The sequence below is a fragment of the Oncorhynchus masou genome, chromosome 19 (genome assembly GCF_036934945.1).
Source record: "Oncorhynchus masou masou isolate Uvic2021 chromosome 19, UVic_Omas_1.1, whole genome shotgun sequence".
Classification (NCBI taxonomy): domain Eukaryota; kingdom Metazoa; phylum Chordata; class Actinopteri; order Salmoniformes; family Salmonidae; genus Oncorhynchus; species Oncorhynchus masou.
The window spans coordinates 15,834,758-15,906,846 of NC_088230.1; the positions used below are offsets into that span (position 1 = coordinate 15,834,758).

General features: G+C 41.6%; 2 protein-coding genes across 3 annotated transcripts in view; both read right to left on the reverse strand.

Annotated features, from left to right (window-relative positions):
* Positions 1-6,041: 6,041 nt before the first annotated feature.
* ppm1ab (protein phosphatase, Mg2+/Mn2+ dependent, 1Ab) lies at positions 6,042-18,001 on the reverse strand. 2 transcript variants are annotated; one of them, XM_064925062.1, is made up of 4 exons: positions 17,841-18,001; positions 13,008-13,918; positions 9,305-9,445; positions 6,042-9,013 (listed from the first exon to the last, which is right to left on the reverse strand). In XM_064925062.1, exons 2-3 carry the CDS (start codon positions 13,893-13,895, stop codon positions 9,305-9,307), a joined length of 1,029 nt encoding a protein of 342 aa, XP_064781134.1. In that variant the 5' UTR covers positions 13,896-13,918; positions 17,841-18,001; the 3' UTR covers positions 6,042-9,013. The 2 variants fall into 2 exon arrangements, with proteins under 2 accessions (XP_064781134.1, XP_064781133.1); XM_064925061.1 differs by having other exon boundaries at positions 6,042-9,445.
* Positions 18,002-38,489: 20,488 nt separating this feature from the next.
* Positions 38,490-72,089, reverse strand: part of kcnh5a (potassium voltage-gated channel, subfamily H (eag-related), member 5a) — a 123,258-nt gene continuing 89,658 nt past the window's right edge. Inside the window, exons 9-12 of the mRNA XM_064924617.1 lie at positions 62,525-62,777; positions 60,694-60,890; positions 39,413-39,623; positions 38,490-39,331 (exon numbers count right to left, since the gene is read on the reverse strand). Of these exons, the coding sequence (XP_064780689.1) occupies positions 38,490-39,331; positions 39,413-39,623; positions 60,694-60,890; positions 62,525-62,777 (1,503 nt within the window). The remainder of the gene's footprint in view (positions 39,332-39,412; positions 39,624-60,693; positions 60,891-62,524; positions 62,778-72,089) is intronic.

Here is a 72,089-nt window from a genome sequence, read left to right on the forward strand (position 1 = left end):
CAAGAGCAACCAATCCATTTACACCACAGATCTCCAAAAAACACTGGCCAGCTTCAATGCTACAACATGTGCAAAATGGGATAAACATTAATAGCTCAATGAGCATGGTCCCAAGAACCAATGGGCTGGGACAGAGCCAGAACACACGTGGGTAAAGCAGAGTTTTGAAAATGTGTTATACTCTGATCGGTTAGGGATGATCCAATCACCAATTTATTTTTAACAACACTCCTCATTTAGACATCACCACAAACGACGTCAAAGATGGCAGTCTCAGACTGAAGTATGCAGCAAATGATAAGGCAGCTGAAGAATTCTGATTTAGTCGTCAGGCAAAATATTGGTACCATTGACTTACATTGGATTTGTGCCACAAATGCTCAAAAGTTAGCATTTGGAAACAGTGGCCAGGTAAACAAAACTAAAGCATGGATTGCTGTCGAACCTTGTCCATAGACTGATCACAGGTTAAGGAAACCTATATAATTTTGTCATTTGGGCAAACTATCCCTTTAAGCATTGTGTGTCACCTCTTTCTTATGCTTCTCTTATGAGAGTTTTGAGCAATGTCTGGCATTTTCCATGCACCAGTATCACAGATGGAACAATGAGACAGATATTTCACCAGATGTATAAATGTGAAGCATCCGCTTAGTGAGAGGAAGCCCAGTGGCAGGCAGTGGGAGAAGATGGAACGAAATGGATTTTGTCCGGCATTCTGCTAATTTTCTAATCGGTGAAACATTTGATCTCAATACAGTTTTCTGTTCCCAAAACTAGAATCTACTATGAACAGAGTGCACAAAGTTTTTTAGACTTTTACCCTTTGCCAAAAAAAAAAAAAAAAAAAAGTGTTCTCGAAGGAGTGCAGAGACGAATTGAGTTATTGCACATGCGCACTTCACAGTGTAGGCGTTCCCTAACGGAAATACGCTAATTCATGCTAGAATGCGCCAATAGGATCTCGCTAGCTCATGCTTGGCTCTGCCCACCTCCTTGCTTGTTCTGCCCACTATAACTCATTTGTTCCCATTTGAAACGACGTGCTGTGGTCTACCTTGGTTTAGTTATAAAAAATCTTTGCCGGTATGCTCAGAACCAAAACATCATTACTCTACAATATACATGCATTCAGATGACAAGATATATGCTCAATCTGGTACAGTCCAGAAGTAGTCTGATTAATGACGCTGCTTAATATAGAAATAATACTGAAAGAAGATGAGTTAACTTAAAATAAAAGATTTGGGAACCCCTGAGGTAGGCAACACAAATGTAAGCCAATGTTAAATCAGTGATGGAATTACAATCAATGTCAAACTGCAGTCTTGTAACACACAGGGCAGTTAAACAACATTCCTCATTCCTCGTCTGATCTGTGAGTCTTGCTCTGACCTGAATATGGGACTGGAATGGGAACAGGAACTGGTGAGTAAAGTGAAGGGAGAACATAAATTAAGGATCTGTATCCAACTTTGTAAAGGCCAGGTGGTATATCTATGCGACTGACACTTCTCCCTCCCTGTGCTATCAACGCTCCCTCCGTTACTTCTGCCTTTCTGAACTGCCTCGACACCTTGGCCTATCAGCTGTGGAACACCATCGCCAAGTCAAGACCTGCCACTGCAAGAACCCTGCAAATCATGCCTGAAATGAAAGGCCTCTCTGAAAATTTGCTTTCCTGGCAATGACCAAAACAAAGAAGTTAGAATAGCCTAATGAATGAAACTAACACCCGTTTCTCACTGGTCAGCCAATTACAACTGCTCTTGGACATGACAGTCCTCCCATTTTTACCTGCCCTGCAGCATCCCTAAAGCCTGGGAGGTTTTATGATAAGCTGACTGTGATCAAAACCAACAAAGCCCCAGGTTCCGACGGTATGCCATAGCAGATCCTTCAAGAATTTACCTGCGAGTTGAGCCAACCCATGTCTGACATCCTCAACATATCATTCCAGCAGGGGAATTCCTCTCCCAGTGGAAGACATCACGGTCGAGCCAATCCCAAAGATACACCCCCTGTCAGTCGACCAACAAAACAAAGGAGTAACAAAACCTTATATCTTGGGTTATGATAAAGACAGACAGTTGTGCTAAGCTCATCATACTCTTTAAGAACCAAAGGGTACATAAGAATTTAAATGACAGTCAAACAGCTTTCCAAATCCCAAACTGTAGCTTTAGATGCTCCCAGGCTATTTACTTATTTTTCTTTGTATTGTTAGAATAAGTCCCTTGTCTGCCCCTTCATCAATGTATTTATATAGGCCTATGCCATTTGTATGGTCATGGATTTCCATTTGTTTTAGAATAGGGGTGTAAATTAACTTTGACTAAATCATGCAGGTGGGGGTTATTGTGTTCAGTGCAAAAACTAAACGCTATCAAGATAGAAACACAGTCTTTGCAACATGTTGAAACTATTAACTTTGTTAAATCGTGCAGTTGGTACCATGCATGCCAATGTACTACACTTCATGAATATATATATAATTTTTACTTTAAGATTGGGGACCAAGACGTTCATTCAAAAGGTAAAGTAGCCAAATGATGCACAGTTGACGTCAAACTGGAGAGGAAATTACGTTTTTCATTATGGTTGCCTGACATGCAAAAGTTCAACTCAGTGTTTCCCCTAGGACTTTTTTCAGCAGTGGTGGCCGTGGCCAATGGCGTGGTTTTAGAGGCCCTCCAATTAGCCGCAGAGATAGCATTTTTAAAAACACATTTTCACCAATTCTACACATTTTGTCATGGGGCCCGAGAGAAAATGTACAGTTTTAAAGTTAATTTCCTGCAAATATACAAATGTTTTATACACTTTTGTTCTTATGCTATCGGAGTGACTCAAACATTATAAGAAAATCAATGGCGGCCCCATTCCATGACATTATTTGAATTATAGATTCTTCCTGACTGTCTAGTTATACTTTTGGTGACTGTTAGTTCTCAAAGATTATCTCATAAACAAATACACTGAGTGTACAAAACATTAGGAATCGCTTCCTAATATTGAGTTGCACCCCCTTTTGCCCTCAAAACATCCTCAATTCATTGGGGCATGGACTCTAGCAAAGTTTTGCGTTCCACACGGATGCTGGCTCATGTTGACCCCAATGCTCACCACAGTTGTGTCAAGTTGGCTGAATGTCCTTTGGGTGGTGGGCCATTCTCAATACACACGGGAAACTGTTGAGCGTGAAAAACCCAGCAGCGTTGCAGTTCTTGACACACTCAAACCGGTGCACATGGCACCTATTACCACACCATGTTCAAAAGCACTTACATATTTTGTCTTGCCTATTTACCCTCTGAATGGCACACACACAATCCATGTCTAAATTGCCTCGTCAGTGGGAAGAGCATGTTTTCTACAATTACTGTATATTGCTCCATTATATTTTCTACATACTTCATATCTCGCATTGGTCATTTAAGTTAACACTGAAAATGTTCTAGCATCCCAAAATTATTTTCAAATAAAAATATTCTATTATTTATTTTTTTGCAGTGGCGGCCACGAATGCATATAGGGGAAACACTGATTTAACTTCAAAGCAAACCAGCAGACATACAGATACCAATGTAGAAATATAGCATCAGTCTCTGTGACACATTATGCTTGCTTAATTTCTCTTAAAAACACAAAGTTGCAAATCTTTTAAAGGGACAATTCAAGATTTTGGCAATTAAACCTTTTTCTACTTACCCAGAGTCAGATGAACTCATGGATAACTTCGCAGAAGCATATTTAAAAAATGCTCAGGTACCGCTCATCAACAAGCTCTGCCCAGCATTTTTTATTTCCTTTATCACTGTTCTGTTAATAAGACATATTCTATTGTATTTATTAAGCCAACCCCACCACTAATGAGCAGAGATGTTGATATGACTCAACCAAGAAATAGGTCACACAACCGGTGTAATTGATAGCAAGATAAGGAATGAGCACATTCAGCAGCAGAGATATTTAGCTGTTTAAATAGGCTATTATAAAAAATAAAAAAATAAGAGTAAGTTTGGAAGTGTTAAAGAAAGTTGTCTATCAACTGTAAAATGGTCCTTGTTAAATAGCCTACGACATGTTATTGAAATGCTGAAGCTTCTTACAATATAGCCTACTTCAAAACCAAATGGTACATAGTTACAAAAGTAGATGGGGTGTTTGCTAAATGATCTTTATTTTTTTCTGTGAGAGCTGAGTGTTTTTTTTTTACGGATTGGGGAAATGACATTGTGTGCTGGGAGAGTGTGCAAATACTACTTTGTGAGCAATGATTGGGATTTCCAACCGCTCAACTCTGCTCACATACTCTGATGCAGAGATATAAAAATTGTATCCATGAGTTGCCTCAGGGCAAAAAAAATAAAAAAATAAAAAATGGCTTAATTGCCAACATCTTGAAATATCACCTAGAGAAAAAAAAAGTGTTTGACAAACTTGTCGTTCTTGTGCAAATAAAATGGATGACTAAGTCAAACATATGCATGCAGAACAAGGTAGCCTACTCCACACTAAGGCAAAGGAATGACACACGAGTGCATTCATTGTCTTAATAAGAAGTATAGGACAAGACACAGCCAAACACCTCTGATCAACCTTTCAGACATTGTAATATTTGTTTAAGGTTGGCATATGTGGTATATGAGGCAAGAATTTGTATTTTTGCTCCAGGAGGTGCTGATTCAAACCGCTAGGGGAATTTGATTTATTTTGTATTTTATCTGAAATAATAACTTGCTTTCATCAGGGATGGGTTCTAAATTTGCAAAAATGTAATTAACTTAACGTGAAAAAGTATATAAATACAGGACACATCAAGTTGTGTTACCTTTTAGTAATAAATTGTGTTTGCTATTCAGTGAAAAAGCAAATTATTATTGCTCAAAATATTAGATCATTAATAAGGACATTTTAAAACAAGGCCCAACTTCAAAGAAAGTGAAGGCCCAGTATTGAAAGAGTAATGCAACTATTTGTTTATGCTTGCTGTTATTTATTAAATCACAAAGCAATCTCTGGCCTAATATAGAGTGCCTATGGAAAGTTCTCAGACCCATGGACTTTCCCCACATTTTGTTACATCCTTATTATAAAATGGATTATATAAATCAAAATCCTCAGCAATCTCCACACAATACCCCATAACGACAAAGTGAAAACAGATTTTAGCAAATTCATTTAAAAAAACAATATCACATTTACATTAGTAGTCAGACCCTTTACTCAGTACTTTGTTGAAGCACCTTTGGCAGAGATAACAGCCTTGAGTCTTCTTGGGTATGATGCAACAAGCTTGGCACACCTTTATGTGGGGAGTTTCTCCCATGGTTCTCTGCAGATAATCTCAATTTCTGTCACGTAGGAAAGGGAGCATTGCTGCACAGCTATTGTCAGGTCTCGATTTCTTCAACCTCACGGCATATGGTTTTTGCTCTGACATGCACTGTCAAATGTGGGACCTTATATAGACAGGTGTGTGCCTTTCCAAACCATGTCCAATCAATTGAATTTACCACAGGTTGGCTCCAAGGATGATCATGGAAACAGGATGCACCTGAGCTCAATTTCGAGTCTCAGAGCAAAGGGTCTGAATACTAAGATATGAGTTTAAATGTTTATGAATTTGCAAACATTTCTAAAAACCTGTTTTCGCTTTGTCATTATGGGGTATTGTGTGTAGATTTTTAAAATCAATTTTAGAATAAGGCTGTAATGTAACAAAATGTGGAAAAACTCAAGAGGTCTGAATACTCTCCGAAGGCACCGTATACTCTACACTTATCCAAACTGAAATTTGGACAATTAATTTAGAATTATAGGCACATGCTTTTAAATGGAATTACTGGAGACTGAAAGCACAATTGTATACAAAAGTATTTGAGCAAATGTATGGCCATCAGAGGGCAGACATTAAAAGAGGGAGTTAAAAAGTTTATAGCTACATACATGTATGCCTGAGTTCAACAGCACTTGGCCCGAAGATAGTCAAAAATGGCAAAACTACATAGTAAGAAAAAGCTAGCTCCAAATTATGTTTTTTGTAAGCATTTTCTTCTGGGAGTTTATTTTTAATTGACCTTCCTCAAATGACATGCTATGATTTATAACATGATAATATGACAGCATGTAGGCTAAAATTAAGACTTCAGAATAGATAGCCACAGGGAAAACCATACAGAACAATATTTGATTTCAAGAATTTCCCTGCCATCGAGTAGCCGTGCAGCTTTTAAAATAGCTGAGACACGCCTTTGGCGCATGAGAATGCGTACATACGCTACTTTTTGCATTTATTTGTAAATACCCTGTGTAATTAAATATCTGTACAGAGACTTTTGAATATGTGCTAGAGGGGAAAAACATGTGAATGCATGCATCCATAATGACATCCAGCATGACATTTATAATGAGGTCAGTAACTAAGGTGGGGATGTTTGTAAAACATTCTTACATCTTAAAACCAAAGTTTAGCCTACTGTCTGAATTTAATGTTTTAATTGTGTTAAATTGAATGCAGTATAGGTGTCACAGAAGTTCAGTGATGCAGGCTCTATTATTGTTAAAGGTTAAGGTCACTTGTTTTTTTGCCACCAAATCTGTATTTTGGATGTAAATTACATGTTATAGAAGTACCCTGACACTCTTTTTTTGCAATTTACTTGTTATTAAGAAACTTACGCCACCAGCGATATAATTCCTCATGCTCATTCAGCAATTGCAGGGACATGATAAAACATGAACAAAGGCTCCCACACCTAACGACTTGGTTTTTAAAATGATATGAGCAAACATATTCCACTTAATTTGGAATGGCAAGCCAGACAAAATTAAAGGCCTATTTATATAATGAATATTCGGGGGGCAGAAATTATTAAATATTAAAGCATTGGACCTCTCACTAAAGGCTTAAGTCATACAAAAACTATTCTTAAATCCAAACTGGTTCTCTAGCAGATTAGTAAGAAATAGTTCACCCAGAGTTCAATAACGGCCTTTTTCCCTTCATTCACATTACAACCTCTCACTTTCGGTTATTTGAAAATGAAATCTCCAAAATAATGCTATTTTTAAAACAAGCAATATAAAGCTGGTTGAAATTTCAGCTTAATCCACCAGAAGACACACCAAATATTAGAACAAATATTATGGTTAAACTCAAATGTACTAATTGATTAAAAAATATATATATATTTGGGGGGGGGGAATAAAAAAATATAATCTTTGTAAATTATATAATAAATAGGACTGGTGTAGTTGTCACACATGCAGTTAACAAACAATATGTAAATGTCTGCTCTATCCAAAATTACAAACGACTGATTGCAGCATTACCCCAAAAATGGAGGAGACAAGTTGGAAAGGGGAGAAGGTACAAAACTTGTCTGTCAGTCCTGCATTAAAGACCAAAATTGGCTAAAGAAAATTCTGATAAATAAAAGCGTGTATCAGTTTAATTTATGGACAAAAAAAAAAATGGACAGCTGCACCATACAGGTTTCAAAATAGCTTGGAGGAGATTTTCTATGTACCGATTCTATGGCACGTGGTCTATGAACTGATACACAAAATGACACCAGATTAAAAACAGTTTTTCAATGTAAATAATACAACAATTTTGCAACCAATAGAATGTTATATTGCTGTGAAGAATCATTCATAATCATGAGATTACTTGTTTTGGTACTGCCCACATGGAGCATATTTTTAGTTGCAGGTTCAGGAATGGCAGAAAAATTGCAACATTTAATTGGAGCCAACTCTGCAAATAGCATTGCTGGGTGTTTGAAAAGTCAGAGTCAATAGTCCTTTCTCTTTGCTTATTTGAGCTGTTCTTACCATAATATGGTCTTTTACCAAATAGGGCTATCTTCTGTACACCACCCCTACCTTGTCACAACACAACTGACTGGCTCAATCACATTAAGAAGGAAAGAAATTCCACAAATGAACAAGGCACACCTGTTAATTGAAGTGCATTCCAGGTGACTACCTTATGAAGTTGGTTGAGAGAATACCAAGAGTGTGCAAAGCTGTCATCAAGGCAAAGGGTGGCTACTTCGAAGAATATAAAATATATTTTGATTCGTTTAACACTTTGGTTCGTACATGATTCCATGTGTTATTTCATAGTTTTGATGTCTTCACTATTATTCTACAATGTAGAAAATAGCACACAAAAAAGAATAACCCTTGAATGAGTAAGTGTGTCCAAACTTTTGACTGGTACTATATATATATATATATATATTTACAAAAAATATATATGGGGGATTGGAAATTATGCAGACAATTACATTGCTAGGAACCACAATATATCTGCAATATTAAAGCTGATTAAAGCAGTAAAGTGACTATGCGCAACATTACATTCTCCAGCGATACTTCTCTGTGTAGCCCGCACATGCGCACACGGAAAAGTACAGCTCAAGTCACACAACATGGAATATAACGTTGCGGATACATTTCGGAATGACACAATTGCATGTGTATAACATCTAAAGACGTGCATCACTATACGGATTCACTTTTAAAAGGACGTATTTGGGTGTCTTTGGAGCCTTTGTTCATATTTTATCATGCCCTACAACTGCTGAACAAACATGAGGAAGTATAATCGCTGGTGGGACATGTTTCTCAAAACCAAATTATTTTATTTTATAGAGTCTCAGCGCTTTTTTAACATTAACGTACATCCAAAACACAGATTTGGTAAAAAAAAGAAGAAAAAAAGTGAACCTTTCTTCATGTATGTAGTAATATAACCTGCTCAGTAGATTTACGCATATTCAAAGCACAGGTAATCTAGATTCTTAACATTTTCATATGTAGATCAGAATGGTCCTTTCCTACCTATTTCAGAAACACTGGCCAAAAAAATCTGTTGGATTTATATGATCCTGGAATGCAAAATAAGGGATTACAGAATCTGTATCATTCTGATCAAGATTAAATGTTTTGAAAAACCGGGTCCAGAAGATACAATATTGAGCTTGCTTCATTGGAAAAACTGTGAAAAAAAAAACATTTTGACAATGAATATGATTTTATATATATGTGTATATATGTTAAGCATTCTAAAGTTAACATTTGCTAAATTTCCCTTGAGGACATTTTAAGTCCAGGATAAACCATATTAAAAAGTATGTTGCCTATAAAGACACTCAAGTGCCTTCACACTTAAAATTGGGGTTCTGTGAGTACTTTTATATTTAGTTTCTGTTTTGGTAAGTAATAAGTACTACCACAAGTTTACGCAACAACAATCGGTGTCTCGCTCTGTTGAAATGTGTAACATAACTCATTTCTTTTTAGATGCTCCACCTTCTACCCTGCTCTGCAGGTACTTATCCAGCTCTGCTTGTCTCTTCACAGCTTCTTGCGAGATCTTGGGAGCACCTGGGAAACACACCAGCACCACACTCATGTTGTCCCGGCTTCCCTGTTCAGAGAGGAGAGTTGAGCAGAGGAAATGCAAGTTATGCATTTTGCTATAAAACATGCTTTTTTAAAAACTCTGAAAATATGCTTATTTGAGTGGATTTACATGGACATACTGTATGTAGCGTGAACAAAATCACAAGACGTCTCTTGAACGCTTTCAATTGACCCTTCTCCAAGCCCCGCCCCAGAATTTTGGACAACCAATCGTAGCGCTCTAAAGGATAGCAACGACTGACACCTCAGACAAGCTCAAATGTTTTCCTCAAAGAAATCTACATTTGAATTGCTAAATAATTTAACAGTGCACCAGGAGTACTTGCTACTGTGATTCTTGAAAAGCAGAGCCTGTAGAGAGTATTGTTTTCAAATCTGAAATTATACATTTGTTACATTATTTGCTAGCTCAGCTGTTCTCATTGACAACATGTTGATACGCTAGTTAGCTAGCCACGCAATTTAACTTGTTTTCTCAAAATGTTAGCTAGCTAAGTTAGCAATGTTATGAATACAACTCCCATCTGCTATCGCCATCACAACACGATTTTAGAGCACTACTTAGCTCCAAGTGGTTATAGCTTTGACTGAATGCTTACAGTGAATTGTGAAGCCATTCAGTGGCAAGTTACACTACAAACATAATTTTAACAAGTTACCGTGAAGCAACTTTAATGATAGTCCACCACAACTTACCAAAGATTTTCCTGATTAGAAAGGGGTGGCTGTGTTTAATTTCTTTGTGTATTAGAAACACCGTTTCACCAGTGCTTGAATTGGGTTTTCGTGGAAAATGTTCGAGGTTGCAAGGGGGGCGGGCCTGAGCAAGGGTCAATTAGTAACTCTAGAATGTAATACATTCAAGGCATATATTAAATATAAAGCACAGTTCATTCAAAACTTCAGGCAAACACCAAGCCAATGTTTTTAAATTGAATTTGTGTGGAGAGGAGTGCACATGTAAATGAAAAAGGACATAGAATTGGGATTGAAAGCAGGGTTAACACGCCTACTCTCGCGACAAATGGCATCGGATCTTTAGTGAAGAGTGGAGGGCCCGCCAACACTAATTCCAACAGCAGTGGGTCCCATCCTAGGATTGACCAGGCCCAACACTGCTTAGCTTAGAGGCAAGACAGCAGTGGGATGTAGGGTGGTATGGCTGCTGGACATCTAATTTGATATCTGATTTTTAAAAGTATTGAAATTGAAGCTGGCAAACACTTTAATTTATCTTGATAGCTGTGTGAGGTACCACTAACTATCTGTGCTTGACTGTCTGGCTGATTTACAATCATTATTTAACTGAGCCATTTACACTGAACAAAAATATAAACGCAATGAGCTGAAATAAAAGATTCCAGAAATATTCCATATGCACAAAAAGCATATTTCAATCAAATGTAGTGCACAAATTTGTCTACATACCTGTTAGTGAGCATTTCTTTGCCAAGATAATCCATCCACCTGACAGGTGTGGCATATCAAGAAACTGATTAAACCATATGATCATTACACAAGTGCATCTTGTGCTGGGGACAATAAAAGGCCACTAAAATGTGCAGTTTTATCACACAACACAATGCCACAGATGTTTCAAGTAGAGGGAGTGTGCAATTGGCACGGTGACTGCAGGAATGTCCACCAGAGCTGTTGCCAGAGAATTGAATGTTAATTTCCCTACCATAACCCGCCTCCAACATTGTTTTAGAGAATTTAGCAGTGCGTCCAAACGGCCTCACAACCGCAGACCAGGTGTGTGGGTGAGCGGTTTGATGATGTCAACGTTGTGAACAGCATGCCCCATGGTGGAGGTGGGGTTATGGTATGGGGAGGCATAAGCTATGGACAATGAACACAATTGCATTTTATCAATGGCAATTTGAATGCACAGAGATACTGTGACAAGATCCTGAGGCCCATTGTGAGGACAATTTATTTAGATGCATATCTGTATTCCCAGTCATGTGAAACACATAGATTAGGGCCTAATGAATTTATTTCAATTGACTGATTTCTTTATATGAACCGTCACTCAGTAAATTCTTTGAAATTGTTCCATGTTGCGTTTATATTTTTGCTCAGTATACTAAAAAACAATACAGTCTGCAGCAAATCACAAAGTTGTTTTGTAGTCTAGTCACTAAACCTCAAGTCGAAGTCCCAAGTCCCCTGTGCTCGAGTCACGAGTCCCTATGGTTAAGTCCGAGTCGAGTCCAAGTCTTAGTCACCAATGGTTGAGTCACGAGTCCAGTCAAGAGTCCCTATGGCTGAAGTCCAGTCCCAGTGCTCGAGTCCTGGTCCAAGTGCTCAAGTCTTGACTCAAGACTTGGTCTGAGTTTTGAAGTTCGACGTGGTTCCGGTCTCTTCTATTTTTCTGTTACATATTTGACATTGCGCCACAATCTTTGCACCATCGGTTGAAAAACTTTTGAAAACTAAACTAATGATTTGGCGTGCTTTAGACATATTTGGCATTTTGGTTACTGCTGTTTTTTTGCTCGCTCGTACTGCCGTATTGCTGTCTCGATGCTCGCCTGTTGCTAGATTCGCGCCTCTATTGATTTGGCTCGGATTTGGTATAAGAAATCTACCAGAACTTACTAGTATCCGGCTGGTGGGAAGATGTTCATGAAAGCATTGAAGTAACGCAAATATTTTTCTCCTGCTGGCCAATGGTCATAATTGCCTGCAATATGCAATAGCTTATGAAACAAATACGTCCTTCATACACAAGCTCACACACATTTAATTTTTTATATACTGTTGAAGTTATGTCAAGTTATGTCAAATCAATAATGATGTTTTGAAGGGATGAATGGTCTCTAAACAGAATTGGCTATTGCTCCTGTTAGATTTACCAGATTACTATTTACATTAATTGTAACATGCTATCAGCTACTTTTTTGTAATCAGCAACTGATGTGTGTTTTTTAATGCAGAGGGAAAACTAACAGGAGTCCTGTCAGAAACTGTCTATTGTATGCAGGTGGGAAATTGGGAGGGCAGAGTGAGACAACAATTTCAAAGACAGCCTACTTTTCAATACTCAAGGGGGGAGAGAGACAGACTGTTGTTTTACTATTAAACTCAATACTATTGTTTTCAATTTTCGTAAAACAGTTTGTATTTCTTAACCAGGCAAAGACATAGTAGGCTGGTGCCTGGTGGTTGCGGGAAGCAAAAGAGTAGCTTGCGCGATGTGTATCTTTTGATCGAAGGCGGAGTGAAGCCTGCCTGTCTGCAAACACACATTGCTTGCTTGCCCCACAGCTCACCAACTGAGGTGTTCTGTGTGTGGCGCATCCTTCCCACTGCTAGAGAACAGAACCCTCACTCCACCCAGTAGTGCTAATATTCTGCTTATCATAGTAGCCTATCCAGTTCAAGTGCAAATACAAGTGACAAGAAGTCATACAAATCCAGGAAAACTCTTGGACTCGAGTTGGCCCATAGTGTTCCATCTCTGGGAAATATGCTGTAGTAGCCAATTCAACAGCAAAGCACACTTAAGTAGACTATTCAAATCTCCTCTCCATTGTAAAATCTTATCTAGCTGACCTTACCTTGTATAAACATGTGTCAACAATCTCATTGCACACTCTCTCCAAGTCCTCTGTCACCTCTAGACGTAAACGCACAAAGTCACATAGCTCCTCATTGGCCATCACGTCCCAGATGCCATCACACGCCAAAACAACAAACTCGTCCTCCGCCTCAGATCTTTCAATCTCATACACCTCTGGCTCAGGCGACACAAGCTGCTCTGTGGGGCCCTTGCCATGTACACATTTATAGTCAAAGTCACCAAGGGCCCGAGATACAGCTAGCGAGCCATTAACACGTTGAATCATGACAGAGCCACCGGCATTCTGGATGCGCTCCTTTTCCAATGGATTGCTGGGCTTGTGATCCAGCGTAAAGAAATGGACCCGGCCTCCCCTGCTGAGGAGTGCCCGTGAGTCGCCACAATTAATGAAGTACATGTGGCGAGGTGAGATCATGACTCCCACTGCAGTAGAGCCGCTGCGGTCCGCACCATGCTTACGCTCCGAGATAGCTCGCATCTGCTCATCAATCTGCAGGAAGCCAGTGCGAATGCCACTCTTCACACTCTCCACTGATGGCTCGGGTCCATGCCTGTCCAGAATTGCCCTGCCCCCCTCTTCTCCACCTCCTGGTCCTGCACCCCCACCCCTGAAATCTGGGTTGCTGGTGATGTGCTCTAGCAAGTGCTCGCAGCAGTAGCGGGCCACCTGAGAGCCAGCATGGCCATCATACACGGCAAAAAAGGACCAGGGGTTGAGGCCATGGGGCAGGCCAATGACAGCCGTGTGTGTATCCTCCATCTCTACCCGCCAGCCCTGCATGCTGCTCAGGCCATATCGTAGGCCGTTTCCTTCTCCGTGGGCATTGAATTTCTCCATCTTTGGCTTGTCCAAAAATGCCCCCATTTCTTTTTTTGGGTAGCTTTATCCTATAAAATGACAACAAGAAAAATGTGCTAATCAATTAAGTTGCCTTTGCAGAACAATCAAACAAATATAAGTGAGCATGTTTGTAACTATTTATTTCCTATGACTGTCTATGCCAGAGGACAGATTTACTTTTGTGGTAGCACAAACATTATTTCTTCTTTGCCTAGAAGACAATTACTGCTGAGCAAAAATTTGTCAGTAAACATCTGTCTAACGATTAACATGCAGTAAACTAAGCATGTAATAGTTTTGATAATGTGCGCAATGTTAATGCACAGCACAATCACATTCTTCTCTTACTACTAACAACGGTCTGTAAATCAAACATTCTATTGAACACTGTCATTCCACGTTCACGTAGTCTGATTAAACAGGCTGTAATACAAAATTAATTTGTACAGTATATACAGCCTGAAACTAATGCCTGCAAAATCATATAAATGTTTCTTACAAGCCAGAATGTTGAATAAAATTACATTTAAACTTACTCTTCTGGTTGTCTTTGCGGTTTGCCCTTCAACTGCCCAAAATTTTTGACAAAATATTCACAGGAAAGTATTGTATAGTTTTATATTAGATATTTGTTTTCCTCTCGCCAATAGATATTGAACCAAGCATGCCATGACAATAGTATATTCTGATTCAGGGGAGGCTGGAGAACAATCCACACATTTTTTTGTTTTGAATTTAAAAACATTTTGAAGATTGAAAAAGGTTGATTGTTCTCCATCCTCTCCTGATTCAGAATATACCATTGTCATTGTCTTGTCATGCTTGGTTCATAAGCTATTAATTATAGAACCAAATATCAAACATCAAACTTTCTCTCATCAATAGCTAGTGAACCAAGCATGTCATGGCAATGAAAATTGTATATTCTGAATCTCTTCATATTTATACATTTTTTAAATAAAAAAGTCTGGATTGTTCACCATCCTCCCGATTCAGAATATACCTTTTTCATTATCATGGCATGCATGGTTCAATAGTTATAGATGGGTAAGCTGACAACATCACGAAAATGATGTGTGTGCTTCCAAGGGGCAGAAGTCAGCATGTTGTGATTCTGGATGGCCAGATTGTTAGCAAGAATGACAAGAAACTGCCATGTGGGGAATCGTATATTTAAAAAATATATATATATTTAACTAGGCAAGTCAGTTAAGAACAAATTCTTATGACGGCCTACACCGGCCAAACCTGGACAACGCTGGGCCAATTGTGCGCCGCCCTATGGGACTCCCAATCATGGCCGGTTGTGATATAGCCTGGATTCGAATCAGGATGTCTGGAGTGACGCCTCTAGCACTGAGATGCAGTGCCTTAAGACTGCTGCGCCACTCGGCTTGATTAATCTTGTTATTGATAGCATGTCTTGTTTTGAGGTGTCTTGACTGATTTCAGGTCAATGCAAATATGGCTAAAATTCGCTAGCTAGCTAACCAAAACCTGTAACGATGTACACAACATGACCAAAAGTATGTGGACACCTGCTAGCCGAACATCTAATTTCAAAATCATGGCCATTAATATTGAGTTTGTCCCCCTTTGCTGCCATAATAGCTTCCACTCTTCTGGGAAGGCTTTCCACTAGATGTTGGAACATTGCTGCGGGGACTTGCTTCCATTCAGCAACAAGAGCATCAGTAAGATCGGGCACTGATGTTGCGCAATTAGGCCTGGCTCGCAGCCGGCGTTCCAATTCATCCCAAAGGCGTTCGATGGGGATGAGGTCAGGGAACTGTGCAGGCCAGTCTAGTTCTTCCACACCGATCTCGACAAACCATTTCTGTATGGACCTTACTTTGTGCACAGGGACATTGTCATGCTGAAACAGGAAAGGGCCTTCCCCAAACTGTGCCACAAAGTTGGAAGTACAGAGTAGTCAAGAATGTCATTGTATGCTGTAGCGTTAAGATTTCCTTTCACTGGAACTAAGTGACCGAGAGGGAACCATGAAAAACAGACCATTATTCCTCCTCAACCTAATTTTAGTTGGCACTATGCATTGAGGCAGATAGAGTTCTCCTGGCATCCACTAAACCCAGATTAATCCGTCAAACTGCCAGATGGTGAGGTATGATTCACTGCTCCAGAGTCCAATGGCGGCGACCTTTACACCACTACAGCCGAAGCTTGGCATTGTGATCTTAGGCTTGTGTGCATCTGCTTGGCCATGGAAACCAATTTCATGAAGCTCCCGACTAACAGTTATTGTGCACGCGTTTCAACACTCGACCGGTCCTGTTCTGTGAGTTTGTGTGGCGCTCCTAGACGTTTCCACTTCACAATATCAGCACTTAACGTTGACCAGGGCAGCACAAGCAGGGCAGAAATTTGACAAACTGACTTGTTGGAAAGGTTGCATCCTATTATAGTGCCAAGTTGAAAGTCACTGAGCTCCAGTAAAGGCCATTCTACTACCAATGTTTGTCTTTGGAGATTGCATGGCTGTGGGCTTGATTTTATACAGGGTTTGGCAGAAATAGCCGAATCCTCTAATTTGAAGGGGTGTCCACATAGCTTTGTTAATATAGTGTATTTGAGAGACAAGTGCTCAATGTGGAAATGTATTTATGTTTTCAATAAAAACATTGGAGACTAAATAAAGCTCACATTTTGTCAACAATCTAAGCCAACCCCATCTGTTTTGCCCCATAGTTGCAAATGGCTCAGTTTTGTTGCTAAACAACCAACAGGTCTATTGACAAGAGAAAAAAATACTAACTTTACCTGGGTGCTGAACCAACCATATACAATGGGGGTCAAGAACTACAGGAAACATATGATCTCTGTAATTGCAAACAAAGGTTTCTGTACCAAATATTAAAAGTTCTGCTTTTCTGATGTATCAAATACTTATGTCATGCAATAAAATGCTAATTAATTACTTAAAAATAATACAATGTGATTTTCTGGATTTTTGTTTTAGATTCCGTCTCTCACAGTTGAAGTGTACCTATGATAAAAATTACAGACCTCTAGATACTTTGTAAGTAGGAAAACCTGCAAAATCAGCAGTGTATCGAATACTTGTTCTCCCCATTGTACCTACTGGCTCTCTAAAAAGTCAGGTAAACAATACTTTCCAGTAGATATTTTGTCTCAATTTTCAAGCAGCTGAAGGACAAACTGCACAGACCATTGGTAGAGAAAGTTTAAACGTAATTATATTCAAAATTCTGTCTTGTAAGGGACATGAACACGATTTTGCAGGCTGTGTATAACAGCCTGTTTAATCAGACTACGTTCACAGCATCCTGAATGCACCGCGAGATAGGTGGAGGTTGATGGGAGATGGGTGGGATAAATGGATGAAGGGAAATTGGAGGGATTTATGGATAAAAACGGGTTATACATGTTTATGGATGTCAGGTTTGAGGGGTTAATGGATGGATAGAGATTGGAGGGATATGCTTGATGGATGACAAAGCTTCAGCATACAGTTTAATAAGTAGCTAGCTATGATATTAAAACTGAATAACAATATAGGCCTAGCATACACCTAGTGGAGTGTTCTTGATGAAACAAACATACTGATGATGTAATGCACAGCTTCAAATCAAGTTAAGAGTAACGTAGTTAGCGAACGTTAGCTAGCTAATGTTGCTCTCATCATGACTTGTAATGTATTGATAATTAAATATATCAACAGTAATGCTTATTACTGTACCTAGCTTTGAAACGATGTCGAATGCATTTTGCCCCACTGCTTAGTAGCTCGCTAGCTACATTTAACTCTTGCATGGAAATATTACATCACAAGCTGTTTTGTCACAACGCCCCTTGCTAGCCGGTTAGCTAGCTATCTGACGTAAATGAGTAACCTTACGTTGTAAGGTAGAGCTAGCAAGCTACCTTGGTTGGCATGCAACAACAAAGGTGCTGCGTAACGCTAACTAAAATGAACTAGCTACTTACCAAATCCTCTAGTACCTATAACGTTAGTGAACTCTGGCAGGTAAACAAACTGCTTATTGGTTAAAAAGCTAGCTAAAGTAGAATCTGGAAAAACAGATAGTAGTGGAATACTGTGAATGAAACGCGACGTCAGTGCCTTGACCACCGTCAAGTGAGTAGCTTTAGCGACGAGGGGCAATAGGCGGTTCGTCTTCAGAATAAAAGTCCCACATTGAACCCAATGACGTGTAACCCATTGTCTTACGTCAGATAACCTGCACTGAGAAGGCTTATGACTCATTTTGCTGCATCTTTATTGGCATTGTATTCATGTAAGAAAACTGTGTCAAGACATCAGTAGATTTATAATTGAACACATTTAGGAATATCTTACACTATTGTGGAGAGGTGTACTGCTTGGATTCTTTACCTACGATATAAATAAGATGAAACATTTTTATGTAATTAATTTTATTGTTCTTTTGGCCAAATTTCATTTACACAAATGTAAATTTACAAACAAAAAAAACACATTTTCTTACCTTACAAAAATTTATTGAACTTTGAAATCTTAAGACAATTAAATATAATAATAATGGTATATTACTCATATATACTTGTGTTCCCACATGTACTTCCTGTATTGATTTGTTGTTAAGTATTAAGATACTCCTTTAGTAATACAATTGTAGGCAGAAGTCGGTACAGAGTACAGAATAACAATATATGATAGTTCTCCCCAAGTTCTGCAAAATGTCTAAGACATCCTGTACCTCATATAGCCTCTCACAGTCCTCCTTGTGTGAGTTTCCCTGGCAACAACAGAAGTGGGTGTGACAGAAACTTGACCTTTCATCACAAGTATAGAATCATAAAAATGTGAACGAGTGTAAGCATCTTCTGACAGGTGGCTGGTTTCATCAGGTTTGTGGCAGCCTTGTGTTCTCAGAAAACCAGATAACCACAGTGGGATCCAGACAAGGGGAGTCTAAATGTAGATGCCTTCTGGTAGTGTTTGCAGGTCACAACACTCAAAACAATGGTTTTAACACACACAGAGTGGTCTCCTGAGGAGGAGACCTTACAGATTATCAAAACATAATTTATTAACCCTTTAAAAGGTATACGGACTTGGATTAACCCTCTTCACTTGCTACAACGGAATTGATTTCTAGAAGTAATTCTATGCCTATTCCTAAAAAAAAAAAAGATTTAGGCTGAATCTCAAACTTAACAATCGAGCAGTCGAGTGGCCACTTGCTAATGTGTTAGCCAGTGATCACTCGAGTCTACCACTGTTTTGGGCAAAATTTGAATTTAGAAGATGCACACATGCATGCATACACATGTCAATTTTCCCAAATTCTAAACCCATTAGAGAGCATTGTCTGCTGCCACTTATCTTGCAGCATGATTTGCTATGACACATAGACAGACGCACACTGCGACAGTGAGAACTTTGTAAAAACAAAACGTCATCTCTCCTGCAAGGCCCCAGGGTTCTGATCTGGAAAGTCGCTTTGAAGTGTACCTACAGGCCAGCTTCGGTAATGCAGTTTAACTGAACTCTGTCCCAAAAAGATAATTCCTATAGATGGCCCTATAGTGAAGTCAAACTTCCTAATAAGACACTTTAATCACCTTCATGCACAAAACATCCATTGAATAATTCAAATAATTGTAGCCGAAGTCTATTTTTCTTCCATCACTCACAGACGAAGATATGAACTTTTTATATTAATGCTCTGATGTCATGAGCCCAGATGGCCCGGGAGAAGTGCAGGTTGGTTTGTTTAACTGTCTACTTGCATGGGTTGCTCTGGCAGTTTCCTGAGCATGTCTGCATGATACAGCTGTCTGTCGACCGCAAAAGCGCACAGCCTTAGTCAGCCAAAAAAACGTAATGCTTGTCAGGATTTGGCCAGGGTTGTTCCGGGTTTTGGTCAGTAGATGCCCCCATTGTGCTTTTTGTCCTTATGTTTTTCCCTTGATCCCCATTATTATTTGCACCTGTGCCTCGTTTCCTCTAATTGTATTTAAACCCTTAGTTTCCCTCAGTTCTGTGCTCTGTGTTTGTATGTTAGCACCCTGCCCTAGTGTTCTGTGTACTCTTGTCGATTCCGGGTGACGCTCTTGTGGTATTCTGTTTTTTTGTTTTTGTTTATTTTTTGTGAGTTTCTTTTGAGGCCTTTTTGTGCTTTTCCTACCACCTTTTGGATTTGCCATTTTTTGTATTTAAGGATTTTTTCTTTATTAAATACACCGTCTTAAGTACTGCTGTGTCTGCCTCATCTTCTGGGTTCTGCTGACTATTCGTGGCTCAGTTGGTTAAGTGACTGTTTCTCACTCCGGAGACCCAGGTTCGAAACCGGGTCCTGACAGAAACACAGAGCCAAAAATGAACCCAGAGGCAGCCAGTTCCCAGGACCTTTTGCCACGCTGTCCCACCACCAGGAGACTGTCCAACGCCACGAAGCCGCCCTGGTTCAGCAAGAGGCCTTAATGGCTAGACATTCTCATCTTCTGTCGGAGATGCTGACTTCCATTAAGCAAATATCTGATCGACTTACCCCGGCAACAGTTCCCGTCCCAGTACCTCAGGTTCACGTACCCATGGCAGTTAACCCCTGGGCTGAACCTCGTCTTCCACCTCCCCAACGGTTCTCAGGTGATCCAAGTGCTTGTAAAGGGTTTCTCACTCAATGTTCTCTCTCCTTTGAGCTGCAACCCTCATCGTTTCCCACCGACCGGTCTAAGATCGCATATATCATCACCCTGCTGTCGGAAAAAGCCCTGGCCTGGGCTACTGCTGTGTGGGATGCCCATAGTTCCTGCTGTGCCAGCTACTCTGCCTTTGCTGAGGAATTCAAACGAGTGTTTCAAGGCCCAAGCAGTGGTTCTGACTCAGCCAAACAGCTCCTGACTCTCCATCAAGGTTGGCGCAGCGTGACGGACTATGCCATCCAGTTCCGCACGGTGGCAGCAGCGAGTGGCTGGAACAACGAGGCGCTCACGGTGTGCTTTCTGAAAGGCCTTTCCGACACTATCCAAGATGAACTGGCCACTCGGGAACCACCGGACAATCTCGAGTCCCTGATCAAGTTGGCCTCACGCATTGACCAGCGTCTGAGAGAGAGAGAACTCAACCGTAGACCTCTAGCCCCTATCAGTCCCAGCTCCGAGTCCCCACCTTTATCATCGCTGGCTCCACCGGAACCCATGCAGATTGGACGCATCTCCCAGGCTGAGAGAGACCGCCGGATGAGGGAGCGACGCTGTCTATATTGCGGCAAACCGGGCCATTTCCGTTCCACGTGTCCCGGGCTCCAGGGAAACGCTCTGTCCCGTACAGACCGGGGGAACTGTAACGGGAAACATAACCTCCTCCCATCCGTCCAACTCCCGTCTGCTCATTCCAGTCACCCTCTCCTAGGACAACCACAAGCTTCACCTTCAAGCCTTGGTAGACTCTGGAGCCGCAGGTAACTTCATGGATGGTGTCTGGGCGAAGGAGAATGGCGTTCCCTCTGAACCTCTAAGTGACCCCATGAGGGTTACTACATTGGATGGAAGCCCTTTGGGATCTGGACTTGTCACTCATGTCACTACCTCCTTGCGACTTTCAGTTTCACAACACCAGGAATTGATGAACTTTCATTTGATCTCCTGTTCCGAGTTCCCTCTCGTCCTTGGATACCCCTGGCTTCACAGCCATAACCCTCACATCGACTGGTCTGTGGGCACTATTAAGCAGTGGGGTCCTACGTGCCAAGCTACTTGTATTTTCCAGAATTCCCCGAGTTCTACTCCCGAGTCTTTAGAATCCATCGACCTGACCCGAGTTCCCGAGTGTTACCATGACCTCAAACTGGTGTTTAGCAAACAGAGGGCCACCATGCTACCACCCCATAGACCTTACGATTGCCCCATCGACCTGTTTCCGGGCACTTGCCCCCAGGGGTCGGATCTTTTCCCTATCTCCACCCGAACGAGCTGCTATGGATACCTACATCAAGGACGCTCTGGAAGCAGGCCTCATGCGTCCATCCACCTCCCCGGCGGGAGCAGGGTTTTTCTTTGTGGCCAAGAAAGACGGTGGATTACGTCCTTGCATCGACTACCGGGGACTCAATGCCATAACCGTCCGTAACCGTTACCCGCTACCCCTTATGGCCACAGCCTTGAGCTGCTCCAGGAAGCAGTTGTTTTCACTAAGCTTGACCTGCGGAACGCATACCATCTTGTGCGGATCAGACCTGGTGACGAGTGGAAGACCGCTTTCAACACGCCTACTGGTCACTATGAATACTTGGTGATGCCCTTCGGCCTGACCAACGCCCCAGCGGTGTTCCAAGCACTCATAAACGATGTGCTTAGGGATATGCTTAACATATTTGTGTTCGTTTACTTGGATGACATCCTCATCTTTTCGAGCTCCCTTCAAGAACACACTAAGCATGTCAGACAAGTACTCAAACGCCTCCTGGACAGCCATCTGTACGTTAAGCCGGAAAAATGTGAATTCCATTCATCCCGAGTACAATTCCTGGGATTTGTAGTGGAACCCGGTCGAGTCCAAATGGACCCTAGGAAGGTAGGGGCGGTAGCGGATTGGCCCACCCCCAAATCCGTTAAGGATGTTCAGCGTTTCCTGGGCTTCACAAACTTTTACCGCAAGTTCATCAAGAACTTCAGTTTGGTGGCAGCTCCTCTCTCAGCTTTAACCAAAGGTGGCAATGCAAGGTTTTTGTGGGGAAGAGAAGCTGAGACGGCCTTCCAAGGACTCAAGCAGCGCGTCCTCTCTGCTCCCATCCTGATACTACCGACTACGGATGAACCATTTGTGGTGGAGGTAGACGCATCAGAGGTTGGTGTTGGAGCTGTCCTGTCTCAGAGGGGTGAAGACAAGAAGCTTCATCCGTGCGCTTTCTTCTCACACCGGCTTACCCCGACTGAGAGGAACTACGATGTGGGGGATCGTGAACTCCTAGCGGTGAAGATGGCATTGAAGGAATGGAGACACTGGCTCGAGGGGGCTTCTCACCCGTTTCAAGTGCTTACGGACCACAAAAATCTGGAGTATATCCAGCAGGCGAAGCGATTGAACTCTAGACAAGCTAGATGGTCTCTTTTCTTCAATCGATTCCAGTTTATCCTCACCTATCGGCCCGGGTCGAAGAATCTCAAACCGGATGCCCTGTCCCGAGTCTACGCTCCTGCCATTCGAGATGACACGGACATGCCTGTCCTTCCTGCTGCTAAGATTGTGGCTCCGATCTCGTGGCAAGTTGAGGATACCGTGAGACGTGCTCAAGCTAGCGAACCGGACCCGAAAGGAGGCCCTGCCAATCGGTTGTTTGTCCCCAAGGCAGTGAGGACTCAGGTCCTTCTGTGGGGGCACTCCTCTCGCCTCACCTGTCATCCGGGCGTAGGTCGCACCTTGGAGTTCATCCAGCGTAAGTTCTGGTGGCCTACCATAAGAGAAGACGTTGCCACTTTCGTCAATGCCTGCCCCGTGTGCTGCCAGGGCAAATCTTCTCACCTCCGCCCTCAAGGACTCCTTCACCCTTTACCTGTTCCCCACAGACCCTGGTCCCATATCTCATTGGACTTTATTACTGGACTTCCTCCATCCCATGGCAATACTACTATCCTAGTCATAATCGACAGGTTTTCAAAGGCGGCCAGGTTCGTCCCTCTGACTAAGTTACCTTCTGCCAAGGAAACGGCTGAGTTGGTAATTAATCATGTGTTCCGAGTCTTCGGCATTCCTCAAGATGTGGTTTCTGACAGAGGTCCCCAGTTCGCCTCAAGGTTTTGGAAGGCCTTCTGCCAACTCATGGGGGCTTCTGCCAGTCTATCTTCAGGGTACCATCCGGAGTCCAACGGCCAAACAGAGAGGATGAATCAAGAGCTGGAAACCACCCTCCGATGTATGACTCGTGACAACCCGTCCACATGGTCATCCTTTATTGTTTGGGCCGAATACGCGCACAACACCTTGCGCTCCTCCTCCACTGGTATGTCCCCGCACGAGTGTCAGTTTGGCTATGCTCCTCCATTGTTCCCGGACCAGGAGGCAGAAGTCAGAGTGCCTTCAGCCTTGAAGTTCGTCAGACGCTGTCGGCTTATGTGGAGGAAGACCCGTCTTAATCTTATGCGTTCCTCACAGAGGTATCAACAACAAGCCAACAGACGTCGCCGTCCCGGGCCTACCCTGCGCCCCGGCCAGAGAGTCTGGCTCTCCACAAGAGACTTACCTCTACGGGTGGAGTCTCGCAAGCTGTCCCAAAAATACATCGGTCTCTTCAAGGTTGCCAGGAGAGTTAACCCAGTTTCTTATCGCCTACACTTACCCAGATCCCTTAAGATTAATCCCACATTTCATGTTTCATTGTTAAAACCTGTTGTTTTTTCTCCCCTTGTCCCGGCAGACAGACCTCCCCCTCCGCCTCGTGTCATTGGAGGCCAGCCGGCTTATACCGTCCACCGGATACTGGATTCCCGCCGGGTGCAGCGGTCCTGGTAGTATCTGGTGGACTGGGAAGGCTACGGTCCTGAGGAGCGCTCCTGGGTTCCTGCCAAAGACATCCTGGACCCTGACCTCATTCGTCAGTTCAGGGTCCTCCACCCTGAGAGAGCTGGTAGGAACGTCAGGAGCCGTTCCTAGGGGGGGGATTCTGTCAGGATTTGGCCAGGGTTGTTCCGGGTTTTGGTCAGTAGATGCCCCCATTGTGCTTTTTGTCCTTATGTTTTTCCCTTGATCCCCATTATTATTTGCACCTGTGCCTCGTTTCCTCTAATTGTATTTAAACCCTTAGTTTCCCTCAGTTCTGTGCTCTGTGTTTGTATGTTAGCACCCTGCCCTAGTGTTCTGTGTACTCTTGTCGATTCCGGGTGACGCTCTTGTGGGATTCTGTTTTTTTGTTTTTGTTTATTTTTTGTGAGTTTCTTTTGAGGCCTTTTTGTGCTTTTCCTAACACCTTTTGGATTTGCCATTTTTTGTATTTAAGGATTTTTTCTTTATTAAATACACTGTCTTAAGTACTGCTGTGTCTGCCTCATCTTCTGGGTTCTGCTGACTATTCGTGGCTCAGTTGGTTAAGTGACTGTTTCTCACTCCGGAGACCCAGGTTCGAAACCGGGTCCTGACAATGCTGTTAATATATTTTGATAACTTTTCATGTAGCCTAATTTTGGCCAACTAATGACCAGTAAAGCATTATTCCATCAGCAGAAAAGTGTGAATGGACTAAACATTCGCTCTGTTACTTGTCAAAAACAAATCAGACCACTTGTGTTCATAACTACATTGTTGATTGTAAATGACAGCTTTATACTACTGCATTACTAACAAGCTAGCTAATTATTTTGAGTCTAAGCCAGCCTGATTTCATAGATCCACTAGCCTATACTGTAGTAGGCTGTTTGTAGGAGCACCAACGCTAGGCTAACTTGTAGTGTATTCAAGGATTTATAAAGCTTCTAAAGTTTGTAATTTCCACTTAAAAATGTCAGACTTGATTTGCCCTGACGTGAAATGAATCAACCCCTATGTCGGTTGATTATATTACACATAATAATTCCCTTGAGATACACTGTAGCCTCCTCCACATGATTGTGAGCTGGCACACTGGACCACAGTAGCCTTCTCCAACTACAGCTTCCAGCTGCCCATTGGCAGCTATTCTAAATCTTTCTTCAGATTTTCCAGAATGCAAATGATAGATTTTGCATTCGAATGGAGGCAACCCGTTTCCTTGGCAACATGATCACCCATTCAAATCATGCCGCTGCATCTGTTGTACAGACTCTACTGAGTACTTTGAATGCTACTTTACAAATAACTTTTTTTTTTTCATTTACAGGCCAATATTCTGAACATACCAGTTTCAACATTGCATTTTTCATTATTGGTCTTAAAATGTTTTTATTTATTTTACATGCCTTTAAACAAAGAGTATGTGTTTCATTTCCATTACTACTGTATGTTTGATAATTATAAAGACCTGATCCTTTGTTGAAGAAATTGACCAACACAAGTCAGATAAGATAATAAACATATAGTAAACACATAGTAAACATATGAACAGCAACATTGACACATAAAGGATACAAATGCAAGATAAATGTGAGAGACGCATTTTTATTTTATTTAAGTCCTTAAGAGTCTATTGACACACATGTGCATCAATCTAAGTAACATAATAAAAAATATATATATATATTGCGTGGGCTGAGTCTCAATCCACTGCATCCGCCTGTGTCAGCCTTCTGCTACAGCGGTGTTTGTCAGACCATGAGACATCCCGAAAATTGGTCTTCTCACGAAAATGTCTGTAGAGTCCGAATTGTTTGGGCTGCAAACTAATACCCCACTATGAAAAAAATAAGTGTTAAACAAATCTAAATATATATCATATTTTAGATTTTTCAAAGTAGCCACCCTTTGGCTTGATGACAGCTTTGCATACTTTTGGCATTCTCTCAGACAGTTTCACCTGGAATGCTTTTCCAACAGTTTTGAAAGAGTCCCACATATGCTGAGCACTTGTTGGCTGCTTTTCCTTCACTCTGCGGTCCAACTCATCCCAAACAATCTCAATTGTGTTGATGTCGGGTGATTGTGGAGGCCAGGTCATCTGATGCAGCACTCCATCACTCTCCCTCTTGGTCAAATAGCCCTTACACAGCCTGGAGGTGTATTGGATCCTTGTCTTGTTGAAAAATAAATGATAGTCACACTAAGCGCAAACCAGATGGGATGGCGTACTCCTGCAGAATGCTGTGGTAGCCATCCTGGTTAAGTGTGCCTTGAATTCTAAATAAATCACTGACAGTGTCACCAGCAACGCACACCCGCACCATCACACCTCCTCCTCCATGCTTCACGGTGGGAACCATACATGCAGAGATCATCCATTCACCTACTCTGTGTCTCACAAAGACACGGCGGTTGGAACCAAAAATCAACATTTAGACTCATCAGACCAAAGGACAGATTTCCACCGGTCTAATGTCCATTGCTCGTGTTTCTTGGCCCAAGCAAGTCTCTTCTTCTTATTGGTGTCCTTTAGAAGTGATTTCTTTGCAGCAATTCGACCATGGAGGCCTGATTCACGCAGTCTCCTATGAACAGTTGAAGTTGAGATGTGTCTATTAATTGAACTCTTTGAAGCATTTATTTGGACTGCAATTTCTGAGGATGGTAACTGTAATGAACTTATCCTCTGCAGCAGATGTAACTCTGGGGTTTCCTTTACTGCGCTTGATGGTTTTTGGGACTGCACTTGAAGAAACATTCAAAGTTCTTGACATTTTCCAGATTGACTGACCTACATGTATTAAAGTGATGATGTACTGTCATTTCTCTTTGCTTATTTGAGCTGTTCTTGCCATAATATTGACTTGGTCTTTTACCAAATAGGGCTATCTTCTGTATACCACCCCTACCTTGTCACAACACAACTCATTGGCTCAAACGCATTAAGAGGGAAAGAAATTCCACAAATTAACTTTTGACAAGGCACACCTGTCAATTGAAATGTATTCCAGGTGATTACCTCATAAAGCTGGTTGAGGAAATGCCAAGAGTGTGCAAAGCTGTCGTCAAGGCAAAGGGTGGCTACTTTGAAGAATATCATATATAAACTATATTTTTATTTGTTTAAGACTTTTTTGGTTACTATATGATTCCGTGTGTTATTTTGTAGTTTTGATGTCTTCACTATTATTCTACAATGTAGAAAATAGTAAAAAAAATAAAGAAAAACCTTGAATGAGTAGGTGTGTCCAAACATTTGACTGGTACTGTACATGTTATGTACATGTAGGTAGGTGTAAAAGTGTCTAGGCAACATGCGCATGTAAGTAGAGATAAATGTGATTTGGCAATCAGGATAGATAAACAGAGTAGCCGCATCGTATGTGAAGGGTGTGTTTGTGTGTGAATGGTGGAGTGTCAGTGTAGTATGTATGAGTGTGTGGGTAGAGTCCAGTGAGTGTACATAGAGCCAGTGCAAGTGCAACAAAAAAAGTGGGTCAATGAAAATAGTTTGGGTAGCCATTTAATTAACTGTTCAGCAGTCTTATGGCTTGGGGTTAGAAGCTGTTCAGGAGCCTTTTGGTCCCAGACTTGGCTCTCCGGTACTGCTTGCCATCCAGCAGCAGAGAGAACAGTCTATGACTTGGGTGTCTTGAGTCTTTTTTTAGGGCCTTCCTCTGACACCCCCTGGTATAGAGGTCCTGGATGGCAGGAAGCTCGGCCCCAGTGATGCACTGGGCCGTACACACTACCCTCTGTAGCGCCTTAACATCGGATGCCAAGCAGTTACCATAACAAACTGCGATGCAGCCAGTCAAGATGATCTCAATGGTGCAGCAGTATAATTGAGGAGCTGGGGCCCCATGCCAAATCTTTTCAGCCTCCTGAGGGGGAAGAGGCGTTGTCATGCCTTCTTCACGACTGTGATGGTGTGTTTGGACTATGATAGGTCCTTAGTGATGTGGACACCAAGGAACTTGACGCTCTCGACCCGCCCCACTACAGCCCTGTCCATGTGAATGGGGGAGTGCTTGGCCCTCCATTTCCTGTAGTCGTCCCTCCGTGTAGACTATTTTTAAACAGACCACTATCAAACAAGCGCAGAAAAGGATTTCAGATCCCTCCTATTTGTATTTTTTATTTATTAGGGATCCCCATTAGCTGCTGCTACTCTTCCTGGGGTCCAAACACATTAAGGCACTTACATCACACATAAAACAAAACATAAAACAGTACATCATATAACATTATTACATCACTACATACTGTATCTACAATACAACATGTATAATACCACCATACATGTGTAGAGTGCTTGTGCTAGCATGTGTGCATATGCGTGATTGTGTGTGTGCATGTGTGTGTGTGTGTCTCTTCACAGTCCGCTTTGTTCCATAAGGTGTAGTTTTTTCTGGGGGGGGTTTTCTTCAGATTTTACTGTTTGCTTGAGTTACTTGATGTGGAATAGAGTTCCATGTAGTCATAGCTCTGTGTAGCACTGTGCATTCCCCAGAGTCTGTCTGAACTTGGGGACTGTGAAGAGATCTCTTGAGGCATGTCCTGTGGGGTATGCATGGATGTCTTAGCTGTGTGCCAATAAAGAGACAGCTCAGTGCTTTCAACATGTCAATATATCTCACAAAGACAAGTAGTGATGCAGTCAATCTCTCTTCTAATTTGAGCCAAGAGAGATTGACATGCATGTCATTGATGTTAGCTATTTGATTTAGAATTTTAAGACCCCTTGAAGTATCAAAAGAATATATACAAAATTTGTTTTTGGCCTTACTGCTATTAGCCAATACAACAAATAGTCCCACCCAAAAATCAAAAGGAAGTTAATTCTGAAGTGTCTGTCCTATATCTGAGAGATATAAGAAAGATCAGGAAACATTTGTTATTGTTTTGGACATGTATTTAACCCCATACTGTATATACTTCCATAATGTTTTTCAACTGGTTCCCGGGGGACCTTCAGACGAGTCTTTTGAGGCCTGTGGTGACCCTAGAGCAAAACAATCGACATGTACGTTCTGACGCAACAGACAGGATTTGCCAGATTAGCTGTACCAACTTTAGACGAGTCCCAAGACACTTGTGGGAGTCGTAGAGCAAAATGGACCGAACATGGCATTGTGCTCGTGAGAGTCTCATCTTCTCATAGAGGTGATGATAGTTTTGTAGGCCAAACCGTTCAGACGAAACAGACGATTTTGCGAGAACACCGCTCCAGCGATGTCACCTTTCACTGTAGATGCAGAAGTGCAACATGGGGATTTTTGTATTATGTTAATTAGAATTCCGCAGGGCGCGGACATCGACCTTATTAAAGGCCAGCCTTGCTGCTCTGCTCTGAGGCCAACTGTAATTTTTCTATGTTTCTCTTTGTGTCACTTGACCATATGACTGGGCAGTAGTAATGGTGCGACTAAACTCGGGCCTGTAGGACATGTTTTGTTGAGGAGCACTTTATTACTGGACAGACCTCTCCCCATCTTCGTTACCGTTGCATCAATATGTTTTGATCATGACAGTTTTACAATCCAGGGTTACACCAAGCAGTTTAGTCTCCTCAACTTGCTCAATTTCCACATTATTCATTACAAGATTTCGTTGAGGTTTCGGGTTTAGTGAATGGTTTTTCCCAAATAAACAGATAATAAACAGAGTAGCAGCAGCGTGATGAGTGTGAAAGTGTCTCTCTGAGTTTTTGTGTGTGTGTGAGTCCAGTCAATGTGCAGAAGTGTGAGGTAGTTGACTCGGTACCAGTACTCCTTGTATATAGCCTCGTTATTGTTATTTTATTGTGTTACTATTTCCTTTTTACATGTTTGCAAATGTTTCTTACTTTTTAACTCCGCATTATTGGGAAAGCGCTCGTAAGTAAGCAGTTCACGGTAAAGTCTACATCTGTAGTATTCGGTGTATTCTACAAATACAATTTGATTTAATTTGACCGTATGATAGAAGAGGAGCATTATTTTCTGGCCAACTCCGAGTCTACGTAGGAAATAGAGGTGTTGTTGGACTCTGGAACAGACACTCTGTACTTGGACCTCATCTATCATCTACTGCATCTTTATGTAATACATGTATCACTAGCCACTTTAAACTATGCCACTTTGTTTACATACCCTACATTACTCATCTCATATGTATATACTGTACTCGATACCATCTACTGCAACTTGCCTATGCCGTTCTGTACCACAACTCATTCATATATCTTTATGTACATATTCTTTATCCCGTTACACTGTGTGTATCAGGTAGTAGTTTTGGAATTGTTAGGTTAGATTACTCATTGGTTATTACTGCATTGTTGGAACTAGAAGCACAAGCATTTCGCTACACTCGCATTCACATCTGCTAACCATGTGTATGTGACAAATACATTTGATTTGATTTGATATTTAGGAACATAAAAAATGAATGTGTTTTTTCTCCATTTTGCCCTCTCCTAAAAGTAAGTTGTTTTTTAGTCGTGCCCAATGCTTTCGTCAAGTAGCCAAGCCTATCAATGAAGGGTTTTGCTCATGGGACTGCATTGAAATAAGTCTTAATCACCAAAGCTTTATTAAAAGATCACGTTTGGGAGCAGCAAAACAGTAAGTGGACATCCCCTTTTAATCTGCCTACATTCAAAACAACTAGAACCTCAGAACTGGGAAATCTCAGACTTTAGTGAGTTCAAGACAACTGGAAACCCACCAAAAAAACAACCTCAGACTGGGAAAATACGTTTTGAAAGGTCATCCAATTCGGAATTCCAAGTCGGGAACCTGGGCCTCTTTCCAGAGTTCCAATCTGAAGATCAGTGACGTCATGAGTCATCCTTGTTTTTTTCTGAGTTCCCTGTTGTCTTGAAAGCACCATAAATCCAGAGATTGCCAGACTTTGATGACAAAGTGTGATGACAAAATTTGCCCATGAAGGACCGCCACAACACCGTCCTGTTCAAGTGATCACAGTAAGACAAGGTGAGTCCAAAAATGTATTGTATGCTGCTGCATAAATTAAGTGTATATTGTGTAGTAAGCTGTTAGTTGCCCATGTGCCTGACCTTAATAATTTGGTCCCTTTTCCCATCACAACTTTGCCTACTGTTCTGACTTGGTGGTAAACGTGTAGCCTATAGCCTGTTTTAGAGAAATGTCATCATCGAATATTGTAAGAGCTTTCATTATTATAACAGAGCTGGAGGGGATGGCTGCCGTTTTACGGGCTCCTAACCAACTGCTATTTTGTTTGTTTTTTCGCATTGTTTGTCACCCATTTTGTACATAATGTTGCTGCTACCATCTCTTATGACCGAAAAGAGCTTATGGACATCAGAACAGCGATTACTCACCTCAAACTGGATAAAGCTTTTTTCTTTAATGAGTCAGACGTGAAGCATGCACTACTTTGTCAAGACAAGGGCCAAATCCCTGTCATCAGCGTGAAGAAAAGATGGAGGACAAGGGGAGGAGGGCGGGGTGCCTTGTAAGAATTCACCGACGAGAAGGTAAACCACCACTTACTTCCGTATTATTGGCCAACGTGCAATCATTGGAAAACAACCTGGACAATCTACGATTAAGACTATCCTACCAACATCACATTAAAAATGAATATCTTATGTTTCACAGAGACATGGCTGAAAGACGATATGGATAATATAGAGCTGGCTGGCTTCTCAGTGCATCGGCAGGACCGAGCAGCTACGTATGGTAAGATGAGGGGCGGTGGTGTGTGTCTATTTGTTAATAACTGCTGGTGCGTGATGTCTAATATTAAAGAGGTCTCAAGGTATTTCTCACCTGAGGTAGAATACCTCATGATAAGCTGTAGACCACACTATCTACCAAGATAGTTCTAATCTATATTATTCATAGCTGTCTATTTACCACCATAAACCGATGCTGGCACTAAGACCGCACTCAACGAGCTGTACAAGGCCATAAGCAAACAAGAAAATGTCCATTCAGAAGCGGCACTCCAAGTGGCCGGGGACTTTAATGCAGGCAAACTTACTACTTACCTACTTTCTACCAGCATGTCACATGTGCAACCAGAGGGAAAAAAACTGTAGACCACCTTTACTCCACACATAGAGATGCATACAAAGCTCTCACTCGCCCTCCATTTGGCAAAACTGACCATAATTCTCTCCTCCTGATTCCTGCTTACAAGCAAATCGAAAGCAAGAAGTACCAGTGACTCGCCCAATATGGAAGTGGTCAGATGACACGGATGCAATGCTACAGGACTGTTTTGCTAGCACAGACTGGAATATGTTCCGAGATTTATCCAATGGCGTTGAGGAGTATACCACCTCAGTCACCGGCTTCATCAACAAGTGCATCGACGACATCATCCCCACGTTCATAGCCCAACCAAAGGCCATGGAATACAGGCAACATCTGAACCAAGCTAAAGGCTATAGCTGCTGCTTTCAAGGAGTGGGACACGAATCCAGATCCTCCTCATGGACTGCACCAGATTTGCCAGTTCTTGCTGTGGGATGTTACCCCACTCTTCCACAAAGGCACCTGCAAGTTCCTGGACATTTCTGGGGGGAATGGCCCTAGCCCTCACCCTCCGATCCAAAAGGTCCCAGACGTGCTCAATGGGATTGAGATCCGGGCTCTTCGCTGGCCATGGCAGAACACTGACATTCCTGTCTTGCAGGAAATCACTCACAGAACAAGCAGAATGGCTGGTGGCATTGTCACCCTAGCAATGGGTCCCGAATGGACGGGAGACTCCGGCAGCGCTGGACAGGCGGGAGACTCCGGCAGAGCCAGACAGGCGGGAGACTCCGGCAGCACTGGGCAGGAGGAAGGCTCTGGCAGCGCTGGATAGGCAGGAGCACCTGTAGGGAGGAGACAGAAAGACAGCCTGGTGCGGGGGGCTGTCACCGGAGTGCTGGTGCGTGGAGGTGGCACCAGATAGACCGGACCATGAAGGCGCACTGGAGCTCTTGAGCACCGAGCCTGCCCAACCTTACCTGGTTGAATGCTCCCCATAGCCAGGCCAATGCGGCGAGGTGGAATAGCCCGCACTGGGCTGTGCTGGCGAACCAGAGACACCATGCGTAAGGCTGGTGCCATGTACACTGGCCCGAGGAGACGCACTAGAGACCAGATGCGCTGAGCCAGCTTCATGGCACCTGGCTCAACGCCCACTCTAGCCCGGCCGATACGAGGCGCTGCAATGTACCGCACCGGGCTAAGCACGTGTACTGGGGTCACCGTGCGCTCCACCGCATAACACGGTGCCTGCCCGGTCCCTCTCGCTCTCCGGTAAGCACGGGAAGTTGGCGCAGGTCTCCTACCTGACTTCGCCACACTCCCCGTGTGCCTCCCCCAAGAAATGTTTGGGGCTGCCTCTCGGGCTTCCAGCTGCGCTGCCTCCACATAACGCCGCCTCTCGACTTTTGTTGCCTTGGGGCGGCAACCTTGGGGCTGTGCCCATGGTCCCTTGCCGCCCAGAATCTCCTCCCATTTCCAGGAATACTGATCTCGCTGCTGCTGCTGCCCGTTAACACGCTGCTTGGTCCTTTGGTGGTGGGTGTTTATGTAACGGATCTCATCCTCCTCTTCTGATGAGGAGTAGCGAGAAGGATCGGAGGACCAATGCGCAGCGTGGTAAGTGTCCATAATGTTTAATCAAACACAACAGAACACTGGAACAAAACAATAAACGTGAATAAACAAAACAGTCCCATGTGGTAACAAACACGGAAGACAAACACCCACGACTCAAAAGTGAAACCAGGCTACCTAAGTATGATTCTCAATCAGGGACAACGATTGACAGCTGCCTCTGATTGAGAACCATACTAGGCCGAACACAGAAATCCCAAATTATAAAAAAAAGAACATAGACAACCCACCCAACTCAAGCTCTGACCATACTAAAACAAAGACGAAGAAGGAACTAAGGTCAGAACGTGACAACTTGAAACATGCCAAACCTATTTAGCCTATTTACCTAAAAATCTTGTTGTTTATTTTCGACTTCACAAAGTTATTGTTGTTTCAGCCAAAACGTTTTAAGTGTTAGCTGGTTATTTAGCACCCTCCTGTCACGAATAGTACCGATGTTGACTCCCCTTCTGGTTCAGGTGGCGCTCGGCGGTCGTCGTCGCCGGTCCACTAGCTGCCACCGATCCTTTGTTCTGTGTTCGTTTGTTTTTGTCTAATTGGTTTCACCTGTTCCTTGTTTGGTTGTTAGGGTGGGGTTATTTAAGTTGGTTTAGCCTGCTTCTGTTTGTGCGGACTTGTTCTACTGTATTGTGAGAGGTGTTAGTATTTTGTGTTGGGTTTTACGCTGTCCTAGTATTTTACCATAAGGGTCCTATTTGTTTTATAGTTTCGCCTGTGTTGGGTAAATACTATTTTGATCTTTTGATTACGGACATTAAAGCGTGTTTTTTCCTGCATCCTTTGCTCTCTGCGCCTGACTCCACACACACTCACTCATTGAGCGTTACACCTCCATAATAATTTGGCTAATATTTTTCGGAAAGGTTACAATAAAGTTCAAGTTTTATTACAGGAACATGGCATTCAATACAAACTGAAATCCATGAGAATGCTAGTGGAAACGGATTGTATCAGAGTTAGCTGATTTTGAATGCACTGTTAACCTGCGGAAGACACATTTCAGTTGAATACATTCAGTTGAACAACTGACTAGGTATCCCCCATTCCCATTAACCCATTGGACAAAACTGGTTGAATCAAGATTGTTTCCATATTATTTCTACCAAAAACATCTATGATGACATTGACTCAACATGGAAAACTGATTTGCAAAGAATCATCAACATAAGGCCATTTCTTATTTTTTTCACCCAACTTTAAACCTAAATCCAATGACATGGTGACCCTTTCGTTGATTTTACATTGAATTCACATTAGTTGAAACCTCAACCAGATGTTGATAAGATGTCTGTGCCCATTGGGAACTGATACAAACTGTTTCCACTAGCATTGCTACATTCTCCAAAAGTCTGATTCTGGACATTGCTAAATGACCAGCTAACACATTTCTAAATGGTTTGGTTGAAACAACATCCTAGAGAAGTCTAATTAGCTAAAACTGGTTAAAATCAAACATTTTGTTTGAAATATTATTGTGCTTGCTCATATTTCAGAGCACACGGTGAAGGTTCAGATGACACCAATACAGATTAAATGTGACTTAAATGAGGCCGTGATAAGACCGAATGTCCCAGCAAAGATAATTTCTCAATAATCCTTCAGCAAACAAATGTCAAATATGCCAAAATGTTTTCCTCCAAAGTACCTTTTGAATTTCAGAAATATCCAAAACCCAAATGGTATATTTTTGTTCCAGTTTCACTGTCACTTGTGCTCCCTCTCCGGCCTCTAGGTCACCAGGCTGCTCGTTATGGCGCACACCTGTCACCATCGTTACGCTCACCTGGACTCTATCACTTCCCTGATTACCTTCCCTATATATGTCACTCCCTTTGGTTCCTTCCCCAGACGTGATTGTTTCTGTTTCAGTTTCATGTCTGTGTGCTGTAGTGTTTCTTGTTTTGTGTTATGTTCTGTTTATTTTATTAAAACACTCACTCCCTGAACTTGCTTCCCGACTCTCAGCGCACAGCGTTATATTCACACTGAATGATCCATAGTCGGGAATTCTATCAAACTTATTCTGCAGAAATCACATTGTTCCTGTGCAACAGCTAACAATATTTTAATTCATGTAATTACACAAGATAAAACAAAGTCATTCTGATTTTAATGAAAGTTGTACATTTTTGCCAACACAAACAATAAATGTGTGTGCGGACTGAATCAGCATCTTGAATCTGGCCTAGTCATGCTTACATAGTCTTTATATAGTGTCGCTCTGTATTCGTGTTTGTTATATAAGGTGTATTATCAAGGCAATTTCTGTAGATATGTCAACTTTCCAAAATGCATTCAATCAGTTGTGGACATGGTCACTCTCTACACAAAGTGGTAGCTAACAATATGATATGGTAAACAATGAGGATGCTTCCATTAATTTCCATCTGGGAAAATAAATCTCAAGCACATGCATGAAAGTCCTCTCTATGCAAGCATAATCCACAAACATGAAAATTGTATCTTTGTAAAATTGGAATTAACATTTTTGTATGAAACATTTTTAGTATAACTAAAAACTAAGTTGAGTGTATGGTTGAAATCACATTGTATTAAAAGCCTCTGCATTAAACAGCTTAGTAAGTTCTAAACACTACCATTTGGTCTATAAGCATAACTAAATCATGTTGTACTGGAGGTGGTAATTGAGAAACTAAGGCACAGATTTAATCACGCAATAATATCAAATTTAGAATACATTTGTGCTAATGATTATCTCATGAAGACATACCTTAGGTCGGGTGTTTTATTCGTCTCTACATGCATAGTTATAATGTGCTTGTAGTTTTTATAGTGTAGTCTGTAGTTTTTAGCTTCATTGTTCATAGTTTACGTACATACAGTATATTCTGTTTGTCTGCCTGCATATTCTGTTTATTGTCTGCCTGTATATTCTGTTTATTGTCTGCCTGCATATTCTGTTTATTGTCTGCCTGTATATTCTGTTTATTGTCTGCCTGTATATTCTGTTTATTGTCTGCCTGTATATTCTGTTTACTGTCTGCCTGTATATCCTGTTTGTCTGCCTGTATATCCTGTTTGTCTGCCTATATATTCTGTTTATTGTGGCAGCACCATTTCAAATTCCTGTTGCAAATTGTGGTGGCAGAATTTAGGGTGAGCTGTTGTAACTTCTCAATGGATATGTTCTGTGTCAGACTTTGATGTTATGCCTTTCATAGACTCCTGTTACGTCTACATCCTAAAAGAATGTTGCTTGTATAAAATAACTGTTGCTTAACAATATGATTGTATTATCACCTCCCACTATATAATGGACATGGAACCATTTACTCTTTGAGTTCTTCCCTGTGAAATCAGAGATACATCTCCCCTGCAGCTGTTTGATTAAATATTTTTCTATTATATCATTAAATCATCTCTGCCTTAATCTTTGGATCGAGTTTTAATTTATTCGCAAATGTATTGTTTTGCGAATAAAGGTGGTTCTGATTCTGTCAATTAGACAGTCACAGAGGCTATTTGCCTAAACAGGGCCTGTTTTCATGTCAGTCTGCATTGATGTACTGAATATTTGATCAATTACAACAGCTTTAGATCTTATCAATACAGGTTTGTAGTGTTAGACTATACCTGTGTATCAAGCATTTCTTTGTTTTGGGCACACACTGGTAACCAACCGTCTGTCAATTGGTACAGTCAGGATCAATAAAACAGCTTTAGATCTTAAAAGTTGTGTAGTAACAACCAGGGAGTCTACAAGATAATTATTGACTACTCTAAGCATTGCACTTTGCAATCACAATATGAATCAGTAATTTTCAATCTTCTGACCTTACTAGTGGATCACGATATGAATCAGTGATTTACAACCTTCTGAACTACTAGGGGCCCTTCTGTCTGATTCTTATTGTCAGATTGTTCATTATTATATTGACAGATTGCTTCTGTATGGGGTGATCACAACAACCCTTATATCCAGGGCTGCCAACACAAAAATAAGTCAACAAAATGGAAATCTTTAATTTCCAAATCAAATGCTAACTAAAGATGAACCATGATTAACCTAAATGAGGGAAGTTTTTTTTCGGTAACATATTTATGTGACCCAAGCTCTTACAAATCGCTTTACTGCTTAGCTGTTTGTGCTCAGTATAGAAGGTCTATAGACTGGACCTGGGAAGAGCAGACTCAATGTGAAAGTACATCAACAAAGTCAAAAACTGTTAAATCCCTGTGCTACTGTACTGAAGATACTGTACAGTGAAAAATCTGTATCTTAAACTAATTTATGCATGCAGTCAACTGCATAAATGTACAAGCAATTGCAATCCAAAGGTTTCTTTAAAATGTCTTTGGCAGGCCAGAATCCAGCTGGACATGCAAATGGTTATTTACACTAAAACAATTTCCCACCTAAATTCTGTGTCCAGTTTCCTCATCTTGTCCATTAAAGAAAAAGTTTGGGCACGGAAATTGGCGCAAATAAATACATTAATGTTTTTTTGTCATTCAAAAAGGTCCATTATCTCTCTCAATGTCCGGTGTGACAGGTCTTGACACGGTGAAGATGTCCTGGCATTTGATCTTAGCCTTGGGGGTAGAGGTCTGCGGCAGTGAAAGCCTCCTCTTCTCTGACAGCAATCTGAGGATCTCACTAACTTGGGCTTCAAGTGTTGATAAACGGCCACTCAGCATCTGGATATCTCCCTTCAGCTCCAGCTTGGCCTCCTGGAGAGTGGACTGGAGCAGCACCTGTTCAGACATGGGTTGGAAGGGGTGGCCAAGCACACCCACACTCCCAACCCCGAGGCTGTGTTCAAAAGGACTTCTCCCCATTGGACTCCGCTCATAGGGGCTTGGTGCGTCCCCTGCCCTGTCGATCCGAAGATCACTCTTGGTAATGCCACTGTCGCAGGAGTCTGTCTTGTGGAGTGCGCTCTTCTCGTCGCCCCCCTCTCCTGTGCTGCTGACGCCACCCCCGCTGCTGCTCTCCCCACCTTCTGCCTCCTGGCTCTTTCTGTCATCAGTCAACTGTTCTGAGGATTGGGACACATCACCCCATTCCTCCTCTTCTTTTTGCTGTGGCCCGTCAGGTTCATCGAGGGCCAGTGGCACCGCCACTGTAGCATTCTTAAACCTCATCCAGCCTTGACCACCACCTCCACCCCTGGGCCGTACCAGACTGGTGACCCTCAGGCAGTTCTGGTCCACCACACTGGGCTTCAGCTCCTTGACCTCGTGACAACCAGTGTGAATGGGCTCCCCAGTGTGGACATAGGCCAGTGAACTCTGCAACGGGGTGATCTGGGAGACAGTAACTACACTGGAGCCACCGCTGGTAGGCCCTCCACCTGTGCCAGGTGCCCCATTCTGCATCGGGGAGCCATTTTGGTTCTGCAAGGGGTGAGTCTGACACTGTTGGTGTGGGAGACTGATAAGGGGGTGGTGGTGCTCAACCTGAAGCCGGTTGCGCTCCAGGTCAGGCTGAGCTTGGATTGGCATGCGAATCTCTTTCTGCTGCTTGAACTTCTGGAAGAGCTTGCGAACCGGGTGGTCAACAGGAATGGAGAGCATTACTTCATTCTTCTGCTGCCGGCGCTCTTCCTCCTCCTTCTTCACATCGGCGATCTTTCGGAAGATTATCTGCAGAGATATTGCGAGTGGAAGAGAGATCTATGCGTAAGGACAGGCTGGTGAATCAGAACATGCCTTAATCACAAGTATACTGTCTTGCAAATACTACGCTTCTGGCAGGGCATGTTTTTCCAACCACCATACAATTAAAAATATAATGCTATAATTTAATGGGATGAACACAAAACATTACAATTGTGATAAATATGTCGACAACTCGCAACTAAACGGAGCACCAAAACAACGCATGCACATACTGAACTGAGCAGTGTTACTGATTGCATGTTCACTATATACAGTTTTGCCATTACTTGCAAATTAAAGCTAACATATAAACCTGAAGAGGCATAAACTTGTGCTGCATAGACCTAGAGAAAAACAAATCACTGTTAACAAAATAAGACTTAAGTTTATAGATTTTTCAGTACCAACGTCTAGCGACATTACAGACGGACACCAAATTGTATTGAGAGAAAAAAAAATCAAAAATGCACATCTATGATAGTTACAGATTTAGCAGATCTGTAATTTCCAATCACCGTATAGTGCACTGTCAATATTGTTGCACACAGTGTAAATCTGCTAGTAAACATCTCATAATAGTGCTCACAATGCTGATGCACCTGAAGTAAAATGAAAATACAATCATAGCAAATGATAGATCATTTTATCTAATAACTGTTGAGATTGTCACATATATATTTTGTTATATCCACAATGGTAACACCTTGGTTTAAACAATGAAAGACTGACACCTAGTGGCATATTTAATATGACATCAGCAACGTCTGATGACTCCCAACGTGACATCTGTGATAGGCTATTGGGTAATGCATTTCTGATAGACATACATGTAATAAAATCGTCTTCTCTCCATCTCTGGACCTTTTTGTCTCTGGGTTTCTGTGCTGCCCTTAGTGATGCTTTGATTACATACAGTATTCATTTGATGGTGTTAATACATTTTTCAGTCCTCTTACTGATAACCCAGGCAGGCATAACCAGACCAGCTTCACAAACTAGAGTGGACACATAGTTGCTCCTTGGCTTTCTACTCTTTATCTTAACGAGGATAAGAGCACCTTCTCTAGGAACAATTTGGGATTATTGTATTTGATAATACCACAATAGAACCTGAGGCATCTCATTATGAGGGATTTATTTTTTAATTTGTGTTATGTCTCGTTTCTTTATCTATCATTTAAGTTAATACACCGAGGCTACTACTCCAAGTAATGTTTTTCTCACTGTCAGTTCAGGCAAGACTGGACTATCTTTGTGGGACCTTCAGGCACTCAATAGAGGTAAAAATAGAGCAGCACATACCGCTTGTTATCTACTCTGGAGAAAGGGTTCTACATGGAAGCCAAAATGGTTCTACCTTTAACCAAAAAGGGTTCTTCAAAGGGTTCTCCTATGGGGCCAACAGAAGAACCCTTTATGGTTTTAAAAAGCACCTCTAAGAGTGTAGAACCTTTAGAGACAGAGTGGAAGAGAGAAAGATCAAAAGATAGTGGCTGCCAGGGGTAAGTTGGGATCATTTGTTTTCTGCATTAAATCGAGGCAATCAGGAGTGAGAAAACAGCAGGGGGGGACTTTGTTTTTCTTGGATAGACATCGAAAAACAGAAACATGTTTGTTTTTGCATACAAACCCCCAAAATACTTGTTATTTAGATTTTCACATGTGGGTTGGTGTTAAATGTGGAATGCCTGTCATTGGCCAAATACACAGGCAACATTTCCTGTCCCTTACAAAATAGGAGTTCTAAATCCATTCTATTAATCTATTGTCTATTAATTAATCTATTACTATCTGTCCATACCGTGCCACAGTGCCAATATAAGTGACTGAGCTGCTGTGATACCCAGGCCGTGTCCAGAAACAAAAATTCTGATCTTGGATTTCCTATTATGTTTCTATATACTTCCATGGTTGATTTCATTGATTCTCCAAATTAACTTCCCCTAATTGACAAATATTTTTTTTTCTACTACTTCCAAGTCAGTTGTAGAGGATCATCATTTTTTTATTACCCCTTTTTCTCCCCAATTATGTGGTATCCAATTGGTAGTTACAGTCCCGTTCCATCGCTGCAAAGGTCGAGAGCCGTGCGTCCCCCGAAACACGACCCAGCCAAGCCGCACTGCTTCTTGACACAACGGCCGCTTAACCTGGAAGCCAGCTGCACCAATGTGTCGGACGAAGCGCGGAACACCTGGCGACCATGTCAGCGTGCATTGTGCCTGACCCGCCACATGAGTCGCTAGTGCGCAACGGGACAGGAACATCCCTGCCGGCCAAACCTTCCCCTAACCCGGACGACGCTGGGCCTATTGTACGCCATCCAATGGGTCTTCCCGGTCGCAGCCGGCTGCAACAGAGCCTGGACTCTAACCAGCTTCTCTAGCGGCACCGCTAGCACTGCGATGCAGTGCCTTAGACCACTTCGCTACTCGGGATGCCCCAGAGGATCATCTTGAGTGAGGTGTGGAATCACTGATATACAAATAGTATTCCCTGTCAAATAATAGATTTTGTTGAATCAAGATTCGCGTAGGCCTCCCCTGGCTCAGGCTAAACCCCTAATATGCTCCAGGGGCGGGGGTAAAGTGCCTTGCTCATGGGCACAAACGGCAGAAGGTGGCATCTGAAACTCTGATGTAAGTTAATAAACAGAGGCTACTACTCCAAATAATGTTTTTCTCACTGTCAGTCCAGTGTTGCGCAAACTGATGTCATTGTAACTGCTCTTGCCAACACACATCATCTTTGTGGAACCTTCAGGCACTTTTTACCAATTGTTAACACACATTTGCTGAAACTACATCTCAGGTACTCAAAACTCTCAACACGAAACAGTTAGCCCCAAACCCTACAGATATCTTGCAAAATAAAACACATTAATCAAAATCATGTACTCCCTGCTCAAAATTAAACTCTGCATACAAATGAGACACACACATCAAATTAATCTAATTTAGTGAAACCCAGATCACACTAATGTGACATATTAAAAACACTACTATCAGAACCTATTTCACTGTAAAGACTACGATTTTGCTGTGATACAAGAAAGGAATAGAAATGCAAAAATGTATGTTTTATATTTCAACATGTCAAACAGGAAACTAAGCACACATACAGTAAAAATGTAAACATACAGTAAATATATTTTGCATATGTAAAGGAAGAAAAATAGTCTATTTGTACTACTTTTATTTGATTTGATTTTATTTGTACTACTATTTGTACTACTGTACTGTATCTTAGATCAATCGTATGGAATAGATAAAGAAACTGTCAAATCTAAATCACAAGTCAAGAAACAAATACAAAATCAGTCATGTCTGTTGTTTTGGTCCGTCCACAGATTTTCATCAACATCACAGGTGATATTCTCCTTGGCCAGACAGCGGGGGAAATATCTTCTGGCATTACACATCCACCCCTGACAGGACTCTGCTGGAATGCCACCACAGGCCTCCTCCATTGCCTGGAGAAGGGCCATATGTTCATGGGCTTTGCGATCATACGCCTACCGCTGCCATGCTGAAAACAACTCGTCAATGGGGTTGAGAAATGGGGAATATGGTGGGTGTTAGAGAATTGTAATCCTAGGATGGTCATGGAACCAGTTGTAGACCGGAGCATCCCGATAGAAAAAGATTGTTGTGTAAGGTGTTCAGGAAATTAAGGAGATGGGCAGTGTTGTATGATCACAAGGGTGGCATGGCGATGGAGGACCATATTGTGGCTCATAGCTGTACATATGGTGACATTTCCCCTGCACTGGCCAGGTACCTCAATGATGGCACGTTGACAAATGATGTTCCTTCCTTTACTCCTTGTCTTCGCCAAAATTGAATCCAGCCTCATCTATGAATTTGATTTCCTGGGGCATGGGACTTGCATCCAAATCCATGATTCTCTGAAATGACACTGAATACTGTAATTGCTGTATATTAAAGTTCACTGGCAATGTTTCAAGAGTATAATACTAGTACATTACTTACTAGCACATATTTGTACCGTTTATCCTTCACTCTTTGGGAATTCCTTTCAAATGGGACTCTGTAGATTTGCTTCATTCGGAGATGGGGTTTCATAAGGATGCAGGCTATGGTTGGAAAATGGCAGGGTTTTCAATAATCTGTTGTTGGATTTCCCGCAGTTTTATGGCATTTGCACAGTGGCAGCCTCCTGTTAGTCTGTAAATAGACGCGTTCTACCTCCAAGTGGTGATCGTCTTTCAGTTCCACAATAACAAAATAGCATACAGTACAGTGAACACTACAGTAATACAGTATAAACGATAAACATGTTACAAAGTAATATAGCTCTCAATTTCATACATACAGTAATACATGAAACAGGGACTTTGTTTCCCCTGACATTATGTATTGGAATCTACCGTCTTTACTGTGCTTTACGTTGTTCTACTGTCAAGTAGTAAAAGTAGTAGATAGGTCCAACGTCTGCAGTACATACCTATTATCATTTTGGAACGTCCAGATGATGGAAGCTACGGTGAAGCGGCTCAGATTGGGCTGCACTCTCTGCCCAACCTCTCTCAAGGTCAAACATTGTCCACCCCAGTCGCCCAAATTTCTTGATCTTCCTCCACCTCTACCTCCACCTCCATCTCTACCCCTACCTCCACCTCCACCCGCACCTCCACCTCCAGCTCGATCTCTCTCTGCCAATTTTGCATCCATTATTCTCGAAATACAGAAGTACTCACCTGTGGCCTTTTTATCCATACCAAGGGTGTGATTGCAAAGTGAACATTTACGCATTTAACATTTGCACATGTGAAGAGTGAAAGTGATCAATTGGTAATTGAACTTAGCTTGTTGAAGAGTGTTGCTCTTCATTTGCACAGAAGATATTTTGGCTGTGAAGGTTATGCCAAAGGTAGAGAATTGTCTGTTGTGTTTGGTCAAATATTTGGTATAGAATTGCAATCTGAGTGTAAAGCAAAACATGTGCCAGTAGTATTGCAGATTTGGTGTATGGTTCTCCTAAATGAGTTACGACTTGGGTCATTGTGCCTCATGAGCCAGTTTTAGTGTGTAAAGAATTGGGAAAAACTGTAATAGAGGTCAAAAATAGAGCAGTGCTTGTCCCTAGTTATCCCTTCATGGTCTTTTAGCACCCCTACATGTTCTGCCATTGCATGTTACTTCTCATCAACCATGGAGCCTCCTGGGAAACAATAAATTCAGCCCCCCCTGCCACTTCAAATGGATTAAACTGCCACGTTTTTACTTAGTCGCTTTAGAGACTAACTGTGGGAGAGAGAAAGATCAAAAGACAGTGGCTGCCAAGGGTACGTTGGGATAACTTGTTTCTGCATTAAATCTGCGCAATCAGAAACGAGAAAACACTTATTTTCTTTCTTGTATATAAAAGAAATCTACTGAAAAATGGCTTGTTTTTGCATATAAACCAAGAAAATACTTCATGTCCCTTACAAAATAAGAGTTCTAAATCCATTCTATTAATCTATTGTCTATTAATTAACCTATTAATAGCTGTCCATTACGAGCCTAGGTAAGTAAGTGAGTGAGTGAGTGAGTGAGTGAGTTGCCGTGATGCCCAGGTCCTGTCCAGAAACAAAAGAATTCTGACCTTGGATTTGCTATTCTTTTCTACATAATGCTGCATTTGTAACCAACTGGGAGGTGGAAATTTACCACCTATGAAGTTGTAAATTCCAGTTAGATGCATTCACGTGCTTTGTTTTATTTTTATTGAACTTTTATTGAGCTAGGTAAGTCAGTTTAGAACCAATTCTTATTTACAATGACGGCCTACCAAGAGCCAAAAAAAGCCTGTCAGGACGTGGGCTGGGAAAACTCTGAGAAACGTTGATTGGCTGATGGCCAAAAATCTGCGTAAACCGTAACTAAAAGTACGGCTATCATTCTTGTAAAGAAATTATGATGAAAAAACAAACATTAATTGATTTATTTTTATAAATAATGTTTTGTTGTTGCATTTAACTGCTTAACTGATGTTATCGAGGTCATTTCCTTAGTAGGCTGTATTCGCTTTAAGTTACAGTATTAGACCGTGGTCAAGTAAGGTACTGTGGCTATTTGATCATAACGTAGGCTGACCAGAGTGGCTTAGCATCGAAAACTATGGAGAAAAAGCATACCATAACATTTTAAAACCTCTTAAGGATCGGACCCAATACATACATTTTATGTATTGGTGGTCTCGGGAATTGAACACACTACCCTGGCATTACAAGCACCATGCTCTATTCAGCCCCCTTGAACTTTGCGACCTTTTGCCACATTTCAGGCTTCGAACATAAAGATATAAAACTGTATTTTTTTGTGAAGAATCAACAACAAGTGGGACACAATTATGAAGTGGAATGACATTTATTGGATATTTCAAACTTTTTTAACAAATCAAAAACTGAAAAATTGGGCGTGCAAAATTATTCAGCCCCCTTAAGTTAATACTTTGTAGCGCCACCTTTTGCACCGATTACAGCTGTAAGTCGCTTGGGGTATGTCTCTATCAGTTTTGCACATCGAGAGACTGAAATCTTTTCCCATTCCTCCTTGCAAGACAGCTCGAGCTCAGTGAGGTTGGATGGAGAGCATTTGTGAACAGCAGTTTTCAGTTCTTTCCACAGATTCTCGATTGGATTCAGGTCTGGACTTTGACTTGGCCATTCTAACACCTGGATATGTTTATTTTTGAACCATTCCATTGTCGATTTTGCTTTATGTTTTGGATCATTGTCTTGTTGGAAGACAAATCTCCGTCCCAGTCTCAGGTCTTTTGCAGACTCCATCAGGTTTTCTTCCAGAATGGTCCTGTATTTGGGTCCATCCATCTTCCCATCAATTTTAACCATCTTCCCTGTCCCTGCTGAAGAAAACAGGCCCAAACCATGATGCTGCCACCACCAAGTTTGACAGTGGGGATGGTGTGTTCAGGGTTATGAGCTGTGTTGCTTTTACGCCAAACATAACGTTTTGCATTGTTGCCAAAAAGTTCAATTTTGGTTTCATCTGACCAGAGCACCTTCTTCCACATGTTTGCTGTGTCTCCCAGGTGGCTTGTGGCAAACTTTAAACAACACTTTTTATGGATATCTTTAAGAAATGGCTTTCTTCTTGCCACTCTTCCATAAAGGCCAGATTTGTGCAATATACGACTGATTGTTGTCCTATGGACAGAGTCTCCCACCTCAGCTGTAGATCTCTGCAGTTCATCCAGAGTGATCATGGGCCTCTTGGCTGCATCTCTGATCAGTCTTCTCCTTGTATGAGCTGAAAGTTTAGAGGGACGGCCAGGTCTTGGTAGATTTGCAGTGGTCTGATACTCCTTCCATTTCAATATTATCGCTTGCACAGTGCTCCTTGGGATGTTTAAAGCTTGGGAAATCTTTTTGTATCCAAATCCGGCTTTAAACTTCTTCACAACAGTATCTCGGACCTGCCTGGTGTGTTCCTTGTTCTTCATGATGCTCTCTGCGCTTTTAACGGACCTCTGAGACTATCACAGTGCAGGTGCATTTATACGGAGACTTGATTACACACAGGTGGATTGTATTTATCATAATTAGTCATTTAGGTCAACATTGGATCATTCAGAGATCCTCACTGAACTTCTGGAGAGAGTTTGCTGCACTGAAAGTAAAGGGGCTGAATAATTTTGCACGCCCAATTTTTCAGTTTTTGATTTGTTAAAAAAGTTTGAAATATCCAATAAATGGCGTTCCACTTCATGATTGTGTCCCACTTGTTGTTGATTCTTCACAAAAGTTTTATATCTTTATGTTTGAAGCCAGAAATGTGGCAAAAGGTCGCAAAGTTCAAGGGGGCCGAATACTTTTGCAAGGCACTGTATAAAGGACCACTGTTGTTTGATGCAAGAAACCACTTTACAAAATAAAATGCATTATTATTCCCATACCATTACTCCAGAGAATCAGACAAAATCATGCTACCCTCTGTCTATTGGCTATTTAGCTTCTTCAAGCCTTTTAAAAATACAACAATGCCCCTTTAAGACAAAAAAAACTATTTTCATACTCACTTGTGAAAAATGTCTAGAAATGTACAGAGGACAAGAACAAATGTGCACACTTGGCTACATGCAGCTCTCGCTTTGATCTCAAAACAAGCGTATCTACTCATGGCCGCTCATGCTGTAAACACAGTCCAGTTCAACGTGAATGTCACAGATCCATATATGGCAATGGTCTATTTGCATATAGTCCTACTGCAGCTCTGATTGTTTTTTCTGCACTGGTCTGTGTAGAGTACGGTCTGAGTCTTGAGTGTCAATGCAATAGAATCCTGCTCTGGCATAGTTAGTACTGCGAACAAAATCTTGCATAGTTTGTTCTGTTTCGGTATGTTGCATTGAAAGTGGATAATATTGATTGATTCCATCACAATTCCCAGAGTAAAGGGAAATGTAGTGTGTTCACTAAAGGGGAAAACTCTAGACAGTTGAGTGAAGTAGTTCAATCTCGTGCAGGATGATATTTCTTCTGTGCGGCAGTCCCGGAGAGTTGCGTTCCCGCAGATTAGAGGGAACATTGCTCAGGAAAAACAGACAAGTTTCTCACTACTAATTACCAGTTGGAGGGCTGTTCATGGGGATTTGTCCCAGTCGTATGTGATAAATTCCCACTTGGTCATGAATGCAGCACACTTCCATTGTTGTTTTTTTGTAACTTTATTCAACTAGGCAAGTCAGTTAAGAACACATTCTTATGACAGCCAACCGGGGAACAGTGGGTTGATTGCCTTGTTCAGGGGGAGAATGGCAGATTTTTACCTTGTCAACTCGGGGATTCAATCAAGCAACCTTTCGTCCACTGGCCCAAAGCTCTAACCACTAGGATACCTGCCACCCCATTGACTCTCCCATTTAACTGCCCCTAATTGACACTTTTTTTGCTACATGTTTTGAGTCCATTGGAGAGGATCATTTTGAGCAAAGTGAGGTGTAGAATCACTGATCTACAAATAGTATTCCCTGCCTAATAATAGATTTTGTGCAGTCAAGATTCGCAGAGCTATGCCTCCCCTGACCCTGCCAAACACACGCACACCAGCAGGCTGAAAGCAGTATGGGTCAGCCGCAGAACAGTGCCCCTGGAGCAGATTAGGTAGTTAAATTACTTGCTCAAGGGCAAAAGGCAGAAGGTGGCACATGAAACCCTGATTCCAGCAACCCTCCAGTTGCCAGCTCTCTCCCGCCAAATTTTTCCTTGTCCGTTATTGGGTCCAAAACAGCAAAGCTCTGGTTACTGGCCTACTGAAATATCCAACAATTCACAGACGTGACATCTGTGATAGGATATGGAGTAATATATATCTGATGGGCGTACATATAATGAAATCGTCTCCATCCTCTTTTTCTCCATCTCTGGACCCTTTTTGACTCTGGGTTTCTGTGTTGCCCTTAGTGATACTTTGATTATATACAGTATTACTTAGATCAGTGCATTCGGAAAGTATTCAGACCCCTTGACACTTTTCTAATTCTGTTATGATACAGCCTTATTTTAAAATGTATTTGTTGTTTTTTTCAAATCTAACAATACCCAATAATGACAAAGCGAAAACAGGTTTGTAAATGTACTACAAATAAAAATCAGAAATAACTTATTTACATAAGTATTCAGACCCTTTGCAATGAGACTCAAAATTGAGCTCAGGTGCATCCTGTTTCCATTGATCATCCTTGATATGTTTCTACAACTTGATTGGAGTCTACCTGTGGTAAATTCAGTTGATTGGACATGATCTGGAAAGGCACTTTCACAAGGCACTGTAAATGTATTATTTCCTTTTTTTATTTCAAATACATTTGCAAAAAAATATAATACAATACTCCATATATATGGGGTATTGTGTGTAGATTGATGAGGGACAACCCCAATTTAATCCATTTAGAATAAGGCTGTAATGTAACAAATGTGGAATAAGTCAAGGGGTCTGAATACTTCCCGAATGCACTGTATAGTGTATTTTTCTTAAAGCTTGATGAGAGCATGGTTGTTCAGGGAAGGATGCAGGATACTTGCTTAGCTTTGGAACATTCTCAGCACATTTAAGGAACTTAACAAAAGAAATGTCATTACTTTAACTGAACATTTCCTAAAAGTTCAAATGTGGTTACATTTAATTTAAATGTTGGTAATGTTCTGTGAATATTCTCCCACTGGTTTGACATTGACAATGTTCTCAAATAGAGAACTTTAAGAAACAATGTTCTTCTGTGGAAATGTCATTACTTCAGCATAACTTTTCCTACAGGTTCTCTCATGATTCTATTTAAAGTCATGTTCTCAAATTGTTCAGAGAACGTTAAAACGTTCTATAAAAACACACAAGAAAACTTTAGAAAAGTTCAGAGAACGTTCTAAGACTATTATTTAAAAACATATACAGCACCAGTCAAAAGTTTGGACACACCTACTCATTCAAGGGTTTTTCTTTATTTTTACTATTTTCTACATTGTAGAATAATAGTGAAGACATCAAACTATGAAATAACACATGGAATCACATAGTAACCAAAAAAGTGTTAAACAAATCAAAATATATTTTGTATTTGAGATTCCTTAACGTAGCCACCCTTTGCCTTGATGACAGCTTTGCACACTCTTGGCATTCTCTCAACCAGCTTCATGAGATAGTCACCTGGAATGCATTTCAAATAACAGATGTGCTTTGTTAAAAGTTAATTTGTGGAAATTCTTTCCTTCTTCATGCGTTTGAGCCAAACAGTTGTATTTTAACAAGGTACTGGGAGTATGCATAAGACCGCCCTATTTGGTAAAAGTCCAAGTCCATATTATGACAAGAACAGCTCAAATAAGCAAAGAGAAATGACAGTCCCTCATTACTTTAAGACATGAAGGTCAGTCAATATGGACCATTTCAAGAACTTTGAAAGTTACTTCAAGTGCAGTCCCAAAAACCATCAAGCGCTATGATGAAACTGGCTCTAATGAGGACCGCAACAGGAAAGGAAGACCCAGAGTTACCTCTGCTGCAGAGGATACATTCATTAGAGTTAACTGCACCTCAGATTGCAGCCCAAAGAAATGCTTCACAGAGTTCAAGTAACATCTCAACATCAAATGTTCAGAGGAGACTGCATAAATCAGGCCTTCATGGTCGAATTTCTGCAAAGAAACCACTACTAAAGGACACCAATCAGAAGAGACTTGCTTGACCCAAGAAACACGAGCAATGGACATTAGACAGATGGAAATCTGTCCTTTGGTCTGATGAGTCCAAATTTGAGATTATTGGTTCCAACCGCTGTGTCATTGTGAGATGCAGAGTAGGTGAAAGGATGATCTCCGCATGTGTGGTTCACACTTTGAAGCATGGAGGAGGAGGTGTGATGTTGTGGGGGTGCATGGCTGGTAACACTGTGATTTATTTTGAATTCAAGGCACATTTATGCAGCATGGCTACCACAACATTCTACAGCGATACACCATCCCATCTGGTTTGCACTTAGTAGGACTATCATTTGTTTTTCAACAGGACAATGACCTAACACCTCCAGTCTGTGTAAGGGCTATTTTACCAAGAAGGAAAGTGATGGAGTGCTGCATAAGATGACCTGGCCTCCACAATCACCCGATCTAAACCCAATCAAGACTGTTGGAAAAGTATTCCAGGTGAAGCTGGTTGAGAGAATGCTGAGAGTGTGCAAAGCACTCATCAAGGCAAAGGGTGGCTACACCTTTCTGGGTAGTACATGATTCCATATGTGTTATTTCATAGTTTTGATGTTTTCACTTTTATTCTACAATTTAGAAAATAAAACAAATAAAGAAAAACCCTTGAATGAGTAGGTGTGTCCAAACTTTTGACTGGTACTGTCATATACATTTTGTTCTAAGTATGAATAGAACTCTCTCTATCCTCTATCTTGCTAAGTGTGTTAGACCCACACACAAATTATCCACACCTGATCTCATTAAGTGCTTGTTTCCTTTGAAATAGGTTCTGTTTGAATCAGGGCTGACCCCATTTAGTCGACTGGTCGATTGTTTTAGTAGAGTGGTCACAAATGTATTTATTTTTCATAGCACACGTGGCAACTGTCTGATTCGTGCCTAGAATAATCCATTGCAGAGGCCATGGCGAAGGCACAGTCCGGCCACGTTGTGTGCGCGAGCATTGCAAATTATTATTATACCAAATATAAAAATATTTATTTATTTATTTTTACTATAGACATAGGCAACTTAACATTTCACAGACATGGATCCACTAAACTAGACATGACGTTGGCTATGACTTAATACCCAGCCAACATAAAAAAGATGAATAAAGACAAAAACCACCACCTCAGACATGCATACATTTCAACAAACATTAAAGACATCATACATGTTCCCTCAGTTTCCACACCCATCTTGTTGCTGCCATACGGCATAGAGTAGCCCACTTTTTAAAATGTTAAATAATAATGCATTTGATTCCTCCCCTGTCTTAACTTTCAACTGTTCTGCCTGCGGCTGTGGAACCCTGGCCTGTTCACTGTGATTACTATTATTTGACCATGCTGGTCATTTATGAATATTTGAACATCTTGGCCATGTTATGTTATAATCTCCACCATAGCCTGGTTCCTCTCTAGGTTTCTTCCTTGGTTTTGACCTTTCTAGGGAGTTTTTCCTAGCCACCGTGCTTCTACACCTGCATTGCTTGCTGTTTGGGGTTTTAGGCTGGGTTTCTGTAAAGCACTTTGATATATCAGCTGATGTAAGAAGGGCTATATAAATACTCAAATGTATTTATATAGCCCTTCTTACATCAGCTGATATATCAAAGTGCTCTACAGAAACCCAGCCTAAAACCCCAAACAGCAAGCAATGCAGGTGTAGAAGCACGTATCGCCAGTATCAGTTATTTTTGAAATATTGGTTCCAATATAGACTCTCTGCAAGGTTTTGTATATCTCACATATCATATGAGTATTCTTTTCTGACTGAAATAGGATTCCCTCAACATTGCTCTGATGTTTAAAAGATTTCAGATCTGAATTTCGTGATATAACATTTTTAAGTTTCATGATTTAGAAAATGTCTACATTGATCAGTCCAAAATAGCTTTTGAATTCTGTAATGAAAATAATTGTATTTCCTATTGTTTAATTGAATTAGATCTGTTTTTTATGTTGTTGAGTAATGGAATAAAGTTATCTTTATATATGTGTTGTTTGTTGTCACTTATTTAACATCTTAAATATTTGTTGTGATCCAATTAAAGGATTGCTTTAGATAAGGAGTGATTTTTTCTATTGCCATTATTTCAATTTTTTTCCAAATACATTTTATATTGTGAGATTTTAGAGTATTCTGGTAATATTGAGGGGGGCATTGAGTTTTTAATATTAGTCAGGTATATCAGGAGATCATCAGCAAATACATTGAATTTATATTCATGTTTACCAATACTGATACCTGTTATGTTTGTGTCCTGTCTAATTCATTCTGCTAGCGGTTTAATTGCAAGTGTAGACAGGAGAGGGGAGAGAGGACACGCCTGTCTTGTGCTCCTTTCTAAAGCAAGTTAATCAGATCATGTATTATTTGTATATATTTTTGCTTTAGGGTATTTAGAAAATATTTTAATTAAATGTATTATTTGAAAGCTGGAAAGTTGAAGGCTTCTGAAATTTTGAAATGAAATGGACATTCAAGATGGTCAAAAGCCTTTTCAGCATCAACAGCCATTATTGATATATCTACATCAGTGTTTTTTTAGCTTATTGTATTATACTGAACATGTCCTTGTATTTGTTCACAAGTGTCTATTTTTAATAAACCCTATTTCATTAATATGTATCAAGTCTGGTAAGAACTTTGCAATTCTGTTTGATACATGGAATTAGGAAGAACTGAATTGAGTGATGTGTTGTCAAATATTTTGTCCCAGAATGTTGAATACAATTCTATGGGAAAGCCGTCCATACCTGGTGCTTTTCTCTGCATGAATATTTTAACAGTGTCTAATATTTTGTTATGATTGATTTATATTTTTAGTGATTTGTTTTTGTCTGCTGATAGTTGCTTCAGGGTTGTTGAGTTTAAGAAAGTTGTAGGATCAGTCGAACTGTTGTTTAATTCGGATTTACAGTATATAGAATTTCATAGAAGCATTGTTGTTTCTAATTAAAGCATTTGTATCCTTATATTTTAAAATTATAACTGGTTTGACGTGTATTCGTTTTGTGAGGGCTGTGAGGTGTTTATGTAACGGCCGTTGGTGGTGGAAGAAGGTGAGGACCAATGCGCAGCGTGGTAAGTGTCCATCTTTTTAATAAAGTAAATGAACACTGAACAAAAACAACAAAGTGAACGAAACCGAAACAGTTCTGTCTGGTGCAGATACAAACACTCAACAGAAAACAATCACCCACACCACACAGGTGGGAAAAGGCTACCTAAGTATGATTCTCAATCAGAGACAACTAACGACACCTGCCTCTGATTGAGAACCATACCAGTCCAAACACAAACACACCACATAGAAAAAGGAACAAAGACAACCCACCCAACTCACGCCCTGACCATACTAAAACAACGACATAACAAAATAACTAAGGTCAGAACTGGACAGTTTACCAGGTTTATTTGCCATTCAATTGTGTGCTTTATATGAATTTAACCTGTAGTTGTTGGCTCTCTTCAAATAAAATATTATATTCTTTCTTAAGTTCAGAAATTGTATTTTCTTCCTTACCTTGTAAATATTTTATAATGGGCCTTTTCTAAATGGTGATTTATTTTTCACTCATTTTCATTTCTAACTCAGAATATATTATCATTACCCTTACGTATGTCATGGACTTTTTAACCCAGTATATTGTTGAGTGCATTTTTGGAAAGAAAAATGTAGTCAATTTTCTTGAGTAGATTTTCTTACTTTGAGAAAAAAAGCCTTTTGTAGTTGAGAATAGTAATCTCCAGGTGTCCTGTAGGCCTGCCACTTAAGGCCTGCCACTTAAGGCCTGTGCTCAGTTTGTAATACCTTGTCAATAAAAGTATATTGGCTGGTGGGGAGAGTGGGTGCACCGAAAGGCCAGAGTGAGATGAGTTGAGAGGCACCACATAACATGTCTGATGCCCTCCCAGCTACCCCGTCCCAATCCCTCGGATAGAGCACATCTCCACTCTAAGCAATGACCACCATTAGATCTTTGCTATAATGGCTAAAATTAAAAAGAATGACTCGACATCCTCTCCTAATCGGGCCAGAACTAATTAATTTTACAGAAGGTTTGCAAGTCACAAAAATCAACATAATTACATTGTAGTATAGATACATCCTTCTTTTCGCCTTCTCCCAAGTCAAGCGTATCCCTCTCCACCTCCCCCTCACAGTTTTCCTCCCCCCTTTATCTCACCTAAGCCGAGCTTCCCCTCTTCCCTAACTGGTTCAAGTACCCTTGAAGACCATCTTGAAGGTGCTTAAATGTGCATCACTTCAGTCAGAACTTCTGGGTCTACTCTAGTCTCCATCCCAATGAGGCTCTTGTGCCTGATGGTTTACTTCCTCACGTGAGACTAGATCTGTGCCATCAGGTACAGATGGGTGCAAAAGCAAAAAACAAATTGTTATCAACTTCTAAAGAAACAATCTTAACAGTCATGGGAGCATGGGACCTGATAAACTGGACAACTAGATCCAACAAGAGTCAAAGGAAAGAGGCCAAGGGATACCCTAGCTAGATCCTTCTCGCGAACGAAAAAGCATGACAAATTTTGCTTCCCCATGTTTTTCATCAGGTTCTACTGAAGGTGATCAGGCCACATGTTGTGTGGACTAACACACCGTTTTATGCTGTTTATCACAAAGCATGATGAAATGAATTAGCCAGATACAGTAATTTTGAGAAACATTGAGAAATAGTTTGGTCTTTTTTTGGGGTCAAATTAACCTTTGATAAGCATAGATGAAGCTTGCTAGCTAGTCTTTCTAAACAAATATCTGACTAAATCGGGAAATATAAAATAATTTCTGAATGAAAGTTAACTGGCTAGCGCATCATGCTTTACGGACAACTAGCTATCCCCAGTTAGACAATGTATTTTCACTTGTTGCATCTGCATGCTTGTTGCGTTCTCCCTGGTTTCCACTAGTTGCCACAAGCGCAAAGTCAAAATTGGCTAAATCGTAAAAATTAATGAAAACAAAAGTTACCTTTTTGGTCTTCATATGCTATATGACTTGGTAGCTGTAGTAACTAGTGCAAACCGTTCTCCCTGGTGCTGGCTGCTCCTTCTAAATAGTATAATTTAATCTGTTCAAAAAAGTGGCAGCATGTGCAGCAGTCATTTGGTTTTTGACATACACCTCCCGCCCTGGGAATTCAGCCAATCAGAGGCCACAGTTGTCAATGTAAATATCCATTTTATATGTTTGAAGATTCAATAATGCATATTGTAACACATAATTACTCAAAATTAAAATATATATTTACAATGGGACCATAGCAGATTGGTCTGATACTAGAATACTAAATGTATCAAGTAATATAATTGGCCTCAATAAACCCAACATGGGATTTTACTACATTATAATGGAATGTATGGATCAGGTTTAATCAAATCAAAGTTTAATGGTGGCGTACACAGTTTAGCATATGTTAAAGCGGGTGCAGCGAAATGCTCGTGTTACTAGCTCCTAACAGTGCAGCAAAAAAGTAAAAAAAAGTGCACAAATAATCATCAAGAATGTCATAACGAATCCAGTTGACAACCCAAATATCTGTCACGCCCTGACCTGTTTCACCTGTCCTTGTGATCGTCTCCACCCCCTCCAGGTGTTGCTGATTTTCCCCAGTGTATTTATCCCTGTGTTTCCTGTCTCTCTGTGCCAGTTCGTCTTGTATGATTTTCCAAGTCAACCAGCATTTTTCCCGTTCTCCTGCATTTTGCTATTGTCCTTTTTCTAAGTCCTCTCGGTTTTGACCCTTGCCTGTTTCTGGACTCTGTACCCGGATGCCTAACCATTCTGCCTGCCTTGACCACGAGCCTGTCTGCCACTCTGTACCTCCTGGACTCTGATCTGGTTTTGACCTTTTGCCTGTCCACGACCATTCTCTTGTATACATATATACACCAAAAATATATACTAAGAATAACACAGCAGTAGATATATTACAGTGAGCTATGTTGAGAATCCAGTGTATAAATAAGCAGTGAAACAAAATGCAAGATACAGTAGTAGATACAGTGCATTCGGAAAGTATTCAGACACCTTGACTTTTTCCACATTGTGTTACGTTACAGCCTTATTCTAAAATTGATTAAAATGTTTGTTTTTTCCTCAGCAATCTACACACAATGCCATCTCCTCCCAAGGAGCCACCATTGGAATGCAGTTGGAGTTGCTTCATGGTCTCATGGAAGGGTTCCAGACCTTGGCCGAAAAACATGACCTAGCGTTGAACACATTGCTGGAGCAATTCCACAGGTTTTCTGTTAGGGAGCCTACCACAACGGTTACCTCCCAGCACCTCAGTAACCCGGTTGTTAGCAGCTCCGCCTCCCTGGCCACCCCGGTTTCCCGGGAACCCCACTTTCCTCCCCCAGAACACCTTGATGGAGAGTCGACACCTGTCAGGAGTTTCTCCTCAGTGTTCCATCATCATCGAGCTGCAGCCCTCCTCCTTCCCCTCGGACCGCTCTAATATAGCGTACCTCATCGCGCTGATGTCCGGGAGGGCCCTCGCCTGGGCTACGGCAGTATAGGAACAACAGTTGTCGGTATGCTTCAGTCTGGAGGAGTTTGTGGGGGTGGTAAAGATGGTTTTCGATGCTCCATTGTCCCGGAGAGAGACTGCCCAGAAGTTACTCCAGCTTCGGCAAGACTCCCGCAGTGCGGCAGACTATAAGAGGGATTCCCGCATGTTGGCAGCTGAGAGTGCCTGGAACCCTGACGCGCTGTTCAACATGTTCCTGCGCAGCGTATCGGAGGAAGTAAAGGACGAGCTCACAGCCCGGGAACTACTGATGGATCTCGACTCGCTCATCGCCTTGACCATTTGGCTCGATGGGCAACTATGGGAACGAAGGAAAAAGAGGAGATTCAATTTCACTTGCCTGCCCAAGGAGTCCACCTCGCCTCCGAGGCATCTCGAAAGGCCCCGACAGCACCGTTGCTGAGAGAACCCGAGGCTACCCGAGTTCCCATGAGAGTCTCCGAAGTCTGCCGATTCACCTCTTCCAGAGCCAAAGCAACTAGGCAGAGCTAGGCTGTCTCCAGACGAATGGCTATACAGGCTTCACACAAAGAGTTGCCTGTATTGCAGGACTAGTCATTTCGTCTCCACCTGTCCACTAAAACACCAGGCTCACCAGTAGGAGCAAGTACTCTGGTGGGCCATACGGAGAACATTTCCTCTCCCCTTACTCACACCCCTTTTCATGCCATTTTGGTATGGGGGAACCAGTCAAAATCTCTACGGGTACTCATCGACTCCGGGGCCGATGAGAGTTTTATGGATGGTATCCTGACGTCCGAGGTGGGCATCCCCAGTCAGCCCCTCTCCATTCCCGTGGACATTAGAGTGCTGGACAGGCTCTCTATAGGCCGGGCCACCCACAATACCACCCCAATCACCCTACGTATGTCAGGGAACCACAGCGAGATGATCCAATTACTGCTCATTAAATCTCCTCAGGTTCCCGTGGTATTGGGATTCTCTTGGCTCCAGCAACACAAATCCTGTTATTGATTGGTCTGCTGGTGCCATCATGGGCTGGAGCTCGTTCTGCCACGTTGAAGTCAGCTCAGCCTGACCAAGAACCTGGAATAGCTCCACACTGCCAAGCATCTCAATTCCAGGCAAGCTAGGTGTGCCCTGCTTTTCCCACAGTTCAACTTCTCCCTCTCATATCGACTGGGATCCAATAATGTAAAGCCGGATGCGCTGTCATGCTGCTATAGTCCCATGGCTACAACCCCGGAACCCGAGACCATCCTTCCCACCTCGTGCCTGGCGACATCACCTTGTGCCTGGCGACAGAATAGGGAGGCATGTTCGTGAGGCACAGTATTCCCAGCTGAACCCCGGGAGGGGGGGCTAGATAACTGGATGTTTGTTCCTGATGGGTCCTCTCCTCGTTCCTGGAGTGGGCCCACTCCTCCAGGCTTGCCTACCACCCTGGCTCCCGTTGGACTCTGACCTTTGTGCAACAATGCTTTTGGTGGCCTACCATGGTTCCTGGCATCTCCGCGTTCGTCACCACATGCACGATCTGTGTGCAGAACAAGACTCCTCGGCATGCTCCGGCTGGTCTATTTCAACCTCTGCCTGTCCCTCACCATCCCTGGTCTCACATATCCCTGGACTTTGTCATGGGTCTCCCCTTGTCTGATGGCAACACCGCCATCCTGACAGACAGTAGTGGACTGGTTTTAAGCCGTCGACTTCATTCCTCACCCCAAGCTACCCTCTGCCAAAGAGACAGCCCAGCTCATGGTGCAGCACATCTTCTGGATCCATGGACTCCCAGTGGACATGGTCTCTGACCAGAGTCCCTAGTTCTCGTCCCGTCGGCCAGCCTGTCCTCAAGGTTCCACCCCCAGTCCAACAAGCCAACCAAGATCTCGTTGGAGCGAGCCAACCTAGAGGGAGCGAGCAAACCAAGACCTGGAGACGACTATTCGCTGCCTCGGTCCCCACTAACCCCACCGACTGGAGCCAGCAACTAGTGTGGGTCGAATACTCCTGCATCACCCTTCCTTTCTCTGCCACATGTCTCTCGCCCTTTGAGTGTTCCCAGGGTGATCAGCCCCCACTCTTCCCTGAGCAAGAGGAAGAGGTCGGCATACCTTCAGCCCAGATGTTTGTCCACCACTGTCGTCATACCTGGAAGAGGGCCCGGTCGGCCCTTCAAGACCATCTCCAGGTATTGACAACAAGCGGACCGCCACTGGACCCTGGCTTCCCGGTATCGTCTCGGGCAGAAGGTTTGGCTGTCCACCCGGGATCTTCCCCTCCGGCTGGAGTCCCGCAAACTTTCCCCCTGGTTTATCGGCCCTTTTCCCATCTCCAAGGTCATTAGCCCCTCTGCTGTTGGTCTTCTGTTGCCCCGTACCCTCTGTATACATCCCACTTTTCATGTGTCTAGAATCAAACCCATGTCTCACAGCCCTTTGTCTCCTGTTTATACAAGTTTTCCACTAGTGTGTTTGATTTGTACAGCAGCATGTCCGAGTTGGTGGAAGTTGACTCAGATTTAGAAATCCCAAAGCCAACACTGGCTACACTCATGTACTTTTCAGCCAGGTTTGCTGTCATGACTGACTTAGCGAGGTCATCTACAAACCACAGCACTGACCATTTCTATATAAAATGTCAACTCCCTCCTCCCAAGACATGCTTCTGTGGAAATCAAACAGACCTGTGAAAGTGTATTGTAGAAAATAGTTAAATGCACCCAGACTGAATTACACAGACCAACTCAGACCAAACAGTATCAGTATTTTTGACAAGTTAAATGGTCTCTCTTCCAATGTGACACACGCTCGTAATACTGCAGGCTTTCTGACATTCATGGATTATTTTTGAATCGTTCATGGACCTCAATTTGAAAACAAACTCAATGCATTCATGCTTGAGTAGAATGTCTTACGAACCGTAGGAAAGGAGACATGAGACATGAAGAAAGACATTGACAGGAAGAGAGAGTACACATTCAGGACACCTTAGACTGAGTTCACCTACAGTAAATGTGCTTACTACAGCCTAAGTCACTCAAACTTCATAATGTGGTTAAAAAATGTTTTAAACAGTTTTGATTTTCTCATAACAGTGTACTGTAAGGGAGAGAAATTAAACAATGAAGCGCATTCATGCATACCCCCCCCGCCAACACACACACCCTTACACACACACATGAATATGAAATTATCAACTGAACCTGCCCCAAAAACTCTAAATGTGCAGAAGCTGAATTGCAATATAGAACATTCTACCAGCTGAGATAGCAGCACACCCGATTCCTGTCTTGTCTGTTGTGTTAATGAATGTGCATATTCCTTACCCGTTTGCGCAAATTGCAGGTGAGAATTAGGTTCCTGGAGAATGTGTTGGCAAAAGCTGCGTAGAACTCCAACACCTTCAGCAGAGCATCTCTCCGAATTACGTGCAAGTCGCAGTAGGTGAGAGCCCGCACATTGGCACAAGCATGTGCCAGATTGGCTTCCTTCCAGAAGACATCCCCAAACACATCTCCCTTACCTAGGGAGCAGGAAAAGTAGCATTACTTTGGAAAAAAACACCCCAAAACAATTTGTTACTAGTTAGGTTTCCCTTCAATTGGTGACAGATTTTCATGCGAATATTCTAAAATTGGCATAATGAAAATATGCAAATTCTCCCACCATTGGTGTGTTTCCATCAAACTGACTTTTTGCTGATAAAAACTAGTACCTGATGATGTAATGCACACAAATGTCAAAATCTAATGTTCAATGTGTAATATCGTCACAAAAACGGTTGCATTAATTAGCAAATATGGACTTATAAAATGAGTTGGTTAGTGTCATCAATAAAGTAACTTAAGGAAAAGTGTTGCTTTGCCACCCTCTCCAGCCTATCAAACTTAAAGGCCTGGTGCAGTCAAACACGTTAATAGACCAATAAGAAACAGCGTTCCAAACCTCTCTGGCAATAACATTTTGTTTTCAGTTCTCCTCCCTGCTCAGGCCACTCTAAGAGCAAAATTCTTGCTTGAGAAATGGTTCTTTGCTCAGAAGCTATTTTTGTTTCTACTTAATTGTTACCCAGAAATGATTTGATATTGAGATAAAAACAGCAGCATTGGGCCTGTAAGCACAATGACAGAGCAAAGCGATTGTTGTGTGTGTGTAGTTATTCCACAATTCAAAATCTAGAAAAAACTTGGTAGAGGGAACACAGTTTTAAAGGTAACTCTTAAAGGTAACTCATGCAAGGATGATTCCCTGCTGTTCAATGGTTATTGTGTTGATTCTCAAAAAATCTAATTCATAGATAGTGTTTAAAAAGCTGTTCGCCGGCATTAAACACAACATAAAAAAAAAAACTCTGGTTACTCTTATTAATCCATCAGTGACAGGAAAATACATCTACAGACAGCCAGCAACAATACAGTACACAGTCGGCTCGAGTGGACTAATCACCGTAATCAGTGGCTTTTTAACCGATTGTGTTCAAAGCCAGCGAACATTGGGGCAGTTCACCAAAATTACACATTGGTTTCCTTACCCTGTAAGCAGTCTATGGACAAGGTATGACAGCAGGTATAGCAGCATTTTCTAGTTTCATGTCCAAATTATCCTAAAGTATGTCAAATTGATTGTGTAGCTCAATGAAGTTGCTTATTTTCATTTGGCAATGTGTGCCACAAATTGTAAAACGTTAGCGTTTGGAACAGTGGCCTGATTGGTGTACCTCGCATGAGCTACCGTTAAACACACTGAAGTGTTCCCCCTTACCTTTCGTATTCGTAACTGATGTGTATTTTGTATTCTGCAGAGATTATTTGAAAAACAGACCTTTGTCTCAACATGTCAAAATGAAGAAATACATATATTTTTTAATAAAACATAGCTCTCTCTTATACCTTGTCAATAGACAACTTACAGGGTAAGGACATTTGGGTGAACTATCCCTTTAAACACTGCTGAACTTTGCCTTGAGAGCATAGTATAACTGTCCTTCCCTATAATAACAAAAATCGATCTATTGCTTCAAAATGTCAATTTCATAGAATGTCATTCAATGAACAGCACTATCAGGGTATTGTAAGACAAACATACGTGCCCCTCTCAGTTTAATCCTTAATTGATTCAGAATTAATCAGGGGTGCCACAGATCCCAGCGGTGCTTACCTAGAATGGCGATGACCTCGTCATCCTGAATAACTTCCAATGACCCGGATACTACAAAGCAAAGGGTGTCCACACTTTCTCCAGCGTGGAATATGAGGTCCCCTGGGGCGCAGTGTGTGGTTTGGAACTCAACCGCTAGAGAGCGCAAGCAGCCATCACTGGCCAGTCGAAATGCTGGGTGCTCATTGAACACCTGTCTATTAAGGTGGACACAGATGTCTGCTCGCATATCTTTGGGACAGATTGACAGGACCTAAAAGGGAGGGTACAAGAGCACAATTTGGTCACACTAACACTGGGATAGTGTTAAAAACAAGTTATAGAGCATCTTTAACAAGAGCAATCTAATTTATATTGCTCCAGGGGCCGCATTCGTGCTTGTAAAAACAAACAATAAACTGTGTCTATTATTTTGGAGATTTTCAATGCTCCCTGACTGTTTAGATTTTTTATGGCTTGTTAGAGGCTGAGACACAGTGAATAGATATACTGTATGATTCCCTGATATTACACACTGAAGCCTGTAAATTTTACTATGTTGGTGAGAATCACATTGGCGTGTTCCATATTACCACACCAGTCTTGAAAACAAAACAGTTCAATTCAAGCAAGTTTATAGAACAGTGACTGATGTAACTGTAACTGACTTTAAATGTACCTTTCGTATTGAGCCGGCATTTGCAGAATTTATCATGAATGCGATCACTGCAAACGCGGGAACATTGCCTTTAAAAGCTGCATTGTTGACAGCTTGATAGACTGAATCCCAGCCTGTTTTTTTTAATTATTCAATGGAATCCCAGTGTCCTCATGTTGTAAAACCTATATTTACAGTTATTGATAGTAAAGTGGCAGGAAAGTTGTGCCCAAAATTGAATTGCTTACAGACCTGGGTTCAATTACTACAATATTTGAAATAATAAAAAATACCTCAGCTGTGTTTGATTGAGATTGCCTAGACCAGGGGTAAGCAACATGTGGGAATTCAGCAATAAAACTTTTTTGGGGGGGGGAGTCTGTTCCCAAGTATTGCCACAAATTTAAAAAAAGAGACATTTGATTCTAGCTCTGAGTCTCTACTGTTATCCAATGCAAAAAAAAAAAACATTTCACATTTTGCAACATAGGACCGAATCCAGGTGGTGGGTCACACATCTTAGGTAATTGAGAATTTTCTTAACTGGAGGCCACAGATGCTCAAATCTAAGATCATTTTAATAGCCTTCTTAGTTTTCATTGATCTGTACAATATATGAAATAATTTTGCTTAGTTTCCAGCATTCAAAATAATAGATTGATCTCTTCAGCAAAACATGTCACTACAACTTTACTTACCACGACTGGACAATTTGCCTGCCCTAAATACTATAAACAATGTATAAACATTAAGTGGCAATATGTTAGTTTTTGGCGACCTGACCAAATTTTCATAGAATTGTGAGTTATAGATCTATCATTCTCATTGAAAGCAAGTCTAAAAAGCAGTAGATCTGTTCTATGTGCGCTATTTCTATGCTTTCGGGTTCTTAAGTTTTTAGTTTATTTTGTCACATAAACTGAAATTAGGCAAACTATTCGAGTTTTAGCAACCAGGAAATGGCAGAGCGATTTTTCCACATAAGCAACTTTAATATATGATATGACATATCACATTTATTGTTTTGCAGTGTATAAACAGTTCAATATTTTCATTAATAAACAGTTCAATATAAACAAAAACACGTATGACGGGTAACTAAACTCAGCTAAAAAAGAAATGTCCCTTTTTCAGGACCCTGTTTTCAAAGATAATTGGGAAAAATTCAAATAACTTCACAGATCGTCATTGTAAAGGGTTGAAACACTGTTTCCCATGCTTGTTCAATGAACCATAAACAATTAATGTACATGCACCTGTGGAACGGTCGTTAAGACACTAACAGCTTACAGACGGTAGGCAATTAAGGTCACAGTTATGAAAACTTAGGACACTAAAGAGGCCTTTCTACTGACTCTGAAAAACACCAAAAGAAAGATGCCCAGGGTCCCTGCTCATCAGCATGAATGTGCCTTAGGCGTGCTGTAAGAAGGCATGAGGACTGCAGATGTGGCCAGGGCAATAAATTGCAATGTCCGTATTGTGAGACGTCTAAGACAGAGCTACAGGGAGACAGGACGGACAGCTGATCATCCTCGCTGTGGCAGACCATTTGTAACAAAACCTGCACAGGATCAGTACATCCGAACATCACACCTGCGGGACAGGTACAGGATGGCAACAACAGCAGCCTGAGTTACACTAGGAATGCACAAGCCCTCCGTCAGTGCTCAGACTATCTGCAATAGGCTGAGAGAGGCTGGACTGAGGGCTTGTAGGCCTGTTGTAATTCAGGTCCTCACCAGACATCACCGGCAACAACATCGCCTATGGGCACAAACCCACCGTCGCTGGACCAGACAGGACTGGCAAAAAAGTGCTCTTCACTGACGAGTAGCGGTTTTGTCTCACCAGGAGTGATGGTCAGATTCATGTTTATCGTTGAAGGAAATGAGCGTTACACCGAGGCCTGTACTCTGGAGCAGTATCGATTTGGAGGTGGAGGGTCTGTCATGGTCTGGGGCGGTGTGTCACAGCATCATCGGACTGAGCTTGTTGTCATTGTAGGCAATCTCAACTCTGTGCGTTACAGGGAAGACATCCTCCTCCCTCATGTGGTACCCTTCCTGCAGGCTCATCCTGACATGACCCTCCAGCATGACAATGCCACCAGCCATACTGCTCGTTCTGTGTGTGATTTCCTGCAAGACAGGAATGTTAGTGTTCTACCATGATCAGTGAAGAGCCAGGATCTCATTCCCATTGTGCACATCTGGGACCTGTTGGATCGGAGGATGAGGGCTAGGGCCATTCCCCCCAGAAATGTCCAGGAACTTGTATGTGCCTTGGTGGAAGAGTGGGGTAACATCTCACAGCAAGAACTGGAAAATCTGGTGCAGTCCATGAGGAGGAGATGCACTGCAGTACTTAATGCAGCTGGTGGCCTGATACTGATAATGACTGTTACTTTTGATTTTGATCCCCCCTTTGTTCAGGAACACATTATTCCATTTCTCTTAGTCACATGTCTGTGGAACTTCAGTTTATTTATAATTTTAAAGTATTTTAAAGTATTTATCATGGTTGTAAAGGCGAGGGATGCAAATGCCACAGCAATTTAAGAACATTTGCATTTATTTCTGGAATTATTCCTAAAGTTTGGAAAGCAGGACATGTATTTCCTCGTCATAAGGGCGGGAACCCTATTGACCTAAACATCTACCGCTCTATATCAAAGCTTTCATGTTTGACAAAAATATTAGAAGCATTGATACTCTCAACTTCTCTCCTTGATATTTTTTTTACCCCCTTTTCTCCCCAATTGCGCTATATCTAATTGGTAGTTACAGTCTTGTCCCATCATAAACAACTCCCAATAGGACTCGGGAGAGGCGAAAGTTGAGAGACATGCGTCCTCCGAAACACGACACTACCAAGCCGCACTGCTTCTTGACACACTGCTCGCTTAACCCGGAAGCCAGTCGCACCAATGTGTTGGAGGAAACAGCATACAACTGGCGACCAAAGTCAGCGTGCATGAGCCCGGCCCACCACAAGGAGTCACTAGAGTGTGTTGGGACAAGGACATCCCGGCTGGCCAAACCCTCCCCTCACCCGGACGACGCTGGGCCAATTGTGTGTCGCCTCATTGGCCTCTCGGTCGCAGCTGGCTGCGACACAACTTTTCTCCTTCTCAACCAGGAAGTGTATCTTAAATACAGCCTTATTCTAAAATTGATTAAATAAAACTAATTCCTCATAAATCTACACACAATACCTCATAATGACAAAGCAAAAACAGGTTTTTAGATTAAAAATGTATTAAAAATAGAAGACCCTTTGCTATGAGACTCGAAATTGAGGTCAGGTGCATCCTGTTTCCATTGATCATCCTTGAGATGTTTCTACAACTTGATTGGAGTCCACAAGGGGTAAATTAAATTGATTGGACATTATTTGAAAAGGCACCCACCTGTCTATATTAGGTCCCACAGTTGACAGTGCATTTCAGAGAAAAAACCAAGCCATGAGGTCAAAGGAATTGCACGTAGAGCTCCGAGACAGGATTTGCGTCAAGGCACAGATCTGGGGAAGTGTACCAAAACATTTCTGCAACATTGAAGGTCCCCAAGAACACAGTGGCCTCCATTATTCTTAAATAGAAGAAGTTTGGAACCACCAAGACTCTTCCTAGAGCTGGCCGCCTGGCCAAACTGAGCAATCGGGGGATTAGGGCCTTGGTCAGGGAGGTGACCAAGAACTTGATGGTAACTCTGACAGAGCTCCAGAGTTCCTCTGTTGCGATGGGATAACCTTCCAGAAGGACAACCATCTCTGCAGCACTCCACCAATCAGGCCTTTATGGTAGAATGGACAGACGGAAGCCCCTCCTTAGTAAAACACACATGACAGCCCGCTTGGAGTTTGCCAAAAGGAACCTAAAGATTGGGCAAAGGTTCACTTTCCAACAGGCCAACGACCCTAAGCACACCGCCAAAACAACGCAGGAGTGGCTTCGGGACCCGATCGAACATCTTTGGAGAGACCTGAAAATAGCTGTGCTGCGATGCTCCCCATCCAAAAAAAACTCCCCAAATACAGGTGTGCCAAGTTTGTAGCATCATACCCAAGAAGACTCAAGGCTGTAATTGCTGTCCAAGGTGCTTCAAAAAGTGCTCAGTAAAGGGTCTGAATACCTGTGTAAATGTGATATTTCAGTTGTTTTTTTGAATACATTTGCCAACATTTCTAAAAACCTGTTTTTGCATCGTCATTATGGGCTATTATGAGGGGAAATAAACAATTTAATCCATTTTAGAATAGGGCTGTAATGTAACAAAATGTGGAAAAAGTGAAGAGGTCAGAATACTTTCCTAATGCACTGTAAATACCTTGTCATTGGATTGTTGACAAGTTGTCATTTAAAACACATGTAGATGAGCTAACAAAGACACTGAGAATCAAACTGGTTTTCTACTGCCTTTCGCTTGATAGTGGAAAACAATTTGTTCAGTCAACTTTTTTATCTGCCCTAGACTATGACAACATAATCTATATGAACGCCGCTGCCACTTCTTTAAACTATTGGATACTGTTTATTATAGTGCACTCCCCTTTATTACATGTGACCGATTTTGCACATACAGTTGAAGTCAGAAGTTTATATTCACATAGGTTGGAGTCATTAAAACTCGTTTTTCAACCACTCCACAAATTTCTTGTTAACAAACTATAGTTTTGGCAAGTCGGTTAGGACAGCTACTTTGCGCATGACACTAGTAATTTCTCCAACAATTGTTTACAGACAGGTTATTTCACTTATAATTCACTGTATCACAATTCCTGTGGGTCAGAAGTTTGCATACACTAAGTTGACTATGCCTTTCAACAGCTTGGTAAATTCCAGAAAATTATGTTATGGCTTTAGAAGCTTCTGTTAGGCTAATTGAAATCATTTGATTCAATTTGAGGTGTACCTGTGGATGTATTTCAAGGCCTACCTTCAAACTCAGTGCCTCTTTGCTTGACATCATGGGAAAATCAAAAGAAATCAGCCAAGACCTCAGAAAAAATTGTAGACATCCACAAGTCTGGTTCATCCTTGGGAGCAATTTCTAAATGCCTGAAGGTACCACGTTCACCTGTATAAACAATAGTACGCAAGTATAAACACCATGGGACCACGCAGCCGTTATACCGCTCAGGAAGTAGACGCTTTCTGTCTCCAAAAGATGAACATACTTTTGTGCAAAAAGTGCAAATCCATCCCAGAACAACAGCAAAGGACCTTGTGAAGATGATGGAGGAAACCGGTAGAAAAATATCTATATCCACAGTAAAGCGAGTCCTATATCGACATAACCTGAAAGGCCGCTCAGCAAGGAAGAAGCCACTGCTCCAAAACCGCCATAAAAAAGCCAGACTACGGTTTGCAACTGCACATGGGGACAAAGATCGTACATTTTGGAGAAATGTCCTCTGGTCTGATGAAACAAAAATAGAACTGTAAGGCCATAATGACCATCATTATGTTTGGAGGAAAAAGGGGGAGGCTTGCATGCCGAAGAACACCATCTCAACCGTGAAGCACGGAGGCGGTAGCATCATGTTGTGGGGGTGCTTTGCAGCAGGAGGGACTGGTGCACCTCACAAAATAGATTGCATCATGAAGCTGGAAATTGATGTGGATATATTGAATCAACATCTCAAGACATCAGTCAAGAAGTTAAAGCTTGGTCGCAAATGGGTCTTCCAAATGGACAATGACCCCAAGCATACTTCCAAAGTCAAGGTATTGGAGTGGCCATCACAAAGCCCTGACCTCAATCCTATAGAAAATTTGTGGGCAGAATTGAAAAAGTGTGTGCGAGGATGGAGGCCTGCAAACCTGATTTACTTACACCAGCTCTGTCAGGAGGAATGGGCCAAAATTCAAACAACATATTGTGGGAAACTTGTAGAAGGCTACCTGAAACGTTTGACCCAAGATGACCAATTTAAAGGCAATGCTCCCAAATACTAATTGAATGTATGTAAACTTGTGACCTACTGGGAATGTGATGAAAGAAATAGAAGCTAAAATAAATAATTCTCTCTACTATTATTCTGACAATTCACATCATTAAAATAAAAGTGGTGATCCTAACTGACCTAAGACAGGGGATTTTTACTCGGATTAAATGTCAGGAATTGTGAAAAACTGAGTTTAAATGTATTTGGCTAAGGTGTATGTAAACTTCCGACTTCAACTGTATCTCTGTGATCTGTATCAGAAAGTGGGCTGGCTCTCTCTCACAAGTCATAGAACTTAACATTGTAAATAAACCAATGTTCTCATGCTAAAACTGCCATATTACCTCACATCTCTCCTAACCTACAGAAATTCAAAATACCTTAACTCGCTCACAGAAATGGCTAACTGTGGGGGGTGACATTCATCTTGTTGCCACTTATTTACAGGTAACTGACATAATAAAGGAAACACTTCAGTAAATGAGCGATACAAATTATATTTCAAGCAGTTGCTTCCACACAGGTGTGATTCCTGAGTTAATTAAGCAAATAACATCCTGTCATGCTTAAGGTAATTGTGACGAAGCTGACTCCGTAGCACTCGTCACGAATGCTCATTATTTCATTATTCTTACAAATTGTTTAGCGCATTCATGTTTCCCCATATCTAGTAATTCATTTATCCTAAATGTTCTGTATATACTGTTGTTCTTTTCCTCTTTTGCCAGTATCATGGCAAGGCTAATTATGTGTTGAGGAAATGTTTAGTCAAGTTGCATTGTGACGCATTTCAGTTTCATATTCAAATGCAGAGATCGACCATTTTGCAATTCACCCAGTGGATGCCATGTTCTGGTGCACATGAACACTTGCTACACTGACGGGAAAGAAGTTTGTTTATTTCCATATTGTAATGTGTGCGTCACAGGTGTGTGGCTCCGTAAGTAATACGTTTTGCCGTCTGTTGGCCTTCAGAACTATTGTTTTTGAAATGTGTATTCATTAATGTAAAGTATTCCCTCCTTGAGGATAAGCCAGGAATGTTTAAGATGTTAATTTAGACGGAATATGTAAATGTGGGTACAATGTTACATGATTTAATATGTCATATTTGGGTAAAGAGCTCCATGGTTAATGATATGGTCCATAGGGAGGAGCCATAGGTATAAAGGTACCTGTTCAACCTGTGAGCAGGAGGGATGTTCTAGCTCTGGTATGTGAGCTGGGTAGGGACTTCATTTAGTTGGTTTGAAAGGGTAGGCCTGATTGAGGCTTAGCCTTTTGATTTATATTCAAACCTATATTTTAGTGTTTACTTTATTTTGTCAGTTACTTGTAGGTGAAACGGCCGCAGACATGGAATGAATTTCAGGACACTCTGAGATCAGACTGCCTCGTACCTTTCAGTCATATCAGAGCATTGGTGGGAGACATGTTCACAGAGTAGCGTATGTGTTTTTTGTCATTTACTTCTGATATCTTGATGAGCTGGGGAAACTGTAGAGGGAAACTGTTTGGTTGATTCCATTTCGTATTAATACTGTGTTGTCACGATCATTTAGAGATGGATTGGACCAAGATGCAGCATGGTATGTTTCCATCCTTTTATTTAGAAGAGAAACTTAAAGCACAAAATCAATAAAGAAAATAAATGAAACGTGAAGCTACATGCAGTGCAGAAAGCAACTACACACAAACATAGTCAAGATCCCACAAATTAAAATGGGGAAAATGGCTACCTAAATATGATCCCCAATCAGAGACAACGACAAACAGCTGCCTCTCATTGGGAACAATACCTGGCCAACATAGAAACATAATCACCTAGATGACCCACCCTAGTCACACCCCGACCTAACCAACATAGAGAATTAAAAGCTCTCTATGGTCAGGGCGTGACATGTACGTGTTTTTTTTATTTATTTTTTATTCAGGGCTCATTTGTAAAGAGACTTGGGTATCAATATGACTCTCGGTTGAAATAAAGGTTAAATAAAGTCTGGTGAGTTAGCGGATAAGTCAGGTTGCTGCCAACCAAGTGGTTGTGAGTTCAAATCTAAGGTGAGGTTGAGGTCCCAAGTGTGGTCACTGTTTCATTGAACATGCACAATGTATGTCATGTTAACAGTGTAATGCAATCCAACGCTTTCTAAAAAGGCTCCAGTAACCTAATGTTGAAGGAACTTACTGTTAATTTAACTTCAAAAAGACGTCACACAAACATTAGCCAGTGATGTTCATATAACCATTAGTCGCTGCTGTTCATAGGATGTCCTGTCAAAAACAAACATTCTTGGAACTTTCTCTCTCCAAATGTTCTTATATCCATTGTCTGTGTGCCATGCAAGAAATGTTTTTCCAGTGAGATTTTAAAAACACAAATGTGATGTTCCCGCAGTAACGTTACTTGTAGACCAAGTTGTAACCTGATTGGAATGTTCCCTAAAGGTTTGGGAGTTTGTCCAAGCCACTACTTAACCCTAACTAACTTAACCGCAATAAACCATCCATTTGATTCATTATGACCATTGGCTGTGCCCCACAGTCCCTCGTCAATCCGTAAACTTAATGGAAGTGTACAATATCTACAACCGCTGTTCCATGCGGAATGAGACCATCAGCTGGACAGCACTTTATGTTAAATCAATACTGTCTGTTCTGTTTAATGTACACTCCTTCAGGGTGGCAATAAAGACGATGAATTAGGAAATCAGTCACATTCCGACTGGATTAATTATGTTTAATAATAAAATCATGATATAAGAGTTGACCTTACCCTGCATTCAGACACGATAAAAGCGTTCCTGTCATGCTTATCAAAGCTGAACCAGCATTACCAACCATATATAGTAGACTGGGCTATCCGACTCCTGCTCCTATTGCCCAGCACAGTGAAATCAATGGCCAAAACGGCCATGGAAGCGATAGAACACTACTGCCTCCACTTATCCAAAGACATTAAACTTATTTTATGAT

Excerpts from the sequence above, each read along its gene's own strand:
- ppm1ab (XM_064925062.1), bottom strand. The coding sequence starts at position 13,895 with ATGGGGGCATTTTTGGACAAGCCAAAGATGGAGAAATTCAATGCCCAC. Across the intron at positions 9,446-13,007 it reads TTGACACATGTTTATACAAG|GGAAGCCGGGACAACATGAG; the intron begins GTAAGGTCAGCT and ends CTCTCTGAACAG.